The sequence below is a fragment of the Haliotis asinina genome, chromosome 14, assembly GCF_037392515.1.
Source record: "Haliotis asinina isolate JCU_RB_2024 chromosome 14, JCU_Hal_asi_v2, whole genome shotgun sequence".
Taxonomy (NCBI): Eukaryota; Metazoa; Mollusca; class Gastropoda; order Lepetellida; family Haliotidae; genus Haliotis; species Haliotis asinina.
In genome coordinates, this window is record NC_090293.1 from 35,423,641 (window position 1) to 35,483,968 (window position 60,328).

General features: G+C 39.2%; 3 protein-coding genes across 4 annotated transcripts; 2 read left to right on the forward strand and 1 right to left on the reverse strand.

Moving 5' to 3' along the window:
* Window positions 1–377: 377 nt before the first annotated feature.
* On the forward strand, window positions 378–23,326 carry LOC137260911 (cysteine-rich venom protein TEL1-like). Of its 2 annotated transcripts, none has more exons than XM_067798447.1 (11): window positions 378–1,050; window positions 13,246–13,313; window positions 14,146–14,224; window positions 14,988–15,079; window positions 15,719–15,809; window positions 17,661–17,800; window positions 18,927–19,012; window positions 19,954–20,039; window positions 20,640–20,738; window positions 21,625–21,726; window positions 22,303–23,326. In XM_067798447.1, exons 1-11 carry the CDS (start codon window positions 993–995, stop codon window positions 22,410–22,412), a joined length of 1,011 nt encoding a protein of 336 aa, XP_067654548.1. In that variant the 5' UTR covers window positions 378–992; the 3' UTR covers window positions 22,413–23,326. The 2 variants fall into 2 exon arrangements, with proteins under 2 accessions (XP_067654548.1, XP_067654549.1); XM_067798448.1 differs by lacking the exon at window positions 378–1,050 and adding an exon at window positions 11,590–11,740.
* A 42-nt stretch (window positions 23,327–23,368) lies between these two features.
* Window positions 23,369–30,738, reverse strand: LOC137260913 (gamma-secretase subunit Aph-1-like). Its single transcript, XM_067798449.1, has 7 exons — window positions 30,616–30,738; window positions 28,974–29,100; window positions 28,245–28,388; window positions 27,728–27,822; window positions 26,631–26,753; window positions 25,906–26,033; window positions 23,369–25,510 (listed from the first exon to the last, which is right to left on the reverse strand). Exons 2-7 carry the CDS (start codon window positions 29,084–29,086, stop codon window positions 25,334–25,336), a joined length of 780 nt encoding a protein of 259 aa, XP_067654550.1. The 5' UTR covers window positions 29,087–29,100; window positions 30,616–30,738; the 3' UTR covers window positions 23,369–25,333.
* A 356-nt stretch (window positions 30,739–31,094) lies between these two features.
* LOC137261499 (F-box only protein 30-like) lies at window positions 31,095–45,597 on the forward strand. Its single transcript, XM_067799255.1, has 4 exons — window positions 31,095–31,164; window positions 33,170–34,813; window positions 35,577–35,782; window positions 44,964–45,597. The coding sequence occupies exons 2-4, from the start codon at window positions 33,247–33,249 to the stop codon at window positions 45,261–45,263; spliced, it is 2,073 nt and encodes a 690-aa protein (XP_067655356.1). The 5' UTR covers window positions 31,095–31,164; window positions 33,170–33,246; the 3' UTR covers window positions 45,264–45,597.
* Window positions 45,598–60,328: the final 14,731 nt, after the last annotated feature.

Genomic DNA, 60,328 nt, shown 5'->3' on the forward strand with positions numbered 1-60,328 from the left:
ACCGACGAGCCACAAACCTATCACTGTGGATTCGAACCCTGCTTCGTCTCGATTGTGATTCCAGGGCCGTCTGTTGGTGTCGTTCAAAGTTTTAAACGTCTGTGATCTGCATCACTTCGGGCTTTAGTCCAACATGAGCTGCCGCATTGGCACAAAACCAAACTCACTCACTCACGAACTCACTTTAAAAACAGTGGCAGTGGCTACTAAGCACCATTATGCACATCTGTTGTGTGTTAGTCCCCAAATGATACTGAGGATGTGCATCATTGTATCTCGCATCCTGTATCTTATGTACATATATTCATCTAGATCTACTCACCCTCGACCTCCACGCACTACATGTATTAGATAGTAAGAATACTGTGCACCAGTGTAAGGAGCTCGCACTGTACATGCATATTACTATATAAAATGCTCACAATGTCGTGCATTTACATGACATGTCAGTGTGACGTGGTTGAGGACCTTAACCTTTATCAGTGGTATTGATCCTAAGTTTCACACACTCTTCGCGTGGATTATGCTTTACCGCCAACGCCCTGATTTGGATCATTTTTCTATGGCAGAAACGTTTAAGACTCATGATCCATATCTGAAAGCTGAGGAAATTCCCCTCGACGAGGACAGTGTGTGTCGTATCTAATGCTAGATTACAGCAAAGACCCGGACCTGTTGTCGCAAAGATAGATACTTAGTCGCGGCAGATACGTGATCGTTACTGCAGTTTTTTCCTTTTGTGAGACTGTATCTTGTAAAGTGAACGCTGTTCAATGCGAAACAACATTTACTTTGTTACAAATGCATGAGCAGAAGGTGATCAAACAAGTCATAGTCTGCAAATCGAAATACCATTCAGGGGGTGCATTATCTAAATCCCCACAGCTGCATTTGACATACTGTATCGGCGTTTAATATTGTATGGCCTTACTGTCTGAAGACTGGCTAAATTCAAGACTTCCAAATCAGACAGCTTTCTTCAAACAAGGACGATGTCTCCGTTACCAAGGCAGTCACTTGCTGTGTTTCTGGCGTTGAGCTCCATGTCAGGTAAGGCAATTGTGAACCATAGACCACGGATATAGCCGAGAGATTATCTGACTTATTTTGGAAGGTTTGGATCAATTGTTCATACGTTAACCATGCAGGTGGCCCCTTAGTACCAAACTGAGATAAAACTGGCGATTGTCATTGTCACCAGCAAATGAATAAGAGTGGATGAGTGACTTTGGTTTTAAGCCGGTTTTACCAATATTCCTTTAATGTCACGGCAGGGGTCACCAGAAATGGGATTTACACATCGTACCCATGTCGGGAATCGAACCCGTGTCGTGGGCGTGACGAGCGAACGGTTTAGCCACAAGGCTATCCCGCCTTCCCCGTGATTAAGAGAGATGTTATACAAAGATTACAAATGCGTATTTACTGAATCAGAGTTCAAAGTTAAAGTTTACAAAACATGATATTGGTGCCTGCCTCCAACGCTTGGGACGACAATAGGTTTGGTAGCTCATGTGTTGATGTTTCCTGAGGCCAGAGTAGATACAACAGGATGACAGTAGGTTTGGTATACTCATGTGTTGTTGTTTCCTGTGGCCAGAGTAGATACAACAGGGTGACAGTAGATTTGGTAACTCATGTGTGGATGTTTCCTGTGGCCAGAGTAGATACAACAGGATGACAGTAGGTTTGGTATACTCATGTGTTGATGTTTCCTGTGGCCAGAGTAGATACAACAGGGTGACAGTAGATTTGGTAACTCATGTGTGGATGTTTCCTGTGGCCAGAGTAGATACAACAGGATGACAGTAGGTTTGGTATACTCATGTGTTGATGTTTCCTGTGGCCAGAGTAGATACAACAGGGTGACAGTAGATTTGGTAACTCATGTGGTGATGTTTCCTGTGGCCAGAGTGGGTACAACAGGATGACAGAAGGTTTGGTAACTCATGTGTTGATGTTCCCTGTGGCTACAGTAGGTGCCCTCAAACTGATCCTGCAATAAAGAGGCGACTCAGTGTGTCTTGTTGAATATTTCTAAGAGTTCATTCTTGCGAAATGTTTAGGTCACGGGTTTGTTTGGTTCTAGTTCGACTATAAACCGTTCACAGTTATGTTACTACGGCGTAATACAACATAAACTCAGTCACTTACATGTATCATTTACAGAGTGCAGTTGTAATATCATTATCTCAGTTAAAGCGTTCGCTCGTCATGCCGAATATCAGGGTTTGATTCCCCACATGAATGCAATGCGTGAAGCCAATTTCGGGTGTCCCTTGCGGTGATATTGCTAGGATATTGCTAAAAGCTTCGTAAAATTGAACTCACTCCCAGTAAGTGACTCAGTGCAACGTGTCATAAGAACTATCCGTGTTATTAAAATTCGATTAAATGTCTTCAGACACACACGTATCCATTCCCGTGATATCATAGTTAGTAAAAGCAAATCAAGACCCCATCATGGCATGTAAGATGATATATTCACAAAGGTATATCATCCTTTGAATTCAAGTTGGTGTGATGTATTATTGTCATATGAGATAATATATATAGATAGGTATGCCATCCTTTATATTCAAGTTTGTCTGATGTCATAACGGCCTTTGAGATGATATTTTCAGGTAGGCATGCCGTCCTTTATATTCACGTGTGTCTAATGACACATGGTGTAACTGCTATTCAGACACAGTTTAGCAGCTATTTTTGCTTCTGCCTTGTTACACAAGTTTTGACTTTCAACAATGGCTTCCACAAAATGGACCACCAGTTGTCAGACTTCCATTTTTGTGGAAGTCGCCGTGGCTGAGGCCGACTATGTGTGCTAGCGATTAGGTGCCTGAGTCAGGGATTGTGAGTTCGAATCCAGGATGGGACGCAACCCCCATATATATTTCAATCTTTACATCCAGTCATGATGTATCATCAGACAGTGCATTCAGTATTGATATATCAGCTTGTATATTTAGCGGTTATACCTCGGCTTGGATATTTAATTGTAAAATATCATCTGTTATGTTTAGCCATGGTGTTAGTTGTCTATTTAACTATGATATATGAGCCTATATATTCATAGCTGGTTTATCAACTTGTAATATTCATTCGTGAAGGCTCCTTCACACCTATTTCGAATTGACAGGAATCAAGGTGAATCAGCTAGAAAAAAAAGTATTTCCCAAATTCGAACCACATTTAGGAGAGAATGTCAAAATAAACACATTTGTCAAGCTTTGTAAGATTGCGATTCCCGAATGCTATCTGGCGTTTCAGTGATAGGTGGTCACGTCTTCATGTCATTCGGCGGTGTTCTAATGGCGTCAGGGATCATTTGAAGAGCATTCTGGATGATCTGACTGTATTCGGAGGTGTATTTGAGGTACATTCAAACTACAGTTTAAATATTCCAATACATTTGAAGAATGTTCCACCTGAAGTCCATCGCCAAATGAAATAAACTGACGGGCAAAAGAAACTTTCCCCTTGTGCTATTGGATAGGTTTAAAAACGGCAAAAACAAAGTGAAATTTGAATGTTGTAATTTGTTCAGCAATGACGTATGCACACGTTCAGTACAAAAAACAGCTTTAACAGAGACTTTGACTTATTAAACACATTTTGGTCGACATGAGGTCAAAATGGAGATTTCCCTGTCAGACGGTCCAAACGTGAAACACAACAATCTGGGATTTGAAGTCACAGCGAGTATGTCCACTTCTGGCATGAATACACGCAAACTCATGTCTTCTAATTGTAGTGGTGAAGCATCTGATGACGTCAGCTGGTATACGCCTCCATTCTTCGACAAGTGCTTGAGATTCTCAAACGAATCTGTCGATCGAGGTGATCCCACAAGTGCTCGATGGGCGACATGTCAGGAGAGCGTGCAGGCCATGGAAGGAGGTTAAAGTTGTTGACGTGAAAGGAGTTATGGACAACTCTAGCAACGTGTGGTCGAGCATTGTCCTGTTGGAACAATATCCCCTGTCGTTGTTGTTGAAGGAATGGCAGAACTGCCGGTCGAAAAACCTGGTCAATGTATACCATACCCCATACCATAACGCTCACTTCACCATACGGCTCTGCTTTCTGGACGCAGCAGCGAGCTGTCCTTCGCCTCCTCTCCTGTATCATCGAGCCTTTCCATCGCTTCTAGATATACATAATCTGCTTTCGTTAGAAAACAGAACTCGGCGCCAGTTACGGGGTTGCCAACGTCTAACTCTTGTCGCCCATTGCACCCTCAGATGACGATGTTTGTCAGTCACCAGCGTTCCTCGGCACAGTCGGTAGGCCCTGATATCTTTGGGACGCAGTCTTCTTGTCAAAGTCCGTCAACTGTCTCGGGTGACCGAGGGCCGTTGTCGCTGATGACGTCACCGTCTGGAAGCGGTTGCTCAGGCGTAATAGCCTCAAGTGACGATCTTCCTGTGCATTTGTCACCCTTGGCCTGCCTGTCCTGGGTCTGCATGAGGGCTGGTCAGTCTGTTGATAACGCCGACGAAGGTTCCTGACTCTAACGACAGTGCAGCGGGACGTTCTTGCAACGTCACCCGTAGTGGTGCCCATCTGCAGCATTCCGATGACCCTGTCTCACTCTTCTGGAGTTTACTTTGGGATTGTTCAGTGTTTTTCTGTTGAAGTGCTAACTGCTCGGCACTGTGGCGTGGTTTTATACCGCACATAGACGCGCCTTGTACCCTTACATGTACAACAAGTGTTTGTACATGTTGTTTGTGGTAATCAAACTCAAACTGTTTGAGGCAGTAACGATAGGACAATTTGCATTTGAAAATGATTTTATTAGTTGAAATTATGGTGCATTTGGCAATAGAAAGTTTCTTTTGTCCGTCAGTATGCATTCCGACTCATTCGAGACGCATTCGACACATCCTGACAGGATTTGAAGTGGATTGTCTTGTCTATTCTCCCTCGAATATGTTCAGAATGCTTAGAAAACTCTTAGAATGTAGCAAATGTTTAGAATGCAGCAAATGTTTAGAATGCAGTTAGAATGTAGAACGAATATGTAGAATGCAGTTCGAATGCACCTCAAATGCCGTTCGATATTTTTCCACTTCGAATGTACCTCGGAAGTTTTGAACATGTTCAAGACATTCGGGCTTGTTACACGAATAGTTAGAATGCATTCGGAGCTCGGTAAGAAATTTTAGAATTCAGTTCGAATTTCCAGGATTCTCCAGAAATTTTCATTCCGACAGCATTCCACCTCATTCCAGGGGTATATACAATGGGCTTTAATATTCACGGTTGTGTTATTGCCATGCATACTCAACCACTGTCTATTCACTTGTATAATTATATATACGTGTATAGTCTTTATGTACATTATGGTGTATCGACCTATAAAGTACTCTTTGGTATATCAGTTTTACACATTCGTTGTTTATTAAATTGTATATGCATGCATGATATATCAGCATATTTATTCCGCAATTGCATATCAGCTAGTATATATCAATATAAATTATAACGTATATCGTTTTTTTATATTCAGACGTGGTATTTCAACTTATATATTAAGCATATTAGGTTGTTTTTCGGTCGTGACAGATCTATCAGCTTGTATGCTCGGCCATTGTGTATCATCATGTATATCCGGTCACAATAATATTTTCATGCAATATTACTTTGATAGTAAAAACAAATCCCAGAGTTGTTTGCGTCAAGCTGATCACAAGCGGAATGGCTTTGATTCTTTGGATATTAGTATTTCAATATTTCAAGAATCTTCTTTGCCCCTACCCCAGTCAAGGTCACTTCGACCTTGATAACACGTAGGAATATTTGTACAATGTAGAAAATTATTAATGACTCACATGATAAATCATGTACTGGACTGATAGCACCCCATCAGGCACGAAATCGTGTTGACTGGTCGTCATGGCAACAACGTGTGTGTCTGTATATGACGAAGCCAGAAGGAGATTAGTCCTCGAAATACGTGTGTCGATAAACGGATACCGCATGTAGAACACAGACATAGGTTGTTGGTTACAGCTAACTAGCCCTTTCATCCAGTGGCTACGTTATCTTTCAGTAACTGTTTCACCAGCTGTACAAGGGATATGGCTTGGTCAGAGAACCCCACATTCATTTTATTATCGCACAACTTATCACTAAAACTGTTAGAGATTCTTGCATATGTAACACATGTACTCAGTACAGTCACCTTTATTAGCCTATACCGTTCTGATATGGGCGATATGCCCTATAGAGCCGTAAAACAGTACTCACTCACTGCACACGATCACCAGGCAGATCAGGTCTTCACGGGGTACATGCAATATCTGTTTACACTATGCGTAGTTACGAAATCACATGTTTACGCTTACCAGGATACAATTGTGTTAAATGTATGCAGAATACAGTGAAGGGAAGGAAAACCGCTTTTATCAAGTGGGCATTTATTAAACGCCCATGGCATTTAGTGAAAAGTTATCCTTATTTAACTAAATATACATATCTGACAACATGCTACAGTTTTCATTACGAATCGTCGCCAGACGAGGGGTGAGAATGATTGGCACCTTCGAGGGTGGTAGTACAGTCACAGCTTTTCTACAGAAGGCGGAGGTTTTCACGGAACAGACTCTTTGACGATATACAGGGCTCCTCTCAGAAAACATAACCGCCAGTAGTTACTCCTACTGTCCTTCAGTGCTGGCGAACATTCTCACAGAAGAAACTTTGTGACTATATAGCCATCAGTACATGTGGAGTTCCTCACAGATGTGACTCTGTGACCATACATCCATCACTACAGTGGGGTTACTCACAGATGAGACTCTGTGACAATATATCCATCACTACCGGGGGAGTTACTCACAGATGACGCTCTGTGACCATATATCTATCACTACAGTGGAGTTACTCACAGATGAGACTCTGTGACAATATGTCCATCCCAACCGGGGGAGTTACTCACAGATGAGACTCTGTGACAATATATCCATCACTACAGTGGAGCTACTCACAGATGAGACTCTGTGACAATATATCCATCACTACAGTGGGGTTACTCACAGATGAGACTCTGTGACAATATATCCATCACTACAGTGGGGTTACTCACAGATGAGACTCTGTGACATATATCCATCACTACCGGGGGAGTTACTCACAGATGACGCTCTGTGACCATATATCTATCACTACAGTGGAGTTCCTCACAGATGTGACTCTGTGACCATACATCCATCACTACAGTGGGGTTACTCACAGATGAGACTCTGTGACAATATATCCATCACTACCGGGGGAGTTACTCACAGATGAGACTCTGTGACAATATATCCATCACTACAGTGGGGTTACTCACAGATGAGACTCTGTGACAATATATCCATCACTACAGTGGGGTTACTCACAGATGAGACTCTGTGACATATATCCATCAGTACAGGCAGAGCTCCTCACAGAAAAGACTTTGTGAAAATACATCCATCCCTCTATCGGAATTCCCTATAGAACAGACATTGTGTGGAAAGATCCATCAGCATCTAATATATTAAGGGAACATTCAATTTTTAAGGTGCAAGAATCTCTTTTCGTCTGATGACTGTAAGTTAGTGGTATTTTGTTGGATTATATACTCTTAAAAATGAGGGAAATGGAATAATGAAATTTCAGCTTGGATCGGAAGTGTAAACGTTAACAAACGTTTCAAGGACAGACATCTATTACCACTCCGAAACACAACATATGATATGCACGTGCACAACGCAGTAGCCCCATACTGTACATGGGGTCCCATTCTTGATTTTGGTGTGTTTTCAAGAAGGTCGAGAAATCACTTGGAACATTAATTTTGACACTCATCTTGTACCACACATTTATTAGTGTTTGTTTCTAGTCGTTTGTTTTAAATTGAAAATCGTACACATACAAATTACATGCCATACACCGATCATCTTTCAAAAGCGACTACATTCCAAATAGCTATGGCTGTAAGGTAGTGCAAATGGTGGTGCACTCTCAAAACATTCAATAATATCATATTACCATTGATAAATCTCCTAAATAGTTTTAATTGTAAATAAAAATGAAGATCCCCACTTTCTTAAAGAGTATACTATGGCATAAAAGGACAGGATCAGGTAAAGTTGTGATATCGTCATTAGATATATATCAAATAATACACGTACGATGTCGGTGGAGCGACAAATAGTAAATAGGATTGCTATACGTCTCAGTCACGAAATGTAGTTTCTGGCATGCATTTGCGACACACGTAATGGAACGTAGTGCACTACGTGGGCACAGTTCTGCGAAGACACTCAGGCTTGGTTCGCCTTTGGAACTGAGCCAAATCGTCTCAGGACAAACACCAGATTTCTTGTTCGACATGGAAGTAATATTCAGGATCTCACTCGTGCGAACAAACAAAAGCGACAGATGTAACATCGGGATCACATAATCCTTTAATAGTGCTGTGGGGTTAATTTAGTGTGTTTGCGATAGATTGCTCTGTGTGTCAAAGGAAATGTTCCTTTGCCGGGCAACAAACAACATGACTTTAAAACACCTTGAAAATACCAACATGCTTTTATTTCAATAACTGCACTTCATGCAGGTGTTAAGGAGAAAAAGATCCCCGAAATAGGTGGGGAGATGACACACAGAAGGAATGGCAGACGTCAACTTCAAACATTTGCTTGTACAAGGTCTTCCACGGGACTACTAATCAAATAAACATATATCATCCCCTTATAAAACTATCAGACAAAACAGCAACCAGTTAGTCTTGTCTTGCTCTGTCTGTTTGGACTTTACTGTTATGTGGTTTCTACAATTTAATAAACGTTTGTAACAAATAAACAGACGGTTCTATCGAGGACATTTCAAATATAGTCCTTAGATACGACTGATAGCATTGTGGCCTTTCTGATCTTTGCAAACATGAGTCAGCCGTTGAAAGGCCCATCAGGTAAATCAGATAGGCAATAACAGCAGGTTTCTATCTTCCAGACAACATATTCTGAACACAGGGGCTTTTCCTGCTATTAATGTGCATATGTCTGTCTGCGATATGTGTAGCCAAAACCCGATATAGCGGAATAAGTGATCATCATCAAACACATTCCTGTCCCTGCTGATAAATATCAAGAAGAAACAGTCATTGTCATATGGGACGTCAGTCAATTAATCAAAGTTGAATACGTCATAAATTGTCTTGAAATTTTCCGACGACAGATCAAATGTATATTGAGATTGCCTTGATATTTTCGACGACAGAGCAAGTGTATATAGAGGTTAGAAAAATTCACGAAATGCACGTCTCTTCTTTATCTGCTGTTAAGGAAATCTTCCCTGTCTTCGTTAGGACGTTAAGCAACTCCTATTAAAGTCTAATCTCGCTTATGCAGACACACTCCTCAGATTGTCCGCATAAACGAAATTCCGTATATCCGAATTTCGTCAGTCCTCACTTAACAAAATATTACTAAAGTGAAAATTATTGTGTAATGCGTAAGATTATTTGAGTGTTTGGGGAAATGAAAACCTACGTCGTATCCCTTCAGAGAATTTAAATGAAAGTAAGATAAAAGTAAATTTGCTTCCTGCAAACATAAACTTGCGAATAAACTTCATTATACACAATGAATTAACGTTTAATTAATTTTTCAGTTATGCCAGGTGTTGTTTAATTGGTTTGATGGATGTAAAGTTACGTCTATGAACACTAGTTTGGTGGATGTAAAGATATGTCTAGTGTCACTGGTTTGATGGATGTAAAGATATGTCTAGTGTCACTGGTTTGGTGGATGTAAAGATATGTCTAGTGTCACTAGTTTGGTGGATGTAAAGATATGTCTAGTGTCACTGGTTTGGTGGATGTAAAGATATGTCTAGTGTCACTGGTTTGGTGGATGTAAAGATATGTCTAGTGTCACTGGTTTGGTGGATGTAAAGATATGTCTAGTATCACTAGTTTGGTGGATGTAAAGATATGTCTAGTGTCACTAGTTTGGTGGATGTAAAGATATGTCTAGTGTCACTAGTTTGGTGGATGTAAAGATATGTCTAGTGTCACTAGTTTGGTGGATGTAAAGATATGTCTAGTGTCACTGGTTTGGTGGATGTAAAGATATGTCTAGTATCACTAGTTTGGTGGATGTAAAGATATGTCTAGCGTCACTAGTTTGGTGGATGTAAAGATATGTCTAGTATCACTAGTTTGGTGGATGTAAAGATATGTCTAGTGTCACTGGTTTGGTGGATGTAAAGATATGTCTAGTATCACTAGTTTGGTGGATGTAAAGATATGTCTAGTGTCACTAGTTTGGTGGATGTAAAGATATGTCTAGTGTCACTAGTTTGGTGGATGTAAAGATATGTCTAGTGTCACTGGTTTGGTGGATGTAAAGATATGTCTAGTGTCACTGGTTTGGTGGATGTAAAGATATGTCTAGTGTCACTGGTTTGGTGGATGTAAAGATATGTCTAGTGTCACTAGTTTGGTGGATGTAAAGATATGTCTAGTGTCACTGGTTTGGTGGATGTAAAGATATGTCTAGTGTCACTGGTTTGGTGGATGTAAAGATATGTCTAGTGTCACTGGTTTGGTGGATGTAAAGATATGTCTAGTGTCACTGGTTTGGTGGATGTAAAGATATGTCTAGTGTCACTGGTTTGGTGGATGTAAAGATATGTCTAGTGTCACTGGTTTGGTGGATGTAAAGATATGTCTAGTGTCACTGGTTTGGCGCATGATAAATTACGTCTCGTCTCGCTATTTTGCTGGACGTAAAGTTAGTTTTGTGTCGCTATTTGCGGGATGTAAAAGTATGTCTAATATCAGTCCTTTGGGGGGATTTGAGGAGGATTTGATGATGCGTTCAGGAAAGGTGTTTGGGTGAATATAAAGCTGGTTTAGGATATGTGCTCTGTCGAATGTTATGGTTAGGATCCGCGTTGTCAGGTGTTGGATCTGTGTGTTGGTTAATGTAAAGGCACCTTCGCATCACTATTTTGCTGGACGCAAAGTTACTGCTGGTAATAGTATTTATTTGTCACAAATTCTCCATACGGTACATGTTGATTACAGGTTGCCTGCGTGTGTAGACACGGGCTTATCACCAGAAGTCCATGCTGTGTGCATTGAAGGGTGGGTCAATGGATATTAATCACCGTTAATATTAATCTGAACCTGTTAATCTATCATCCGTGTACTTCGTCTGTGAGGATATCTTTCGTCCTTCTGTGGGAATACCTTTCATCAGGGTGCATCAGAAACTTTCAATTTCCTCAGCTAATCCCATTTAGCTGAGTTCAGTGATATTATCAAAAGACTCATTTGACATTCTCATTATCCTGTTACGAGTATTAAAATTTATCATCACCAAGAAACCTGCTTTTAACTCCTTTGATTAAATATAGACAGACTTCATTCACGGTTAAAGTCAATGGTGTAGTGAAGGGAGTACTGAAAACCTGGAGCGGTCGATAGAGAACTGGCAATTGTTATTACAAGGTGATGCAGGATACAAGTTGTGTTTTGATCGGTGTATTGTTGCCAGATAAACATCGCGGGGTAACCAAAATCACATGATAGTGTTCCAGCCAACGAAATTGGTTCGATGTCAGTAAGGTTTAGCACAGGTTGGACACTATAAAGAGACACCTCTAGAGATTCGGCGTTGTTGGTGCAACGCAGTGCCTGGGACCATCGCAACAATGGCAACACAACGATATTTGATTGTTGCAATAACATTAACGGGTAGGAAATGTTTGCTAACGTCTACTTTACCTGTAAATGAATTGAAGTTGATGAATTTATTCCAGGACTTTATTGGTATGTGTATATGTATGTCGAGAATATATAGCATAATGCGATGTTGTTGCTATTTTGGCCATATCCTCTTCATTCTAAACAAAGTAGTCATTTATGATGCATAAAGCTTAGATTCCTTTGAAGTGGTTGCAGATTACTTATGCGGCATTTATTGAAAGTTGCTTGAATAATTGAACAATGGTTTCATTATTTACTTTAACAAAACCCTGTGGCAATGACCATAGTAATCTTATATTTAAGTTACTTTTCTGCGCAATTATATGTGTTTAAATCCTGTACACCTCTGCCTTCTGTCATAGAAGACAATGCTGAATGCATTTCTCATTTTCTCAAAGGTGTAAACATATATGCAGGGATCTAACGCTCATGCATGTAAAAGTGTAGCATCCCTATCCTGGAACGCCTGTTGTCACTGGCATCGTGATTCCTCAAAACACGCTCATGATATGTACTCACGAATCTACTTTTACCAGAGATTTCTAATGGGTGTAGGTGGCTTTGTTGCTTTTTTATATTTATTACAAGTAAATGCGACACTATCTGTGTGTACGTATTTATGAATTAATTGAATGTTTTCCCTGGTGTATTGTCCAAAGAAAAATCCTTTCTTGGTCCATGGGGCGTGTTTTAAGTTACATGGTGAGCACAGATATAGTTAGACACCTGTGTTTTGTTAAGGAATCAGTACAGAATGGAAGCGAGTATCATCTGAATTAACTGAGAAAACAATATGTGAAATGCTAGACTTCCGCCTTGATAATATCTAATGATATTGGGCAAGGACATTTGGAATTAGGCATGTCTATGGCCAGCAATCATGCTCCCCTTCCTGTTGATCTGGTTCTTCATACAAGTGAGTAAGAAGTTCTCAATGGACAATACCTTTCTGGAGATTTACCCACTTAAGTTTGAAATAATTGAACCACGTGAGATCGCTTCATGTGTCTCATATTTAGAGACACATGACAAGACGGATGACGCCATCTTTCCAATAATTAACATTCCTTCCATGTTGAACACTACTGCCACAGCTCCAGCCTTTGGTCTTTGCATTTCAGAACGTTTCACTTTCATTCGAGCATTCGAGGTTTGTGGAGGACTTGTGTCCAAGTCTGAAGCATCGGTGGAACAAAATAATTCCTTCGTGCCATTTCTTAGTTTGACTTATGGCATGCGATCCCGTGTTGTTTTCCCGTGAAGAATTGACTAGCATGTGTCGCCCAACTCTCATCTTTATACGCGAAGATATGTCTGTCTGTCAGCCTGTCTATGCGTGCGTGCATGTGAGTGCTTGTACCTACTACCCTGTTAAATGCCTTTTTCTATCTATGTACATTCCGTGATGTGTAGATGCAACAATTCTCTCATTCGCTAATCATGTGAAAATATTGTCCTCACTTTTACAAGGATTCAATCTTCTATATTTTTAGCTTTGTTGGGATGTGTTAGCCCGGACACAGATGGTGGGTACACCCATGGTCACAGAAGCAAGAGAAGTGTGAGTAGCGAGTAAACATTTTACAATTCAATACCCTACAAAAAGACAACACATAGGGTACAGGTTATCCTACCATAGCTCTCTCTAGAATGCTGTATTCTGATTGGCGTGCCATCAGCACCGTTAGGAGACAACTTATGATCGCATCACCTGTTAAAATTTTGCAACATTTCCTTACGGCAAATGTCTGTCACAATCTGTGAGGTTCGGTCATGTGTATACGACTGAGAACATGTAATTTCGTCTAGGCAGCCAGCAACAGTTTAGTTTCACTGTATCAGCGACAGATGACTTTTCGGAGATTGTCACTGCCAAATATGTTGTTTTCATTTCCTCATGTTCTCATGAGAAGGAGATGCTCTGTCTCTGAGGTATTTACAATACCTGTAAATAATTAAATTGGAATAACAACCATGACACCTATATGTCGTACAAGCGCCCTCCTTGTATATGTTTCCGTTATAAGCAGTGTAGAATACACACAATGTAATCCCGTTGTAGGAACCTGAATATCGAAGAATTTTAACTATTGAAGGTATATTCGACTAACTGTTGTAATCACATTAAATATTCTTGATGATACTATTTTGGGTAACAATTGTCAATGCGTTAATATATCGTGTAACAATGTGCAGACACCGTAGATACATTTGTGTTGAGTACCGTCAGCTCTTGAGGCCAGTAGAGTTAAGTGATCTGTACTTTACATACAAATCCATATTTACCATATATTGACACATATATGACGAAGGAAATGTGTATCAACCCTATGTAATAGTTTTCATTCCGGTGTCGTTAGAGTATTGACTATATTTCAAATCACTCTTCACAGGTCACCTGCAAGGATAAGTTCAAACAAATACCAAACCACTCGGCTTGCAGAACGAAGTCAAGCAAGGCATCTAATTCAGGTAGGTACAGGGAAAGAATCAACCGCAAGGAATCAACACAGAAGACTTGAATTGTTGGGTCCTTTGTGTAATATACATGTAACAATATACTGAATAGTACCAAGTTACATCTGCTAGTTGTAGGAAGCGACGTAATGGATCTTGTTGTCACGCTGGTTGACTTGGTTGACAGCCTGTCATTGTTCTCCTATACCGTTGTTCATCATATCGGTCACTGGTCCAGACGCGATAAATCTTTAGTTCTCCATCATATGTTACACTATGATGTTATAGGGTAAACACACACATACAATTACGCAGACATACACACACTAGCACAAAAACCGGACCAGGAGCTGCGAAGTATAGGTTTGAATTCCAAATCTCAATTAAATCGGTACTCAAAACGGGTAATGCCTTTAGCTTTCGTCACATAGGGTTTTCTTATGCTATCATGTCAAGATATACCTGAATCACAGGTCATGCTGACATGAAACCAAGATCTCTCTGAAGTACAGGTCATGCTGACATGAAATCAAGATCTCTTTGAAGAACACGACATGTCTCTGAGGTACAGGTTATGTGGACATAAACCCAAGATCTACTTGAAGCAGAGGTGATGTTGACATGAAACCAAGATCTCTGTGAGGATCAGGTCATGAAGCGATGAAACCCTTATCTCTCTTAAGTACAGGTCATGTTGACATGCCACCAAGTTTGCTTGTTATCAATGATATCCATTACTTGTCATAGAGGGATACTGTACAGGAAAACTTTATTTCAGGAGTATCCGCAGAAGAGAAAATGCAAATAGTAGATCTGCACAACGGCTACAGGAACAATGTCACACCTCCGGCTTCAAACATGCTCAAGTTGGTACGTGGTCAGTGGCAGCACCACTATAAACAGCTCAGAAATATCGATATAGACAGCATATATAGCCTATAAATATTGTTTGAAATATATGGTCTGTTTTTCTTTTCTGTTGTACAATGGAAAGTCATTCACTTTTAGAATCCGATTCACTACTCCTGCAAGCTGCCTAGAGCCCGAACATTAGATCATTTGTAGATAAGTGTTTAAAGAAAGTTAAGACATTGCTGATTTCTCGACACTGAGATGTCAAACGACAACCTTGTCTCGGTTCTTCGGACATGTTGACAATCAACTGACAATGGCACATCCCTTCACAATGATAAACCCAACCAGTTGTGACACGGTCACGGAATGCATTAGTATTCATTTGAAAAGGTCAAGCTGAACCACCTGTAATATGGCAACAGTTTAAAATTAGTACACGCACATGTGATGAATATGAGAGGATAACCTGCTGAAACAATGAAAAAATATTAAGTAACTGCATGGTAACGCATTTATTTGTGTTTGAGACCGTGCATGTGTTGCCAAGGCAGTATGGTGCTGTCTGGTTGGCATGCTAATCTGACGAAGGTCTTATCTAATAATGCCATTGCCTGTTGTGTCTGATACCTGTGTTTAAATATGACTTTCTCCTAGTCCTGGGATGACCAGATTGCAGAGATAGCTCAACGCTGGGCAGACGTCTGCACCTTGAATCACGACGGAAACAACGAGAGGTCAATACCAGGTACAATGTAGAAGACTCTCATCATTATGCTAGCACCCCGTCTCCCACTACGTCTTTAGCTACAGACCAGGACTCCGAGAGCCAAATTTATAGTGTAGACTTTTGGTCTGGCAGCCTTGCCATCACGAACACCTCGTACTACGAATACCTCCACATCTTTCTTTGGCTTCACAAGCACGTGTCCAAATACTTCTATACATTTTTCTGACTTCACTTTTCTATCACTACGAGGCGTTTCTCTGTTTATCAATCCACGTTGATATATACTTCTCCATGAGACTGGGTTAAAATTGATCTTCAGAAACCAATGCTTGTTGTAAGAGACGACCAACGGGATCGAGTGGTCAGGCTCGCTGATCTGGTTGACACATGTCATCGTATCCCAGTTTTGCGTAGATCGATGCTCATGCTGTTGATCACTGGATTGTCTGGTCCAGACTCGATTATTTACAGGTTGCTGCCATATAGCTGGGATACTGAGTGCGGCGTACAACTCAACTAACTCTTCTCTGTTTTTTACATTCATCCTCCCGCGATTATACTTATATATGTTTCTCTGGCTATAGATAAATCCTCTTATATATGTCTCCACCTGCTTCCCGTGACGACCCGTGTGCGCATTCAAATGGAGCTATGGTTATCTGTACCGCATCTGTGTCAAACGACTTTGCTAAAATACCACGTGGAATTTCACACGTTTTCGTCGAACCATCTACAGATTCTGACAAAAAAAGTTTGAAGTGAGATAGGAAAATATTTTCCAAAATAATTGAAACAGTGATATATGATATAACCAGCATGTAAACGGGAGACGCGAGTGTTTGTCTGAACTTTTCAGTGCGCACTGTAATCCGGTGCTCTATGTTCTTAGTCATGTAGGAAACAAATCCACAAAACTGTCCATGCATAAACTAGCAGGTGCGAAATGTGTTCCCTTAATGTTTTGTTTGTACTGTTACTATTTTAGTAACAACTGCGTGTCCTAATGCTTCTGATCTTTCTCCTGTGGGAGATAGCACCCTTAATGAAATAACTGAAGTACTTTTCAAGGAGTTGATTATACATGACACACCTCCTCTGTAAGGTGGGTAGCTCATGAATATTCATACCTTTCTTATATATACACTGATAAACTTTTGTGTACAGTAGATTCAACTGAACTGAAAATGGAAACATTGGGCTTTCTATTTACTGCTCAGGACCATTCACTTCAAACTCGTAAACTCCCATGTGAGATTCAACGTGAAATAAATGTGAAGTGTAGATTGTATCATGAATGTCATGAGATTGTCCAACACCTTGTGAGTAGATGCCCAGCGTTAGCACAGACTCAGTGTCTTAAGAGCCATGGTAGCCTGTCTCATTCTCTGGTAATACCCAGAATGTGTAGAAGGCATTGACTAAAACAGAATGTTATGAAAACTGAATGTTATGAAGCATCAATGATGGCGATTGGAAGAAAGGATTGCGTTTAACAGTAACAGAAACTATACACCGCGGACCTCACTCTCGTGAAGTGAAAAGATTATTTGACAATAGAGTTCCATAATCTGAAACGTGGAGATAATGCAATTGGTTATTCCTTTGAAGGTAACACGTTGACCTCTAGATTTACAAAAGTAAATATTAGCTTCACTGTCCAGAACTATACCATGGTACTGGTAATCTACATTGTATCTATTCAATACAAGAGCGGAAAACTGAAAGGAAATCTTTACTTTAGTTAAGGTTTTATCATGAGCGTGACACTGAAATGTAACATGTGATGCAGTGCGATCATATAAACACATATGTAACTGAACTGCATAATTGTCCCTTATTATACTCACCCAAGTTCGTTACCATCGTTAGGTTCTATGAATCTGGGTCAGAACATCGCCACTGATCCCAAGTCCTGGAAGGAGGCTGTGGACCTTTGGCAGCAAGAGGTGAAGGACTTCACTTATGGAGGTCCTGGGAACGAATTCGGAAAGATAGGACACTACACACAGGTGCAATGTCTAAATACACATACAGTTTTCGTTGGATTTGACGAACAGTTCAGAAATAAAGACCAGTGTTTCATATCCAGATCCATGGATAAAGATATAGGATAAAAACCTCTCCCCAAAGCTCTACGACAGCATAGATGACTACATGTTTCCAGTAGTCAGCCTTCTCTTTTGTGGAACTTTATGCCATTAGCTCCGGCCTTTGATGCTAACATTTCACAACGTTTGATGTTATGGCTTGTTCAGTTAACTTTGCAACATTCAAACGTCTTATGATAGACAACAGGACATTTCTAAATGTAACACATGAATTTCAAAAATAATGTGCCAAGCAGTCCCTATTTGGATTTGTACATGCCATCCTTAGCTTATAGGCGAATATCGACTATCATTTGATTATTATGACAAGTACCACTGGTGGGTGAGGAGATGCAGATCAGGTTGTGAACACCTGACGTCATCACTATTTCACAGTGATTCATAAACACACGCTCGTAACATGGTTAAAAAAAACTGAATTATCTCTTCTACATTGAGCAGAAATTTCTAATGTCTCTTTTATTTGACGTTGCTGACTTAGGGGCCAGTTTCTATTTTTTTATTTTATTCATGATGAGAAAGTGATTTTATGATTTCGCCAAACCATGCATAAAATGCATGACCTAGAGTTCATGCTGTAGTCGGGCGAACGGGGTAGCCTGGTCGTTAAAGGGTTGACTCGTCACCCAGAAAACCCGGGTTCGATTCCCATCACGGGTACAATATGTGAAGTCCAATACTGGTGTCCCCCGTCGTGATATTGTTGGAATATTGCTGAAAGCGGCGTAAAACCATACTCAGTCTCTCATGCTCAAGTCAGCTAACACTTCACTGAATACAGAAACAAAGGCTGGCGCATACATACGCTGTGTTCACACATTCTTGATTCGTCTTCTCGCTCTTGAAGAAATGTATGCAATCTCTGTAAAGAAGATTTATCATCTCTTTGCAGTTCATTTCATATGAACAAGAACGTCGAACCTGTCATAGTTTATCCCTAATAAATGAGAACTCTTGCTTGTTTGAATACTATCAACATGTGCAATGCATAATTATCGTTACTGGCAATACATTTACATGGTTCCAGGTAGTATGGGCAGATACCCAGAAAATCGGGTGCGGGTATACCATATGTGACGCGACCAAATTTTATGTGTGCAACTACGGACCAGCGTAAGTAAAATGTGACCGAATCTTTATACGGTTTTTCTCGTAGTTAGAACATGTCCTTGGCGTTAAATGCCTGACTATCACCTTAATCCACCAGGACCATAACATTTCCTTCACCTAGATCAGCAATACCATTCGGAATGATACTTGTGACCTACATCACTGTCTCTGTACAGTGTAAGGACACATGAATCGCATGTACATGTATAGTCTGTTTGTGGTGAAGACGTACCGATGAATTTCACTTTTAAACAAGAAAGTAAACGGAATATATATAACTGTGCGAATGGCGCCTATCACTGACATCCAATCCGAATCAGTTGAATACGACTGACTATAGCTTGCCTCTACGATGAGATACCATTTGTATTTGGTGGAAAGTTGTGGTCTAATTCATCATGGCATTGAAAACAATCAGGACTCTTCCTTGAGCAAATTCATTACAGGGTAGAAAAAAGTGTATGAACGTTTTCAAACCATTACTCTGTTGACTGTAGTCACTAAAATGATCTAAACACAAGGTCCAATCCAACAATGATACCTATCACAAACATCACCTTCGAATAACCGTTTCTTGTTTGTTGTGGCATCACAGAAATTCTGACCAAATGCCAGTACTCAAATATAAAATAAATATTAGCAAACGTCATGAGCTGCTTGGATACTGATTGTACAAGTTCCATCGGAGATTGAACAGATGCAAACCTTTGATGGTTCAATGCCCCAAACACCCCCACCCCCGCCCTCCTTTTGGAGATTTGAAGATTTTCTTTGTTGCCTTGGTCCTTTCCAAATTCCTGGATCCGCCCATGTGTATTTTCTGTTGCCCGTCACCCGGGAAACAACACTCAATCCGGTTTAGTACTATAGCGAAACATAATCATATGAATCCTATTTCGAGTGTGTCACATACTTAACGCAACACTATTCTGGTTTGTTTTCAGTGGTAATATTGGAGGCTTCGATCGACCTTACAAAAATGATTCCGACTTGGAATGTGGCAACCAGCATCGCCAAGACAGATTGTGCAGTGAGAAAGTTTTTTTCAAGAATATTCATGTATTATATGTTACGCGAAAATCTTATCTGAAGTTCCGCCTATAACCGTATTTCACTTATCACCGATGGCACACACCAACTGACAGTAATTTCAACATAGATAGAATAATTAGACTTCTGTGGTCTTAGCTCAGTGTTTCATACTACATGACCTGGATCACCGTTAACATTAGTTTCGACATTGTAATTAGTTACAACCAGAAGAATACTGTCGAAGGTTATACACACAGTGTCCAACTACTACTAGTGACCTCTACTAAGCGCGTGGGCGCTTAATCATTTTTTCAAAAGATCTCCACACCTGGTGGTTAATAGAGGTGCGGCTCTTTTGGAGCTTACTGGGTGTAATTACTGTAATTGTTAGGGAACTGCTCTACCCCAGGCATATAACATGCCTGACGCATATTAGACTAATTACGGTATTTACTGACGATATCCAGTCGATATAATGGAGGAAACAACAAAGCGAACCATTGCTGTGGATGTCATAGACTCCGTGTTAAAATTACATAAATGGTTAAGGAATCTGGTGGGTGTTTTGGGATGAAACTACTGTCGTTTTACTTTTCAGATTGCAACACGACTTGCTTGAACGCCGCCACGGTTCAACGATCCAACTGTTCATGCACGTGCAAGCCGTATTCTTTCTATGTCGGAGATGCATGCCAACGTAAGCTTTAAATTCTCCATGGTAACTCGAACGACTGCGATGCCGGTTACTATTGTGATTAAACATGAGGCTGAAAGAGCGAGAAAACTGCATTCCCTGTTAGGCAGAAAGGTCCGAATACCGTGACTTTACGACTGTCAATAAAAAAGATAGCACACTGATTAAAGTGATGAAATAGAAATGAAATACATATTGGTCAGTGATAGATCTTCTTCGAATTGTTCCGTCATGACATTCTCGCTTTGCAAAGGTTCGTTTAGGATTACGCTGACAAGTTGGTGTGGTGGAATGTGACTCAGATGTGACCCAGAATGTGCATAGAGCTCAGGTGACAAATCAGTTGAGGTAAGCTACGTCCAAACCGGCGTACACTGTGATGCAACGTCCAACCGACGTATACTATGATGTAACGTCCAACCGGCGTACACCATGATCAAACTTTCGAACCGGCGTACACTGTAATGAAACGTCCAACCGGCGTACACCATGATCAAACCTTCGAACCGGCGTACACCATGATCAAACCTTCGAACCGGTGTACACCATGATCAGACGTCCAGACTGGCACACACCATGATCAAACGATACAAACCTGGGGTCACCACGGGGAGCACAGCCATTCTGGCACACTTTTTAATTCAGAAGGCGGCAGTTGGCAAGTCTACACATCCTTCAAAGGTTCTTGGTGGGATCGACAAGCCCGCACTTCCAGGGGGCCGCACTTCCAGGGGGCCCCTCTTCCAGCGGGGAGCTGTCTAGGCTGCGTGTAGAGTAGACAAGGAAGCCTGATCTGATAACGAGTCTGACTGTGCCTGGACCACCCTATCTTTTTCTGTTGTATTCATATAAAACATAATGATAATAATTGTAATCGTTTTGTTTACAGTTAAATGTGAGGACAAGGACCCTGTAGAATGTAACGGGGCTGGGGCGACTAACTGCCCTGCTTACGCCATCACTTGTCCCAATCTGTGTCAGGTGTGTCCAGGTAAGGGCCTCAGTCACATTCATACACGTGTACACTTTGGGTCAGGGTGTTCATGTTTGTCTTGTTGAGCATTGTCTCAAGCGGATTAGGCGGTTACAAGTTCCAGCAGGCTGACAATGAATCGACGTAGATCGTTGTTCTTACTGTCAACCACTGTGCTGTCCGATAGACAGCATGTACAGTCGTTGGACCTTATAAAGCTGGGGCGTTAATCATCTGCTCCTATTACTTATCTATTTCAAACATTTTCCTTGTGATAACCTGTGATATTCAACACTTTCCATGTAAGTAACTATGGGTAGCCGTGAGGTTCACCACTTTCTATGTAAGTGGTAACTATGGCTATGTACGAGGTTCACCACTTTCCATGTAAGTGGTAACTATGGTTACCTGTGAGGTTCAACACTTTCCATGTAATTGGTAGCTATGGCTCCCTGAGAGGTATCTGCTGATGTGCTATAGTGTATTGAGAACTGGCGCCTCAGAATCATAACAAATTGATATGCTTGCCCTAAATGGGCGGATTTGTGCATTATCATGTTCACTACTAACAAGTTGTATATATTTGTCTTGCAGCTGGAGGGATAGACTACGTGGAAAAAAACAACCAAGGTCGTATACGTCTTGATGTCATACTGGCTGCCTCTATGGTCGCATTGAACCTGATCGTATTTCATTACATATAATTTGTTGCTTTTACACTATTTTATTCTTATGAACTTTCGAAAGTGCTTTGAGGAGAGGATACGCTATTACCAGCGAGTTGTATTCTGTATACATTGATTCATGATCGGTAAATGCACAAGTAGCACTGCCCAGGAAGTCACGATTGTCCCGAAATGTCGTCTTTGCATCTTTTGTTCTATGTTCATCAGTTAATCTAACATACACACACTGCAAGTACAAGGAGAAACACAAAGATTATTTAGGTGTCTTGAGCTGCTGATCTATCCATTCTCGACGACTGATACAGTGAACTCCTTCGCTACGTGTATATTTCTTGTTTTTCCGAAGTGTTCAATTGAACAGCGTTAGAAATAGTTGCCTCATTGGTGTGATTTTACTGACGTTTCATCCACATTTAAGATACACGACTGCCTTGCCGTACCTTCAGGTGCATGCCTTTTCAACATGATTATGGTTAGGATATTATCATTGTACCCCTTCATCCCACATTGGCTGTACATCTGGTGCTGTTCACTGTTGTGTCTGGTTCGTTCGTTGGTTTTGTATGCCGCTTGACAGCGTGCTCACATCATTGACAGTGTGCTCACATCATCAGTGTCATTGATGCTCCTCCACAAAGTAGCCGACACCTGCTTTTACAGTGGTAAAAAATAAAAACGATAACCTTGAGGCCCTGCTTTGCCCGTCTGTCTTTCCATGGTCGTGTGTTGCAACGACCTAAAGACTGGCATCACGTCCTGTCGACGCCATCCACATCAAGCCATACTTCAACCACAAAACACTATTTCTTCTTTTTATGTCTACCTGTGTGCAGTGAACAATGCTAGTAACAACTGAATATGTATATTGTTCGGACATATACACTCTGTGTATGAAATTCATCTGTAAGGGCAAATAAATTGACATACCTCTCTCCAGCTGTTAAGACTTTTATAATGACAACAACATGACTAAATATGTTGTACAGCACTTTATTTTTTTGTCAGAAATTCATGTTTTTAACAAAATACAATACAGCATTCTTATGGAATGTATCACACTATCGATTCAACATGTTCTCACTACACAAAACAAAACATTTATCACATTACATATATAATTATTATAAAATGGTTATGACAACTGAACCAGCACTGGCATGTATACGCCAGATGTTTATCAAGCGAAACCCCTATTTTATTTTAAAAAATGTTTTGATACTCTTAGTTGTTACTATTTGACAGTTTATGAGAAAGCTACTAGCACTCAATGTCTATGTCTGTCATATTAACAAAGAATACATGTAGCTATCCTGGAATTCCTCCCTTCTCCAGCACTTCATCAACATAAGTATTCACAAAGAAATAGAAATGTCTAATAACAATTTCCAGCCTTGTTCTGCTTTTAGCCAAGTTATATTCATCATGTTCATAACGTTTTTTCAACACAATGAATAAAACCTTGAGTATTGTTGTAACTGCTTCTTCCCACCATTTCGAGACATTCTATATGCACAATTTGTGTATTCTGATATTTCCCCTCAAATCATGAAATAAACAAAAATATTAAGATTGACTAGATTTAGCTTCAGTTTTACAAATCTCTGACAAATACGGTAAAAATTCAGGAAATATTGATCCCATTCTCATTGATGAAACTTCATGTCATTTCTATGATCAACATAACACAGTGAACCTGCGGATGAAATAACATTTTGTCAACACAAACATACTGAATCAGTCAGGGATGTCAGGCCCCTAGGGAATCTGTAGAATTTGACAGCAGCTTTAAACAGTATTTCTGCTGCTGTAATAGATCAACTATTGAAACATGCCCACAGTTATGCTGATTGGTGATGGGTACCACTTGGCTAGAAACCTACTCTGTGCTGACAAGCACTCGACTGACTGTGGGTAAATGTGGGATTACTATGAGATCCTGTAACCGTCAGCTCTAGCTCTAGCTTGACATCTAACATGCCTGTGTAAATGTAGACACCCATAACCAGGCACTGTACAAACAATCACCAACATACAATATACAATTCTGTACAACACCTGTGTAAAACATAATTAAAATGGAATATATACAATAAGAGCAAAGATGTGAACATAAAATTAGACAAACATATCTCTTTTTTTGTGAAACAAAAATACAGCAACACCATGTGAAATGCAGCTGTGTAAAACTGAAATGACGAAGACTTCTCTGCAGCTTTAGACAAAATGAGTAATAATGTAAGACCCTCCGGGTATCAGGTGTAAGCAGTTTCCACATTTAATTGCAACAGAGGTAATAATGTAATGCACAGAATGCTATCCTTGGTAATACTGGTTTACCACTGCAGTGAACAGTATTTCCAGTTATACCCCATAATGGGGGGAGAATTGAAGCAATTAAATTTGCGGAGATTGACTTTTTCTGAAGAAAACCAAAAGCAACAGAACCAGACTGTATAACGATCACAGTGAGTGAGTGAGTTAGTTTTACACTGCATTAACTAATAAACGGTGATAGTCTGTAGATAATCAAGTCTGAACCAGGCAATCCAGTGATCAAAAGCATGAACAGCGATCTCATTGAAGGATCACAAACAGGTTTAGAATAGTAAGCTGAGCACACTTTACCCATTTTATAGAGGTTTTCAGGTGTTTCCAGATTTTTCAGAACATGAGCTACAAGTGATATGACAATATAAGTATGTCAAAAACACTTACCATAACACCATTTGAAATCATGATTTCAAACCTGAAATATCTTCAAACATACTGATATCCTGCGCTTCATTACAAATGTGTGTTTCTACAGATGCACAAGTGTTCTTGATGAACGACAAACATGTCAAAAAGAGTAATGGTGTCAACTGACGTTGATGAGTCCGGTTTCAGACAGATCACCTCACATGATGATGCGACAATGCTTTGGGGACTCTCTTCACCCTTCACTCCATTTCATATCGCCCTTTCCTGCACTTGAAGGCATTCTGTATATTCTTGAGGGATCCACCAGCCATGAAAAAGGCCACAACAGCCATCAGGATCATAATGAAGTAAGCTGGCACGATGCTTGCGAGGTAGAGTGGTTCTGGGCGGTGCTCTGTCCTCTCGTTCAGTAGTGACTGAAATACAAGAACATGATCAAATAAGTATGCTAAATGTTTTTTGGTAATAGTGTGACAATGGATAGACAGATAGATGGATAGACAGAAAGATAATTCAGACCCTTTTTCAATCACATGGTTTACAGATCCACCGACCCGAAATATGAAGAAAGTGGGAAAATTTTTTTTGCCATGATATGCCATCAACCAGACAACAAAAAGAAGGTGAAAAATGTTTTGAGTGAGTGAGTGAGCATATCATGGCAGGGGACATCATAAATGGGCTTCACACATTGCACCATGTAGGGATGAGAACCTGGGTCTTCAGTGTGATGAGTGAATGCTTTAACCACTAAGTTACTTCACCGCCCCTGAGGGAACATGATGCACATAGCTATGTTAGACTGACTCACCAGACACGACACCAGCATATGTGATGCTACAACACCAGCCACTACCACATACTGCTTCTTGTCCAGGGCATGGAAGAAGATCACACCCCAGAATGTGTGTAGCAGGATGAAACACAGGGTCAGGAACGCTGGAACACAGAACATACAGTGAGGCAGTTGCACTGCTATTCCTTTGCATGTTAGTGTGTGTGAATGAGTGAAGGTTATTTGCATGTGAATGAGTGAAAACTGTGTGTATGTGAATAAGTAAAAGCTGTTTGTGTGTATGTGAACAAGTGAAAACTGTTTGTGTGTATGTGAATAAGTGAAAGCTGTTTGTGTGTATGTGAACAAGTGAAAACTGTTTGTGTGTATGTGAATAAGTGAAAGCTGTTTGTGTGTATGTGAATGAGTGAAAACTGTTTGTGTGTATGTGAAAAGTGAAAACTGTGTGTATGAGAATAAGTGAAAGTTGGAAATGTTGGAAATGCAAGTTAGAAATGAAACCCAAAGACATGAAATATGCAGATCCCAGTCAGGCCAAAACAAAACACAAGGACAAGATATCCTGCACAACTTTCACTCAATGAAGAAAGTGAGCTGACAAAGAAATCATGCGGTAAGTGAATCAAATAATTAATAACCAATTAATCAAAGTAGGAATTAGAAAAGACACAAAACATTCATTCTGGGAGGCCTACATCAAATGAAAGTCGCCACAGGGTAAAAGAGCTGTAAATATTTACCTGATGTGAGGAAGAACAAACGAGAATCTCCATGGATACCAATGGTGCCTGGACCCACCATGTCTGCTAGCACGTTGATCAGAGAGAACGCCCCACACATGATGCCAAAGCCTAAACCTGACACTGAAAACCAGCCATAGCAACAACAGTTAAGAATCTACTGGATAAGTGTGATCTTATGGTGATACAGAGACTGAATATCATATCTCGCTTCACATGCAGGTTATGTGATGCCATATGTCCATCGTGTTATGTGCACTTAACGCACACCTGTGCGGTGAAGTTCAGCGCCATATAAGTGGCCTTATTATTGTTATTATTCGTATTTCACTTATTGTACTGCATAAGATGTGTCAAACTCGTTGGGGACAAAGGAAACGCTTTGATATATCTGAGTGTTTGACACATCAGTCAGCAGAGAAATAATGATAGATGTAAGGAAAGTGGTAGGGACCAAAGATAAGTTTGACACAACTCCAGGATTCCAAATTCGAGACACTAGGGTTCAACTGTACCCATATATACAGGACTGTTTCATGTTCTTGTCTGCTTAGAGTGTTGACAATCAGACACATGTAGGTTGAACATGCTGTTATCCATTATTCCTCACAGAAATTGTTACAAGTTACAACTTCTTTAGTTTACAATTGCAATAGATATTTATACTGTTTTCAAGTTTTCAATATTTTTCAAGTAAAACATTAGTAGTGTAAATACATGTATTAGTCATTTGTCAAAACAACTTTCTCAAATATTTCTGGGAACATTATACATCACTACAGAATACTATACATCAGTACAGAACACTATACATTGGTACAGAACACTATACATCAGTACAGAACACTGTACATCGGTACAGAACACTATACATCGGTACAGAACACTATACATCAGTACAGAACACTACACATCACTACAGAACACTATACATCAGTACAGAATACTATACATCAGTACAGAACACTATACATCAGTACAGAACACTATACATCAGTACAGAATACTATACATCAGTACTCAATATATTCTTCCTAGTGACTCCTCAGTCACTGTTCCACATCACGTAAGTGATTCTCGGAGATCATTAAACTTACCATACGCCATAATGTGTTTATTGGAGATGTCTTTCGGAGTGACGTTTTCAGTTTGGGCTGTCTGACTAACTTTCTGTAGGCCTTCATCAGCTCTCCTGCAAACAAGGAATGTTGAATATGAAAAAGAAGAAGAAAGAGATGCTAAATATGATCAAATAGATACATAACATTCACAGAACACAAGACGAAGATTCTGTATCCAACCTCTCCTTACATCAAACTAGGTGAGTGAGATCATAGGGGGACAACCATGAAGATCTGGGCTAGAACTGATCTTCAGTACACCCATGTCGTAAAAGGTGACTAAAGGGAATGGGTAGTCTGGCATGAGGCCTTGGCTGTCATGTGTCATCATATCTCAATGGCCTAGATGGATGCTCATGCTGTTGATCACATAACTGTCTGGTCCAGACTCGAATATTTAGAGACCGGTGCCATGTAGCTGGAATATTGCTGACACAAGGCTGTATCGGCACAGCTTTGAACACAACAGGAATCTTCAAAAAGCAATATTTACCTTAAAAGTTTGTAGAAGAGGAACCTGAACAGCTCTTGGAAAATAACTGAGAAAACCAGTCCGAATGCTAGATCATTCTGGAGAGGAACTACAGCATACCACAGTATGGAGGATATCAGCAGTGCTAGCAACCAGAAGAATGCTCTGAAAGAAATAGGCCGCAATGTCAGTAATTATATAGACATAAAAAATATACAAGATGTTATCAGGCCACTCAACATGCTATGCTAGTTGAATGTTGTTAAATCATTCACACTGCTATCCTGGTTTCTATTCTGGCTGATAGGTTGAATGCTCTTAAAATCATTTACTCTGTTAGCCTATTTGAATGTTGCCAAATTATTCAAACTGCTATCCTGGTTGAATGTTCTGTGACCATTTACCCTGCTATCCTGGTTGAATATAGTCATTTACCTTGTACCCTACTTGATTGTCAAGTCTATGTTAATTGAATGTTAAGTCATTTACTCCATTATCCTGTTTGAACACTGCTACTACACTTAGTCAAGCATCCTGGTTGAATTCTGTTAAACGTGTTAAGTCACTTAACCACCTATTCTGGTTGAATATTACCACTTAACTTAGCCTACTATCCTAGTTGAATGATGTAAGGTCACTTACCCTGTTATTGCAATGGAACATGGTCACTTCACTTAGCATGCTATCCAGACAGAATGATGTAAGGTCACTTACCTGGCTATACTGGCTGAATGTTCTCAATACACTTACCCTGCTATCAGTACAATCACTCGGAGGGGATCTCTGGCAATAGTGAATACAAACATTGCCAATGGGGGACCAAAGGCAATGAAAGTACACCCGAAGAATTCCATTAAAGTCATCTTGACAGATATCCCTGGGAAAAATAATGGGTTATCAAAGAATGAACTTTTTCAGATTACTTAGTGCTGAACATGCTTTGCCGAATTACTGTCTTAGTTAATTAGTGATGCAATTAGTGGACACTCTTCCTGAGGACCATGAGCACCATCACCTGCTGATAACTGTTCATTCAACAAGATCATTAGTACATGCAAGCACAAAAACATTGCAGAGTGGTGCATCTTTATTGAGCCATTGCAGGGATTTACAAGATGCAAATTAGTGTGTGATATATGTATAATAATTGACAACGGACACAACTAAATAGATCAGTGTGTCCACAGGGATGCAATAAACATTCAAGTACTTTTTTATAACGTGTTGATCAAGTAACAATAAGTTATCACGGAGTCTGATACTGACCAGGTTATGACATCATTTTCAGTTTAATTACTGTGATGATCATGATACAAAACACAATAACAGTAACTGAATTGCAACAATATTATAACATAGAATAAATAATATTATTTAAGAGTCTGTGACCCCTTAAAATTAAGAGTGTGAGTTCCAGGGATCCTCAAATACAGGACTCAAGGTAAACCCCTGGCAGTTGTTTCTGGAACTGCACTGACATAGTTAAGTAGTGATGCAATTAGAGGGTACTATTCCTTATCACCATCACTTGTTGATAACTGTTCATTCAACAAGGTTATATGCACTGCATTGACGTGCAAGCACAAAAACACAATGCATGATGGTGCATCTTTGTTGATCCATTGGTTCTGGAACTGCACTGACAAGCCCTGGACTGACATGTTTCAGATTGGATATATTTGATTACACAGTAAAGTTTAACCTAACTATGTCCGTAAAAGATTGGGAGACCAAAGGTTGTTTGGCTCTGAAAATATGGGAAAAGGGAGCAATGGCGCATGAGTCACCCATCGCTGTAATGATACCCTGGGTGCACTAGTGTGAGTCTGTGAATTGTTCCATGGTGAGCAGGCTTTTTCTGGTTAGGGATGTGCCAGTGAAACTACATTCATGCCATTTGTTGTGTTCCTGCTGCTTCAACAATTCTCATTATTTACTGTCTCCTACCACAGTGACACTGGTTTGCACCATACTTGACTTCATTGTCTCCATGAAGGCATATGGAACTGTGCAGAGCCTCAAATTTAGTCATGATACCACAAATTGTAGGACAATATCATTAGGACAGTGGGGGTATTACTAGATAATTCTATTAAAATCGCTTATTTCATGTTCATTTAAATGTTAACAGGAAACATTAGCATTTAGATAATTCAATTAAATTTCGCTTATTTCAAGTTCACTTATATGTTAACATTAGAAAATTAAAATGTTAACTGGAGAAAATTAAATTAATAAATATCATTTCCTGTGCGGGGCCTCTTCTGCTGTAGCTTTTCACAGTCGCTAAACTTGTCTATAGCCAACATTCGAGTACATTTATACAATTTGTGAAAGAGTTTCATAAGTCCAACTACACATATTGGGTTACAGAATATCTCGTGTGTGGTACCTTCTCAAAATGCAAAAATATCCAAGTTATCAGCCAATGTTTTCCCACTTCTGAACCTTGCTGTTTAAACACGGAAGTAGCTCATGACAAATGATTGTTTCCGGTTATGAGGAAATGAATAATAAAACATTTTCCATTGGACAAATATATTCCTTAAGTTTTATTGTGTACTATTAGAGTAATTTTCGAACATGTCATTTTCCCATGTACGTTGTATGTGTGCGCAATACTATCTTGGAATTGTCAGTGCCGCTATATAGCTCTGATAATCAAATTGTTTTTTTTGTGCTGAGCGTTTGTTTTCGTAATGTCCTTATTAATACTTATCGATGGCCTCAATGATATCGGAGGAAAGATATTTAGGTACAAATAATCGTCGAATAAGATTCAGACGTACGATTGAAAGATACTATATCTCCTTGGTTCATGTTTAACTCGGGGTTTGAAAACATATACGTGTTATCTTTATGTGGGACATCGCGTTTCCATCAGCTGTGGCCTCTTCCACATCAAACAAAAATGTTAAGAAATACTTTACGATGACTCAAGGTAATCCAGATGTTTTCATTTCGATATAGAATTATTTACTTCGGGATCTAGAATGCATTTGACCTAAACATAAATGGAAAAATCTAGATGAAAACCAGAAGGAAACCTATTATTAGTAAAAGTATACAAAACCAAACATGACATTGCACTGTCATACTTTATATGGCGATTACTGGTATCGTCATACTTTTAGGCCAGGCGGTAGCATTTTCTGCTCGGAAGTAACTGAAGGACTGTTGTTGATTACTATTTTTATAAATTTGAAAATCAAGTTTAATCTGACATTTACAGGATAGCTTGATAGATTATAGTAATTCAGGGTTCCAGAAATTAATGGTAAGAGCTCCGACCGTAACCCCGTCTTGAAATGTATTCTATTTATTATTATTTTAATTTATCGGGGTTATTAATTAAGTGTAGTGTTTAGTGTTTAGATTTAACATTATGTTGGGTTTCGGGTGAGGATTGGGGTTAGGGTTAGGGAAGGCTTTCTATAAAACAAAACCCCATCTATTCTTAGGTATGGAATGATTAAAGGTCACATGTAACGTAAAACACAACTTTGCAGATTCTGATACCTTTCAGTATGCACTTACTGAAACAAGTCATCTAAAAGTGCCAAAGCAGCCTATAAAGTTGAAAAAAATAAAACATGTTGAAATGAAAGCCAGCGAAATTGGGGTTCTAATGATTCACTAATTTTCCTCCAGTGCTATGTGAATCTATTTTTGTGTTTGCACACATTCATTTCACTCAGTAAGCTTCAATTTCATTTGCTTTTGTCTGTATTTTGTGCAGCCATGGTGATGCTGCAATTAGCATTTCCCACCTAAACGGTGTTGTAAATAATTCTGTCAGGACAATAAGACAATTCAGTGGCTGACATCCTGAACATCAATACCCACAATTTAGATATGATGACATGCATCAACCAAGTCAACAAGTCATCTGACCATCTGATCCTGTGGGTCACCTTTTATGACAATGAGTTGCTGAAGACCAGGTCTGACCACGATCTGGTAACAGAATGGTATGAGTGTGCAAAATGGCATTATAACCACATGTAGATGTCCATAGTGAACTAAAATCATATGGCTCCATGGCCTAGTGTAACCTTTCTTTGTATCAGTTACCATGTCGCCCCATTCCATTTGTTTCCATTACCTTTTGGTATGAGTAGGTAAATGTGCACTAAATTTAACAGTATGAATTGATGTTGCTTATTTAGCTTGTTGGGGTAACTCTGCAAAGACTTAAAGGATTGGAGCTTTTCTGCATTCTGCAAAAGAACAAGAACAAACAGCTCTATTGGTAATTGGCTGATGACAGGCAATATATGGGAAACTTTTGGTGATGTACAGTGATGACGTTTTCCATTTGGGCACTACGGTGGAAACCGCCTAAGTAAAAACCGCTTAACTAAACATATCGGATAAGTAAACACTATTCTTTGGTCCTGGCAAACTTCTTCATTAATCTTCTCTATTTGAGTCCTGTTAACTAAAATTGGATAAGTAACCAATACCGCTTAAGTAAACGTTTTTACATGGTCCCTGGAAGTAAATTACTGACCAAACGAGACCTGATAACTAAATTAGCGATCACCACATAATGCGACATGAGGGACATGTGTCTGTCACCAAGTAAATAAACATCCCACTTACAGCTTCTCTGGCGTAAGCAGTTTACAATACACTGACAACTGGAGGCCAGCCCTGATGAGTTGTTCATTGTTATATGTAGCTTGGGAGTATCAGTGAGTAGACCGGTGCAATAAAACATGTTATATTACTTACAAAACTTATCCGTTACTCTGTCATTTGGAGATATTGATAAGTTTGGATAAGTAAAAAACCTGATAAGTAAACAAATTTGACGAGTCCCTTGAAAGTTTACTTATCAGGTTTCCACTGTATTTGTTTGCAATCATACACTGACATGATGGAACTATACAATTTATAACCTGAACCAATTCTGAAAGTCTGTTTTATTTTTGTAAACCCAGATGGTCCACTGCTGTGACTGAAGATAAAGGACTGATCAGTATGGGTCATATACCACGGGAGGTATAGTGCATGATCTATGTGTGTAACCATGTCTCATGTCCACTGTGAAAGTTGTATCAGTCGCCATTGTGCAGCCAAGGCAGACTACACCACAAGCTGCCCAATGGCTGTCTGTGAAGTTGGTTGTGGAGCACGGTTTCATCAATGTTTGCAGTCAGAACACTCCTACCTATGTCCAGATGAACGAGTTCCATGCATCAACTTCCTCTATGGTTGCCCACTTGTTATGCAGCGGAAGAAACTGGGAATTCATCTTGAGGTGTGTCCTGCTAGTGTTCTGTGTTGTCCCATTGAATGGAACCGATGGCCAATGTATTCTGTGGAAGATAAGAAAAAGATGCCACTACCTTCCAACATTCTGAAAGTTCATTGTGGGCAGCTGGATGTTGCACTGGCAATGCGGGACCAAAGGATGTTGGCTGAAACACTGAATGCTCCGAAAAAGACAAAGAGAATATTGCGAAATCGCCTCACCACTAGATACCCAGCAGCCCCTTTCAGTCATCGAAGTAGCTCAATGGAATCTGACATGCTCACATCAGAAGAAACTTCAAGAAATGTGTCTGATGACGAAGGTGGTAATACGCCATGGAATCTTGGGAACTATCCCCCAGGATTGCAACGTAGCGTGTGTAGTCGACTAATCAGAGCCACCAAACAAACTGCCGATAGTCTTTCAACAACACTCGATCTCGCTTCCAATCATATGGCTATTTCAAGCCATTCTCTAAAGAATATTAATGAGACTGGTGACCAAGAAAACAAGAAGACCAACCAAGTGCCCAGTGAACAGTCTAATCCGATGCCAGATGTCTCCAGGTGTGATAATACTGAAGAACCCGTGGACACTGATATAATGACACCTGCTCAAGATGTAGATGAAGTGGTAGTGACAAATAACAATAGCAAGAACTTGACAAGGAAACTGGACAACAATACACGACTCTGTGATGTCCTTGGCGTGGATATTAACATAGACTGCATCACAAAGTACCAACCCAAACCCCCTGAAATGTTCACCTTTTTATGTGCTCAGGAATTCCGTCGAGATGAGTATGCATGGCACTTTAAGAATGTTCACAATGATATCCAAAGTTGTTTGAATGGATGGATGGAACAAAGATGTCCTCTGGCATATCTTGGATGTACATTTTCCTTTCGACGCTTTCAGCCAAGAAAACATGGTGTGTCTGTTGTACATAGTGCATTATTAGAGAGCTATGGTTTAGCAGAAACAATTGACAGCAATGTTCCAATTACCACCAAAGATCAAAATGACAAAGGCCAATCCGATGATATGGACACAAACTGTCCAACTCAAAATGTCAGCCCAGATTGTGAACACAGTAATCAGATACCTGTCAATGAATATGATTGTGATCATCGTTCAATACCCTGTGTGCAATACCAGACCACCGCGACCTCAGAGCACAGTTTGGAGTCCGAGTCTACCTCTGACTGTGCTCCCAAGCCTGCTGGTGATCACCTGGATATGGAGGTATTCACCTCATACCGAGCCTACTCTCCAATATCAGTGCAGTCCCGCCTCTCCATGCCAGATGTACCTACCTGGAATGATACAGGTGTGTATGTAATTGTGAAGCTAAAACCTAGGTACCAATCCTTCATGAGTTTTCATGCAATGATACAATACACAATACATTTCTTTCTGTATGATGCAGTATATTTGCTAAGATCCTTACAGCTTGTTTAATAACATTCCCCATTATATATTTTATCAAATAATATGTGGAAATAACTTATAATCAGTTGATAACTAAAACAGGTGCTAAAGGTGATCTTTAGATGTTCTTTCCATTTTTCTTCTTAATGAAACTGTAGTGATGATGTTCAGTGAAATCAGTGTTATATCATGTACCATGTGTAAGGATCATTATAAAACTCTAATAGACTTCAATGTTATTTTAGCTTCAGTCATGTAATAGTGCAGCTGTATTTGTCACTTCAGTTAAAACAGCTATTATACTACTACTAATAATGATAGCTTCAGTTTGTCTGATTGATAACAGCTATTGAGAACTTTGTATAATATTAGGACATATGTCTGAGTAACATGAATGATTTAATGTACATTGTATTTATTCAGCATTACATAATGCATGTGATATAAGCATGCATGTACACAAATGGTTATTTTCTGTACCAAATTTGTATAATAGGGTTGGTGTCATTTCACTGGAGCTGGCTTATTCTGCCTACTTAGTAACTACCATTTTTTTGATAACCAATATTGTATACTTAAACATATGAATTCTTGGATTCAAGCTTCTAGTGAATTACAAGGACATGTGTGTTTGTATCAGATGTCTGTCGTCACGGTTACAGGTATGGAGCTTCTGAATCTTCCCTTCGAGGTGCTGCAGCACGTTGCCAGACACTTAGACTCGTTCAGCCTGTGTAACCTGGCCCTCACTTGTAAACTGCTCCGTGACATCTGCTGTAGTCTACTGGATGAACGTGGTATTGTTATACAGGTCTGGGAGAAGGTCAAGGATGCAGAGCAGAAGGTCACATGGCAGTCATATTGTAATGTAAGTCAAGAATGTATGGCATAATTGGTGGATTAATTGAAATAATCCAAGATTCAGTATCTGGAATATAAATGGTCTTTTCAGCAAAATTACTAACCCTGACTTTATACAATTTATTTCTGAGTATTTAATAATATGCCTAACTGAAACTTGGGCCAAAACTGATGAGGATTTTAACGAGATACTGGATGATTTTACAGCTTTTCAGTCGGTGAGACCTAAACGTAACACTCTAGGACGGTACAGTGGTGGTGTTGGTATATGTGTAAGCAATGCTATTTCATCTCTGTTCACAAGATTTCACGATGAGTGGATTGACTGTGTTTTTCTTGTTACTAAACGTCCTTTAAACCCAAATAAAATAATTATTTTAGGATGTGTTTACATAAAACCAGAATCACCCTCTTGTAATGATAACATGGAACTTATTTAAAATTATGGAAGAATTTCCTAAGTGCGATTTTATTATCTGTGGAGACTTCAACAGCTGCACTGGCACAGAGCTGGATTATATTCATTATCAGGGCTGAACAAATCCACTCGTCCGCTCGTATTTAAGAGTGGTACCTCATGTCGGGCAAGTTGAAAATACAAACTACTCGTCCTATCGGGCGAGTACCGTTTTTTTGCTGTCAAATAAAACACATAACGTCTTCAATTTATTAAACAAAGTATTTTACAAGCCATTTAAGAATCGAAAACGTGCACAGATCAATAACAGCGTACTAATATTGATCGTGTCGCTTATGCAATAATAAATCAATAACAGTGTTAAATACATAAGGAGGGGAGGTAATTCTACTGTTGCTATTGTCGTGGATGTAAGGGGCTTGTTGCTAGCATTAACAAACGCCAGCATGCACATTCGAAAGTATGTGGGAGGGGCAGGAGATGGGAAAAGAAAACGGAAGAAAAACAAATTCAACAAAGAAAGCTGAGTCAAAAGAAATATGACAGAAAAACGAAAACGTTTAGTACAACCAACGTGGTTTAAGGAATTTAAATGGGCGAAATTTAGCGAGTCGGAAGATGAATTATTTTGTATTCCATGCCGAAAATACCCCAAACTGTCAGATCCAAAATGTGGACTTGTGATAGGTCTTAGAGATAAATTTAGGAGGGAGACACTGAAATTCCACGACAAAAGTAGGAAGCACATTCAGTGTTGTGAACATGAGAAAGTCGTTGAAAATCCACAAACAGCACAATACACTAAGTCAATGCAGAAAGTTGACGAAAAAAACAGCGTGATCTATAACAAGCTTTTTACATACAGCTTATTATGTTGCCATGGAAGGGGAACCTTTTTCAAAATTTGTGAGTTTTTGCCAATTACAGTCCAAGAATGGCCTCTCCCTTGGAACAAACTATTTGAATAGGAATGCTTGTGCGACTTTTGTACTATCCATAGCAAATGTAGTGAAGGAAAATACAGCTAGTGAACTTGAGAAGAGTAGATTTGTCAGTGTCTTATCAGATGGCTCAACTGACAGTGCTATAACTGAACAAGAGATTGTATATGTGAGGTACGTATTTGGATCCTAAGGTATAGAATAATGTTTGTTCACTGACTATATAAAAGACAATAACACATTCTATAGGAATCAATATCTTTTATTCGAGAAAACACATCATGATCATGGTGAGATTGCAGATTATTTTAGTTAAAAAGTAGGACGAGTGAAAATCTTGCAGGACGAGTACAAAAATAAAGTACTCGCCCTGCAGGGTGACTGAAGTTTTCAAAATTTGTTCAGCCCTGATTATGATAATACCTACCACTAGATGATGGTACATATGAGGAGTTTGATGCTCCACAATTGTTTCCTAACCATAGAAACAAAGTTGTGAACAACTATGGAAGAGATCTTCTAGAATTGTGTAAAATGTTTGGTTTGTATTTATTAAATGGCAGGTTTTCTGATGAAGGCGACTTCACCTACATTGGCCCAACAGGCTACAGTGCACCTGATTATGTTCTAGTGTCTTCTGCTTTATACCACTGTGTGGAGGACTTTAGAGTTGTCTCTCGTACAGAATCTGATCATCTCCCCCTCACAGTATTATTTTCTGTTTATTGTGGTTGTGCCAGTCCCAGATGACAATGTTAATAACAGTGTTCGATGTAAGTTTAAATGGAAACCTGATAATGCAAAACAGTAGTGTGAAAACATGAAAAGTCAAAGTTCAAAGAATCTGTTTAATAAGTTTGTTGACATGTTACATTTTGATATTGAAAAGGCTTTGGAGATTCTACAGTATATATTCAAAACCTGTGGTAGAGACATGAAGCAGAAATAACTTCAAGTATACATGTAGAGCCAAGAAGGAACGTCATAAGCATTCAATAACTGAAGCTATACATGATGCAGCGAGTTCTAATGATTGTACAGTGTTTTGGCGTCTTGTGAAAAAGTGTGTTACAGATAATATTCTCTCAGTAGACTTTAACGAACAGGATGTTATTAATGCCATAAAAAACTTGAAATGCAATAAGTCCCCGGGTGATGATGGTATCATGAAGATGTCCTGTGCCATATTTAGTTACTCTCTTTAATAAGATATTACATATAGTATTCCCAAAAATTATTGAGAATCATGTTGCGTCATGTAACTCATTACGTTTATTAACTTCTGGCGTTTTACTTACATAAACATGTTAAAACATCATCCTTTTACAGTCTCAGTCTTGTTTTATTACTTTGTTAGACCTCCTCGCTCAGCAATGCATGCCTGAATACGCCTAGGCACACTACCCATCAAAGTTTGTAGGTAATCGTGTGACAGGGTATCCCAATATTGGACCACCTCGGCCTTCATATCTTCAATATTTCTCAGTCCCTTTTGGTTTATTCTGTCCTTCATGACTCCCCACACATTCTCAATTGGGTTTAGGTCTGGGCTGTAACTGGGCCAATCTAAAACTTGAACATTTTCGCCCGACAACCATTGTTTTGTGTAGCGCGCAGTGTGTTTTGGGTCATTATCATGCTGGAAAATCCAATCATCTTCATACAATGTTTGTACTGTCGGAAGAAGGTGACCATTTAGAATGTCAACGTATGTTTCTTCTGTCAAGTTTCCCATGAAAACACACAATGGCGTCACTCCACGAGCCGATATGCCACCCCACATGTGAAACTTCGGGCTATGTTTTGGTCGCTGGTAGATAGGTTTGACAGTATCTTTGGTCCAAATTTTCACACAATTAGGGAAAAGCCAAACAGAACTTTCATCCGAAAAGAAAACATTATCCCAATCTTGATTTTCATGAGCCTGACACCAGTTTAAACGTTTTTCCTTTGTGCATCTTTCATCAAGGGCGAGGGAATTCCACGTTTTTTCACCCAATTAAGTCTCTGTAATTCCTGCCTAACTGTTTCATTGCATACCTGAGGACTTCCTCTGCTAATCATTTCATTTCTGATGTTCTCAACACTTTTCAATTTGCCCCTACTCACAATCTGCCCAAGTCTTCGGCGATCCACAACACTGAATTTCCAAGGCCGACCTGCCCCTGCTTTGTGCTCTATCCCGGTTCCTGTTTGAATATTCTTCAAAGTTCTGTATACTGTAGACAGAGGAATACCATGTCTACAAGCTAACACTTTAGCATCAGCCTCACCCCTTTCAAAATCATCTAGAATGAGCTTTCTTTTCTCTCTTGCTGTAAATTCTGCCATGTCAACACAGGAAGCCGTCTGCTCAGACAAGGGAGATAACTCTTGACGTAATGAGCTGCCTGCTAAGCCTTCAAGAGTTGTCTCCCTTATTTAGTATGCTTAGTGCATAGTGAAAGCCCTTTTTCCAATCTTAGCATCATTAGAAAAAAACCCAAAGATTTTCTCAATAATTTCTGGGAACACTGTACTGGATACTGTCCAATATCTTGGTCTACTGGTATCATTATGCCACTATATAGGAAAGGTAGTAAGAGTAATCCAAACAATTTTAGAGGAATCTCTTTACTAAATGTGATAAGCAAACTCTTCTCTGCAGTTTTAAATAAAAGATTGGAATACTATGTGGAATTTTGTGAACTAGTTGGTGAATACCAAGGAGGCTTTAAAAAGGATCACTCCACTGTTGATAGTGTCTTTATTCTACAGACCCTTGTACAGAAATATATAACTCGCAAAGGTGTTAAACTATATGTTGCTTTAATAGACTTTTGTAAGGCTTTTGATATGGTTAACAGGCATAAATTATTATATGTTCTTTTACAAACTGGAATTCGTGGTAAATTTTTTACCTTGATACGAAATATGTACAGTAGTGTTAAAGCCACTGTATCATATGATTTTGCTAGAAAATTAACTGAATATTTTGACAGCTCCTGTGGAGTGCGTCAAGGCTGTGTCCTCAGCCCTGTGCTGTTTTCTTTGTTCATAAATGAATTCAAACTGTTACTAGAAACTAAATTTCAAGATGGCATTTATATATCTGAAAAAATGCTAAACATCATTGCATTGTTGTTTGCAAATGATCTTATTTTGGTTGCTGACTCTGTTGTTAAACTCCAACATTGTCTTGACGCGTTGCACATGTATTCTTACAAATTGGGCATGGATATAAATATTGATAAAAGTAAAATTATTGTCTTCAAGATGGGTGGTCCAGTGTCTAAAAATGAAAAATGGCTATATAATGGTTCACCTGTGGAAACTGTAAGTGCTTATAAGTACCTTGGACTTATGTTATGCAAGCTAGTAAAGCACTCTGGCCTGTTAAGTCATTAATAGGACGGTATGATATGTGTTTTTCTGATGCAATATATATTTTCAATAAGAAAATTGTACCAATAGATATGGCTCTGAGATCTGGGGTTTTCAAAAGTGAGAGAATATTGAAATTGTACATCGGAAGTTCTGCAAATTCATGCTACAAATTGGTTATAAATCTCCAAATACTGTTGGTTATGGGGAAAGCGGTCAACTCCCTTTGTTACATGTTTACATACTAAAATGTATTAAATATTGGCTAAGATTATTACACATGCATCCTGATAGATACCCTTATCAATGTTATCAGTTTTTATTGTCAATTGAATCTAGAAAACGACCAACTTGGTTAAGTTATGTTAAGCACTTATTGTTCAGATATGGGTTTGGAATTGTATGGAACACAAAATCTGTTGGTGATATAAAAATATTTATCTGTAAATTTGTTGAAAGACTTAAATGATTGTCTGTACCAAGAGTGGCACTCATCCCTTCATGATCACAAATCACTGTGTTTCTGTTACTCTCATAAATCTTTGTTGAACTGTGAAAAATATCTTTTGTCTAACATTATTAAAGAAAACAAACAAATCTTTACAATGTTTAGATCAGGATGTAATATACTTGGTATTCAGTTCATGAGAAAATGTCTGGCTAGTGTTAATGATAATGTTGTATTATGTAAAATACTATTGAAGACGAAGTTCATGTTATATACAACTGTAAGTTCTATGATAGCCTTCGCCAACGCCTAATTCCAAAGACATCAAGTGGGCATTTTATTTCGATTCAAAGTCTCTACATCTTCAGATAATAACATAATAAACAACCTTGTAGTGTTTGCACATTCCTTTTTTCTACCGTTGTTGTGTACCCATTTGGAAATCCAACCATACTATATAAAATATTTCATATATTGGTATGTTTGTAATATTTAGACCAGGGTGCGAACATTTTTCGGTACGCAGTAAAACCAGAAAAGGTTTGGATACTGTCAGTAAAAATGTTGTTGATGTATAACTCTATAGTTACCAAGTGGGAAATACGTCTTTGCTTGAAGCCTGTGTATACTTCTCAGATATGTATTATATTAACAACTCTGTGAAATATTTAAGATACGTTTATCCTGTGACATGAGTGTACTCTGTCTAATTCGGACTCCCTTTGGACTGTCAAGAAAGTCCGAATTAGACAGAAGTCAGGATAGTAGAGTGTTGGGTTAAAAAATGGAGTTACGTCCCTTACCTTGACAGATACATGTACATGTGACAAATACAACAGGAACACAGATGAACAATTCATTTCTTTTTATTGACATACATATACTACTTAAAGAAATCTGTCAGCAAGGATTGAGAACTGGTTGTCATCTTTTGTTTGATAACCATATTTTCAGTGACAGATTCTAGATGAATCAATTATGAAGCAGATGTTGTTCATTTTTCACCATGGCAAAATGTTTGATCTCTCGGAACATTTTCAATACTTGTGCGTACGTTAGATCTTTGACTGGTGGCTCATCATCATCACCTGCATCATCACAATCCACCATACATTTTGCATCGTCAATAAAACTTGACAAAATATCATTTTCCCATTCCTTGTCATGTGGGTCTTCCGTTGGAATATCTGTGTCGCAGTCAACAAAGTCTTGAGCTGTACAGGCTGTGTTTGCCATGTTTGCAACAAGCATTGCCAACGGAATGTCATCATCCTCATTGTCACTATCAGGATTAGAACCACGATCAGTGGAAAATCCGCATGCACTGAAACACTTGGTGATGGTGAAACTCGTAGTTTCCTGCCACAAAGTATAAATCCATTGCACAACATCCAACATGGTGATTGATTTCACAAGTTCCTATAACGATGCTTGAAAGTATAAATCCATTGCACAACATCCAACATGGTGATTGATTTCACAAGTTCCTATAACGATGCTTGAAAGCACGGATAATGCCTTGGTCAAGCGGCTGAAGCACAGATGTGGTTTTTGGTGGGAGATACTTTACGGTCACATTGCTAAGACACAGGTCATGAGGGTGTGATGGTGCATTGTCAATAAAAAGTAGGATCCGCCTCTTTTGTTTCTTCATCTGTCTGTTAATTTGGTTCAACCAATCAGTGAAGAGATAGGATGTCATCCAAGCCTTTTTATTGGCTCTCCAAAAAACTGGGAGTGTCTCTTCCTTGACATTCTGAAAACAAATTGGATTGTCTGATTTACCTATTACGAGAGGTTTCAGTTTTTCACCACTTGCACTGCAACACAATAGCAGTCAGTCTTTCCTTGGATACTTTTCCTCCTTTTGCTGCTCTCTTTTTATATATCTATATAATCCAAGATTGGTTGTGGTGACCTAACAACCAAGCAATCAGTCACATTATCTAATTATGGAGCACAAAAGATTTTGGAACTACAGTTTTTGTGTTTGAAATACTTGACAAGGGAACAAATGTTAGAAGGCCTGGAAAAGTTGTGACTGAACATTTCTTAAAACTTCCAGGAAGTTTATGTTCATGATACTTTAAACTAAAGTGGGAAGTTGCATCGTTTTGCATTAAGAATTTTACCATTGGATTATTTGGAACCATGGCAAAGGTGGGGAAAGTAGAAACCTTTTGCTTGTTTTACTTGTTTAAAGTTTTATAGACAAGCACTAATGTTACAGTTCTATCTCTGAACGTGATTTATGCTCTTGTCAGCCCCAGGGCTTCTTCCTGAGAGAAGTTTCCTTCCTTACCTAACTAGGCTGGAATTGAAACTAGGCTCAGTCATTGTGCTACCAGTGGTACCAATGTTATGATCAGCTATCATTGTTATGTGCCTTCCACACCTTTTGACCAATGGGTATCACCTTTTTTCTGGCATTCTTTTACCTTAATGGACTCACTAGGGAGTGTTAAACACATGCTGCCTGTTAGAATCAGCGTGTTATCACACAGCCTCATCCTCAAAACGTACCCATTTGTAGCTGGCTGGTTAATATAGCCAGTTGCCTCCCTTGCCCTTTGAGCATGATGTGTTTGTAGCTCACTCTCAATAATACAGTGTGGAAATCTGTTGACTATCACCACCAGAATACTCCCTGTTTTGCGTAAAGCTGCCCTTGTTTGTGATTTTCAGTGGATATAGAACTTCTTTATTTATGAAGACATTTAGGTGTGGATGCTAATATCATTATCAAGCAAGTGCCCACTTGCTTCATAACAGTGTTTGTAGCTACGCTGAAATGTTGTTCAAATTAATAAGGATGTTGTATAAATGGTATATCCATAGTTATAAACCTATAGTACTGTCCCGCTATTGTCTCGCCATGTTCTCCAATTACCGAGTACAGGCAGTTTTGCAGGCATTCTCCATGAATTCCCGTGGATTATCTACAGACATGCCTACATCCAAGGGATTTTCTAAGGAATAGCCCTTGATGTTGAATTCTTACATGGTTTGAAGATTGATATAACTTTTGTTTTGTAAAATATCATATTATTGAATACTTTCAATGTACATACCGATACCAGTATATGTACCTATACATGGTTTTGAACTTGAAACCTTACCTAACTAGCTTGATGGTTTTATCCACTAGGCTCTGGTTGTTTTGTCAGTATTACCTGTTGTTGCTCACAAAACGGGTAGTGGGGACAGAGCATGTACAGTACATGGCTAGCACGTCCAGAGCATGTGCCTTGAGCATGCAAGGCAGGGTGTTGGCTGTCAGTTGCATCCCAGTTGATATCAACAGTAAATGCCAGATACTGAAATTATGTCTAAAGTATATTTTCAGTCGGTTTGTAAGTTGGATGAAAACCACTTCCTCAGTTTTGTTTGAAAAACCAGCCCAACTCCCCAATTTCCCTCCCTCAACATATCAGGATATTACTGAAGAACTCTTCAAACTGGTTTCAAATGGTTTTGATTGGCTGGTGTTGATTAATATCTAGATACTGTGTCTGCTAAGTAACATCTAAAGTGTGGGTTTAGATGTGGATGTTTGTAATATAGGTTGCTTACAACTGTTTTTACAAGTTTTAAAAGTATGAAAATTCTGTCCGGTTATATTCTTTCATTGGTGTTCATGGTGTTTGGATGGCTACAAACTTACTCAGGTCTACTGGTCTTAAATCTTGATGTCTGTGTAGGCACGGTTTTGCTTTATGCTGTTTTGAATTTCAGATGGAACCTAACAGTGCTCAGAAGTTGTGTTTTTTATTATTTGTATTTGATTTACTCTGATTCTTGTCATATTCGCATTAATATTGCCTAGAAAAAAGCCTTGAAAAAGCTTTAAATTTTTTTTCTTGAAATTCTGTATGAACCCTGAGGCAGAAGAGGTGACTCTATTAAAAAATATATGTTGAACAGGAATGTGTACTTCGGCCTATGTGTCTATCACCAATCTTCTGTTATGTGATTAGTACTAATAGTAGTAAACAACTTTCATTCTTATTCATTTCAGAGGTGGAGATTCAGCACGGCCTTTAGCCCTGTGAAACAGTGGCACTTTTCTGGCCATAATCCGATCGGTGAACATCTCAAAACTTGTGCCTTCAACCAGAACAGAATGATAAGAGACAAACCCTTCTTTGTGTACCCTCCCGGTGATGCTCCGATGGCCCACGAGCTGCGGTCACTGTTGGCGGAACGACAGCGTGAGTCTGTGTCGGTGAAGCTGCGTGAACTTCATCAGTGGTATCAGCAGTTTCAGGATGTGCCAGAAGATAGGCAAGGCAACAACGAACATGTCATGGAGAACTGATCCAGAAAAACTTTTTAGGATTTCTTTTCCACATAGGTTCCTTTGTAACAAAAGAGTTGACAGAAAGCGAGACTGAAACTGATGCATTAGAATGTAACATTGATACATGTTAAACAAATAGGCTTATGTCTACTGATGCTTGAGTGGTTACTTCAGACCCTCAAGACGGTATGCCAACATCGTTATTAGGCTTACATGGAGGTTGTTTGACATATTTTAGAATACCATGCATTTCTTAAATCTCACTGTGGAAAGTATGAAAGTCACAAATTGGAAAGTCTGAAACTTGCTTCTTATAGATTTATACAAAGTGAACAGCCTGAGGTTAGGTTTGACAGGCTGGGTTTGAATGATTTGAATGTTTTGTTTTGAATCCTTTTTGAGCTTGTGTTGTGATGCATTGTCTATTGTTAACCTTTCCATTTGCAATATGTGTGAAACTACAATGACTATGGAGTTTAAACTGATGCCAGTCATGACCATGACAGCTGTGTTGCTATGTTGCAATATGTAATAATCTTTCACAACATCTAGATTATTCAGATATGGAAGAAATATTATGTCCTCTGTTTTTCTAGTGTTGTTTGTTTACTTTTCCAGTGAAAGTACAAGGGCTAAGCATTTTTCTAAAAAATCACAGGAACTGTCATAGCTCTGTTCTTTCTAAAAATTCTTCAAAGATTTAGGTGTAATGTGACACAATGGCTGTCACTTTTTGCACATCCAATTACTGTGATGCCTATATTTGTTGTTTCCTTTCAAAATGTACTTAAACAAATATGTATTTGTTCCTAAGGTATAGGTTCGATTTTTACAATGCTTTCAATGTTGACATTGTTCACACCTTCACAACTTGATAACTGATGTCACTTGACCAAGCTGTCATGGAGAGAAGTCTGTATACATGCATAAGTTGAAAAACATATCTTTGATCCCACCTGACTTATTATTCTTTGGGAATATTTAATGGTAGATGTAGCACCCATCTGCTTGTCCGTCCCTTGATCATTATATTTTCAGATAATTTGCATGTTTTTCTATCTCAGTGACCATTTCTCCAAAACTAATAGGTATTCTTTCGTGAAATGGTGGACAAACAAGACCTTGTTGTTGAATGCTGACTTTTGCTATTTAGGTATATTTAGAATATATGTTTTTTGTTTCCATGGCAACCCATTTGACTTTGACTCATGTTGGTGTGTTACCATATCGCAGTTCCATGGTTCTAATTTGATCCAGGAGCATTTGTTATTTCTTGATGACTTTAGTCAAAAGATAGTGGGAATAGATTGCAAAATGATGTATGCTGATCATTTTGCATGGCTCTGCTTTTTGGTGCCATTGAGGCCAAATTTGACTTAGAAATCAGATTTTTCAAGTAAGTTTTGGAGACATTGTTGGTAGTATGCTCTCGGCAAAGTTTCTCAACCAGAAAATGTGGGAGCATGTTCAAACTGGTCAAAAAGCAGGCCAGTGTTTTATCCATTTTGACTGGTGTAATAATCGTGCCTTGTCAAGCCAGTGCCAAATCAGTCATAGTATTCTGCAATCCAAGCAGGTCTAGTGACCTACATCCCTACAGAGAAGATCCTCTCTTATGACTCACTACATGACAAGTGTTTCCGCTAATTTTATTATTCATCAGACGCTGTGTCCTGCAACCAAAAATTTTACTGATCATGAATAAGATTTGCTGGTCATATCCTATCATCTGAAATTTGAAAGTATTGTCTGCCTTCAAGCCTTCGGCTTTCTCTGGTTCATGATGTTCTAAGCTATAATTTGAGGAAGTAATAATTGAACTGAAAATTCCAAATTGTTTGCAATGACAACACCTTTCAACTTTCAGCATGCTCCTGAAATATCTTCCCCAATATTGTTGCTGCTTGATTGATGAAGTTGAAATTTGAATTGATGTTCATGTGTTCTTATCAGTCGGAATTTGTTGTGTGTGCTATTTTGAAACATAATTTTAAGAATCAAACGACTTTTAGAGGTGACATGTATTATATTTATAACATGGCTGATACTAAGGCAAAGACCCTCATCTATAAGTCTGCATCATCAGTTGAGTATAATGTAGAAGTATTTCAGAGACAGTTTGATCAAAACTTCAGAATAGAATGAATTTTGTGGTTTAACTATTGTATCCTCAGTTTGTCATGTTCTAAGAGAGATGTTTGCTTTGTGCAAGAATTTTCCTGTGGTTTACTTTGAATTGAGATGTTAGTTAGTGTTCATGTTTTATGTTGTCATAATGTTTCATTATTGTGCATGTTTTTGGGGGGGGTGGGGGTTTGGTGTTGAAAGTGGAAAACATTCACAGTGTTATTCTCTCATCCTGGTTCAGTTTTCTGTTAGAATTCTTTGCTCTTTGCCTTTCCTTTCACATGATATTTGATCACCATGGTTACTGTGAAAAGTTGTTTTGTGTTGAATCTCATGACAATATGAATCCATCAACATGTTGCTTGTTGCATATTCCTTTAATATGACAAATGGGTTTGCCTGGTGGTTTAAGTGTTTACTTGTCATGCCGAAGTCATGGGTTTGCTTCCCACATAGGTACCATATAGTATCTAGAATAATAGCTATAGGTACAGATTCCATCAGGGGAAAGCACCTCAGATTATTAACTAACTTTGAGCTGTGGGTAATATGATCTGAATTGATTATTAATTGCAGGTACTCCCTATGAGTCTAACACTCCAATGCACTGCATCAGTTTGGGCATTGGTAATGATAATGATAATGTGATGGCTCATGGTTCCCATGGTAACGGAGAAATGTTCTTGTTGTTATTCTTATCATATATATTCATCAAGTGAGACTTTCAAATGAAATAGTTTCTAAATTGTCTGAAGCAGTAACAGGTTAAGTAGTAATGCATCTTAGCAGGGATGAGATGCCGTGTTAATATTCATGTACAGGTCCAAATGTGAGGAACCAATTGCCCCTACTGAGAAGAAAGCAATAACATACTCCAGATGGCTTTAACCTATTATTTTAAGATCATGAATTAAAGATTAGAATAGTCTATATCAATTATTTGTTTGTTTTTAAGGGAATGGTTTATTTAGCAGTTTTACTGTACAGATTTGTAACTCTTAGGTAGCAATGATATTACATATTATTATGTTTTTTGAGAGTTGTATGCTGATGAATGTTGGCCTTCTGTCATGTTGGCAGTGTTGAAACGGTTGTGCATGGTCATACTTCACTTTGTCACAAGTAGCTACTAATTTGCTGGTATGTCTTCAACAATATTGCTGGCATTACTCCTACGGCATGACATTGTAATCTTGCCTCTCCAGGTGAGTTAACATGGTGGCAAACTTAGCAAACTTTAGTAAACACACAGCGTATTTATTTTAGTGACCATAAATGTGATGATAATCAGATTTTTCACTCCATTATGTCACCATACAAAGAGATTTCATATATTGGTGAAATATTTGATGTTTTTGAGATTTGTTTTAGGTGAAGGATTGTTTTAGAAACTAAGTTTGTTTGTTCCATACTGTAGTAAACTTGCATTCACCATATATGAAATGAAATATCTCAATGTTATTGTTACTTTTTCATCGTCTATGTATGAAGTCTTAATGCAGTCAGACATCTAATGCAAGCATCAGCTGGAAATTTTAGAATTGGCAAAGCAAAATAATGTTATCTGAAAACAAAATAAATTAATCAAAGATGTCAGGTATCTTCTTACCCACTTACAAAGTCGGTATTTTCACACAAGATGTTGCAAAATTGTGGCAATATTTGGCCTTAAAGAATACTTACAGTTTAAAATTTTGTATTTGATAATAAGCATCTTTGATCTAAGTGAATATTCTACAGTTGATTTCTGTTTTGTCTATTTTTCCAAAGAAAATGTTAGTTACAACTTTCAGAAGTTGCTTTGATCATGAAACAAGTAAACAGATGTCTTTCCAGGCTTGTGTATCTGTTGCAAGAGATCACTGAAAATCAGCGAACAGTGCAATGTTGTATGAGATGTAGCTAGAAATGAAAAAGTGTTCAGGGAGTACTATGGCAGGACTGATGGCTGCAGTTATTCTGGGAGAGATCTGTCTGTGAGGTCTGTCCAGGAGGTCAGCTCAAACATGCCAGCAAACGCACACATGGATGAGGGTTAGGCATAGCAGTGCCAATCTACTGTCAGGAGTAAATGATTCACGTCTGTCAAACTTGCACCTGTAGCACACATCCATTCGAAAGGAAGGGCTCCAGCTAAGGTCCACATGTACAGTCAAAAAATATGCGTGATGTGGTAGGAAATATTTTAGAAAATGTGGCAGATATGTGCCACAACAATGGTGTACAGCCTTAAAATCATTTACAGATGTATTGTTTTATTGTTTATTGACCTTACACAAGAGCAACAATGTTGTGGATATATGAAACAAAGCAAAGAAACAAAGATAACAGAGGGTTTTCCAGTTCCAGTATTTTATAAAAAATAGGGAGTACATACTCAAGATATTGAAAATTATCTAGAGCCTTGCATTATCATTACAGTAGAAAGTGAATTCTTTGTCTGTTGAAATACTGATAGATCAGATCATTTCTGTCAGACTGGTCATATGTTTCTTGCAAGCCAACAAATGACAAGTTGTCTAGGGCATGGTATTAATACTGCAGAGATGTGCCTCTTGTTAGAAGCAGAATCTGTTGGTCTTTGTACTGAATATCTCCTGGGTAATGGTCCTGAGACTGTTGGCTCCCTACCACCAGCACTTTAATTTTTTTTCACCCATGAAGATCCAGGTATGAATTGATCTTTAGTAACCCATGCTTGCTGTAAGAGGTGACCGACAAGATCGGGTGGTCAGGCTCGCTGACTTGGTTGGCTCGTCTCATTGTATCCCAGTTGTCTATATCAGTGCTCATGCTTGTTTATTTATAGACCGCCAAATAGCTTGAATGTTGCTGAGTGCATTGTAAAACTCAACTCACTCAGTATATTTTCATCGTGTTCAAAGCTATCTGCCATGATGGAGCTGAAAGAGACACTTCTGCTCACTTCCCCCTGGCTTGTATACTTGAGGTTAGCATGTGTGATGTGTTTGTCGCACCCGTCACTGGTGGAAATACTCTCTAGGTAAAATAGTGGAAGCTTACCTCATGAGTGTGATTATCCAGGTGCAGTCCAGGAAAGTGAAAGCAATCATAACTTTGATTGTTTTCTAATATATTGTTATGCAAGTAAGACCTGAGCCAATTCATTTGTTTTCTTTCAAGAACCTATGTAGTCTTTCATTTAGATTATTTAATGTATTTATTTATATACATGTATGTAAACATTGATTGACTAATTTATAATATTATTTACCCAGTTGTCTTTGATTGCCCAGTTTTAGGTAAGTCACTGGTTTGTGTAACACGAGCCATGGGAAAGTTTTCACGATAAGACATAAATGCCCCTGGCATCAAATTAATTGTCTGTTACTTTCCCACTTGAGCTTGAGGAGTCATTGTGAACAAGTTAGCTGGTTCAGGGTGTTCTTTTGTGCCATGGTCTTCTGGCCTGGATTTGGAACACCCTCTATCATCTGTTGTCCTTTATGTTAGACAAGACTATACAATACAAATAAAATTAGGGTGATATTCCATTTTGCGAGCATACCACTAGCCAATGTCAGTGCATGTGGGATAAAGTTGTATATATCCATACTGATGAAACTATTGCAAAGATGTGAAATATTTTGTCACTTTTTCGCTTAATTTCTCTTGAAATCTGTTTCCTCTTTGGCTTCATCATTTGTATTTTACTAATCTTGTAAATCCAATGTGCACTACTTTTTAGATGGTGTATCATTTGTGGGCTTTTATTCATACTGAGCTGAAGTAGGATTACATACAGGCATTCTGTAACAGAGATTGTATGGTACTGGGGGCACTTCGCATTACAACACTATTAGCTACAATAACTAGCTTTTATCAAATTGTGTGTCTATTGGTTTAGTGTGTGTGTCGTAGCATTCTCAACTTACACAGCTGTATATGTCAGTTGGAAGTCATAATGAAATAGTCATTTTACCTTAAATTGTACATGGTGACAACTGAGGTAGTAAACTTCCACATCAACTCACTAATTTGGGATGATTTTACATTTTTCTCCTATCTTTGGTCATATTGGCTTAAACATTGTCCCTCCCCAAACTATGTATTAATATTCAACACCTTTTTGGTTGAATTTTGTTGGTTACTTATTACATTAACCTTACATCCCCCTGTTTTCAGAATCTTGGCATACTGATCAATATATCCAGTAACAGAAAGGTAAACATGAAATTTCCACTGACATCGTATGGTCCGAAGTGATAAATACTGATCCTAGTGTTCAGTACTTTAGAAATAGATGCAAATTGTATGTTATGATTTGGCATGAAAGTGTTTGGCTGCATGATGGTACGTTTTTACACTTTGGTACACCTGTTTTGTATACTTCATTGCAGTAATAGACAATCCCACCAATTCTACTTGATATCACATCGTACAGCATAATTGTACTTGTGGGCATCTGTATGTACTTAAATAACTGGATGCTCTAAGTGTATTGCCATGCAGTCCACAAAGCTTGTACTTCACGCACCATAAATATGTATTTGACATTGGTTCCAGAAACTACTGACAAAGGGTGCTAATATAGATTACCAAATAGTGCTGGACAGGGCGAAGAATATATGAGCCTATGCATTATACACCAAGAGAACTGTCATTAGAATAAAACATGAAAATATTGACAAAATGGGTTTGTTATTTTGTAGTAAACTAACATGAGGATCACCAAACATCAAATGAATACAGATGACTAGAGACCCATGTGAGCAAGGACAACTGCACTGCGACAAAAGAGGCTAAAATCGACTTCCGGCCACCCCACCAAGAGTGAAACGGCAAGGTTTTATCTGGGAGGCATACACAAAGACAGTACACAAGACTGTATAAGACAATACCTTGAAACTAACAGTCACAGTCACATATACTCCATTCTTAACTACCCTTGGAAAAACCATCTTCTGCTCAAGTGAACGTCTTATTCAAAGACAATGAGAGACTTGAAAACAAGCACTTTTGGCGAGAAAACATCACAGTGACACCTTGGTTATCCTGTGAACAGTTCTGGAGATCCATTCGAGAGAGACAGACCATTACTAACCTATATACAATACTGTAAATGACAAGCAATATAAACCTGAAATCGATGTGCTGGAACGCCAGAGGAATCATGAGTAGGTATCATGTCATATCCTTTTTGTTATTTTTTCAAAGTACAGGTCTGGAGTTACATGTTGTAATCAACAAACTGGATAACGATTGCATGCTCTTAATATTTTCAAGAGAATATGCAGGGCTCAGGTCAAGAGATGCTATCCTACTTGCATCAGGTGCAACCTATGAGAAGGACCCAGTTGCACCGAACAAATTCCAGTTGTAGTGTTTTAAGACACCGGAGGCTTCGGTGCATATAAACGCGATTTCGTTATGTAGTTCCCTTGAAACCATAGCGACACAGAGACAAAGCTGATCCCTGTTTACAGGAATTGTCATAGCCAAGGAGTGTCTATGACCAGCATTCTTAGACTTATTGTTCATGTGTTTATCAAAAGCTGACTTGCACCTTGTGCAAGTTAGACTCATAACTAGGTTAATTTTGTAATATTGCTCTACAGACTGTGCTTACGTTCAGTGTTGGATATGGACTATATCCAAAGCAGGTAGTACATATAATACATTACTAGGCAAATAAAGTATGTAGTGATGACCAAAATTTTGTAACAGGTTGTAAAGCTATACATTTTGAGACATAATAGTATTGGTAGCAGATTCTCAAAAATATTTTTTGATCTGGTATTATTCCATAGTTTCAGTTGCGAAATATTGTTTGCTAGGAAGACGCACAATTATGTTCAAATGATCATTTCGATTTTCCTTTAATCCAAATAGTATGGTTTGTGGGGTACGTTTAATTCTTATTCCAGCATCAGACATGAGCCACTCTTCAATTTTCCTCCAAAGTCCATTTGTCCAATTACAGTCCCAAAAAGGTGTAAAATAGGGGATGAGTCACTGTCTTTTATTTTATGTTGAATATAGTTTTGCCAAGGGTATTGTTAATAAGTTTAATTTGGAACCATCTTAATTCTGTACTCTGTGTATATCTAAATGGAATAATGTTATAAGTTGCAATGAAATTTAGTTAAATTTATTCAGATATTTTCCATCATTATCCAGTAGATCTTTAACTGACCTTACTCCTTTCTAGTACCAAACTGAGTCAGAGGTGTTTGATTATCAATAATTATTTTGCTGTTGAACCACAAAGGAAATACCAGAAATTCCCCAAAGCATGGTGATTGGTCCAGTACGGTTTCCATGTAATCTGCCCGAGCGATAAGTACATCACTCCAAAAAAGGATTACTCATGTTGTCTTCATATTCTCTTATTTCGCTTGGGCCGATTTCAAAGAAACTTACTGGTAGTGGACAGAGATATACGAAAAAAAAGATTTTGTAGGTTTCTTTTTATCCAAGAAATCTTTTTGGACTGGATTGTTTTGAATATATGTGGTGCTTTAATTGCGAGAGTTCAATAAAAGCTTTATGGACTCGCTCATCAAGGAATACTTTCGAGTTGCCAATCCTGCTCCAGAACCATAGTACCAATCCAGCAGAGCATTTCGTAGTGGAGGAACAGCCCTACTCTGCAAACAGACTCCCAGAAAGTACACCACAGAGATTATTACAGACAATTACAGAATAAAATGAGAAGAACTTTCAACACTGAAGAGGAAAACAGTATTCACATTCTCTGTGTACCTACCACCCTCCAACAGATCTGTACAACGAATATATGTCGATGATGGAAACCGTCTTCAACAACGCATACTCAATAAAAGGCACTGTTATTATGATGGTAGGTTTCAACGCATCAATCAATGGGCCGAGACATCCAGGAGCCAACCTTAGCAACATAGAAAGACAACATCATAAACGTATCCCTGAAATGCATCTAAAACTCTGTGAACATAGAATCCTTCTGTAGATGCCCTGTTTACACATACATTCCAGGCATACACTGAAGGAGGACCAGAAGGAGCTGATCCCAGAGGAAGTATGAAGAATTGATTACAGAAGCATGAGTAAGAAAAAACAAGACACTTAATGTCTCTGACCACGATCCAGTGATTAGCCCACTCAAACTATCTCTACCTGATCCAGTAGCCGAATCGCAAATCTAGCACAATTTTGCCTGGGATACAGAAGTAGAGAATGGAACAACTACCGACTATACCAACACTGTTTTAAACACTCTTTGACCGGCTAACCTACAGATCAAACCATACGATGAAGATACTGATATTGTAGAAACACTACTATTATCCAGTGACGTATGTACGAAAGAAGCATTGCAAGAAATATCTCAAACCTAACTGGAAGATACCTGTTAAAACAAACCACAAGATAATGATGCAGAGAAGATTAGAATGGATAGAAACAGGTAGACCTTCAAACGGTATAAAAAGACAAAAGATGTATTCAGAAACACTCTTAGAAATGAAGCCGCCATTTATGAAACAAAGTATACAGGATACAACCCAACAGGCTGGTCAAAGAGACTCTTAATACCGATCTACAAAGGGGGTTAGAAGTCTCAGATCATCCCAGAGTCATATCGAGAAATCATACTATTACCTGTCATCTTAAAACTCTTTCAGTCTATTCTCAGCAAAAGGATTCCTGAACTCAACATGCTTCTCTAGCAATCAGCAATATGGATTCCAGAAAGGCCTTTCACCTTGTCACATGAGCTTTGTAATCCAGGAAACCGTCCACCACTATCTAGAGAGATCCGATGTTGGAAATTTATTCTTCCTTGACAGCTCCAAGACTTTTGATACAGTGATGTAAACTTCACAAGCTTGGCATACATAGTGCCTTATGGATAGTCATTGACAACATGTACAAATCAATGACATGTTGTGTAGCTACCAACAATGAGAGATCGTACTGGTTCCAACTTCACAGAGGGGTGAGAGACAGAAGTGTGATGTCTGCCAAATTGTACCCGCTCTATGTAGATAGTCAGTTTCGGCGCTTGGACCAGAATAAGAAAGGGGCTATGGTTATGGATCTGCACATCATAGCACCCACACAAGCTGACGATATTGCCCTCCTCAGCCCAATCAAGTCCAACCTTCAGCATATGGTCGACATCTGCCAGGAATACAGCTCCCTGTAGAAATTTACCTTCTCCCCAACCAAGTCACAGTTCCTGAAGTTTGGGAAAAAATCCACGAAATTAATCCAGAAATAAAGCCTTACCATGAATCTGTGCCCCCGGCTACAGATATTAAACATGTCGGAATCATTCTTGACACCCAGTTCAACTTTTAGGAAAGAACATTAGACAGTTGCTCCAAGGTAAAGTCATCCATTATGGTGCGCACCAAATCTAAACTAAATCCTTTGACATCATCTAAACTTCTACGCTCAGTATGCCTCCCAAAAGTTCTATTTGGATGTGAACTTTGGATAGCATCTCAAGCCCCAAAATCTTAGCTCTATAAATAGCTCAAAGGTTCGCTCTGAAGCTGGTCCAAGGGTTACCCCGACACACAAGAACAGATATACGCAATGCACTTCTAGTATGGTCATCACTAGAGTCGCACATTGATGAGAAGAAACTGCTCTTGTTTGGACAAACGTGCAACAACCAGAAACAGTTCCTTCCGCAACAACTGATGAGAACAAGATTCCTTCTCTACAGGCAAGAGTGTTCAACATCCACAGAGACACTGATGTATGCGGCAAGTGTGCGTGTGCGTGTGCGTGTGCGTGTGCGTGTGCGTGTGCGTGTGCATGTGCGTGTGCAGAGCTGTTCACCCACGTGATATGTGAATGTGACTTGACGTGCAGACTACAAGATGAACTGTGGTGCAACATCGCATGTGTAGGATCCATTGAACTAAGTGTCAGGCTCCATGAGAACCAGGATGTAGACGCTGTAGCCAGCCTGCTGTCCTGTATATAAACAAATACATTAAATAATCTAAATGAAATGACTACATAGGTTCTTGAAAGAAAACAAATAAATTGGCTCAGGTCTTACTTGCATAACAACATAATAGAAAACGATCAAAGTTATGATTGCTTTCACTTTCCTGGACTGCACCTGGATAATCACACTCATGAGGTAAGCTTCCACTATTTTACCTAGAGAGTATTTCCACCAGTGACGGGTGCGACAAACATATCACATATGCTAACCTCAAGTATACAAGCCAGGGAGAAGTGAGCAGAAGTGTCTCTTTCAGCACCATCATTGAAGATAGCTTCGAGCACGATGAAGATATAGTGAGTGAGGTTTTTAACATGTTGCTCCAATCCTATGGAGCTCTTTGCCACTCCACATACAACTTTCTGAAAGTATACATTCTTTCAAGAAAACTCTTAAGACGTTTTTCTTAAGCCTGCCATTGACTCTTCTTTTCTCTTTTCTTCTTTTCTATAAATATCCCTATTATTGTTATAAGAATCTCAAACCGTCGCTCTCAAATTGAAGGCATGTCTTTATGCCAATGTCTACTGTATAAATAGCTGAATTTCACGTTTCTTATTAACCAAACTCTCCCTTAGAGGAATAAAAGTATACATGTTTGAAACTAATGCATTAAGCTCATCACACTACCAGACAGAAGTTGTCCCCATCACACTACTTGACAGTACTCTACATCACACTACTTGACAGGAGTAGCCCCCATCACATTGCTTGACAGGAGTACTCTACATCACACTACTTGACAGGAACAGTGATATCAACCACCACAGGAGGACACACCAGTATCACGTGCAGCAGTATCACAATTCCTCGGACTTAAAACATCTGCCAGTCTCCTCCTCATACTGTCAATCAAGCATTATACTATAAGCACCTGATTCATTTGCCATCCCCGATACTACGTTTACTATAAGGTCCAGTTCAATCTTGGCGATATCCGACGTTTGGCAAAGTTAACTGTGGCTCCATGGCCGTATCACTACTTCCTGTCGAAAACATCCATTCTAATGTTTCCCAGATTCTATTTTGAAATCCAACTGGTATCCATGAGTACGCAACCCCACGCCATCACTGATGTGTTCAGATCATCCCCTGATGATACGATGTCTGTGTGGTGACAATGGCCGTGGGCAACGTGTAGGTCCTACTAGTCAGATGGATATTAGGCGGTATATAATTAAATTATCATCAGCATTATGTCACATACGAAGGTGAGTGAACATGTGGGAACAGACAAGAAGACTTTAATGTATGTGAGATAGGTAGGTGTGCTAACGTGTTTGATACCCAAACAGAAAGACTTTCATGTATTGTAGACTTCCGTATGTGGTGGCGAGTGGTCCTGTGCATAGAGCTCAGGTCACCATCAGTTGAAGTTAAGCACCGTCGAGCTCGGATAAAGTACGATTCTTTATGGATAACAACTTCTTTTTGAGTACTTGATGCGTCGTTTCAGTATGTTGTCAAACAAAATCATATAAGATTATAGAAGAAATTATAAAATTATAAAAGAAGTCGTTATCCATGATGAATGTATATAGAGATGTTGGGTTTTGAAAATACATGTTCTCTGAATTTGCGCTCGATCCAATGTCAGTAGAGACAAACTACTGCGTGGCTGGAATCTGTCATTCGTCCAAGTACAAAGCAGGACTTGAAACTGACAAGAGTTTGCACCAGTTTCCGTCAGATCAAGTCATCCGAAAAAAATGAATGTAGTTTGTTTGCAACCCACAGACATAAAAACATGTCATGTGTATCACACGTGCCTAATTACATAATGTGGCAGACACGGGACTCGGTGCACGAGTCATAAATCAACTTATTTTCTTTATGCAGTATAGTCTGATAGGTGTTGAGTTCAAATTGCACGTGGTCAATGATTGAAGCTGTGTACTGCACATATAGGTGCCAATAAACCAGACACTGAGCTTTCTCTGTGACAGGGACTACATACCACAATCAACAGGTTTTTTAACGTAACGAGTAGATTATTTACTTGTTTGTGTACACAACCAAGATTAGACTACTGCTCACGACCTCAGACGCTGGGCATGCATACTGTTTCAAGCTCCGCGAACCTATTCACTGCGCATGCGTTATGGACGCAGCGTTGCACAGCTGTTGAAACCAGTTTTCCCCCCAGCGCTGGGGGGAATTTAGTGAAACGTTTGAACTCCGATTTCGCGGGCTTTTTTTTCCATATACTGAAGACTTCCGAATGTCGGATAGTTATTATTGTTAACATGTGGCATACCCAGAGAGGAAGGTCAGGTGTACTAACATGTGCTAACATCCTCTGCTGGTATCCCACTTTGTAACACACCCATCTATCTGACATACAGAGGTTTTCCTCTCTAGGCATCGGACATGTAAGCACACCGACAAATCTGACATATGGAAGTCTTCTATGTATCCCACATATTAACACACCTAGCTTTCAACCCACATACGGAAATCTTAATGTCTGGGTATCCCACATGTTACCTCAGATACCTATCTGACATGCGGACGTCTTCCTGTCTGTCTAGCTGCTCTCTTGACTCTGTAATCAGAATCTGAATATCATTACCCCGGATAACCCAAGCTGCCTGCTAGAAGGTTACGGTCACAGGACTTCCTGCTGGGTGAAGAGAGGCAAATTGGAACAAACTCACTTGAATGACTTCCGTATGTCAGATAGGTAGGTGTGCTAAGATGTAAGGTACTCAGTGAGGAAAACTCCCATTCCCAGATTTCCGTGTCTGGTCTGACCTTAGAGACCACATGTTTCCCATGTGGGGCAGGACTGAAGTCCTAGAAACTCTCAGGAGTCCAACTGACAAAGACGGTCACCCATCCAAGGACTGTCCGAACTCGACGGTGCTTAACTTCAACTGATGGTGACCTGAGCTCTATGCACAGGACCACTCGCCACCACATAGGGAAGTCTTCAATACATGGAAGTCTTTCTGTCTGGGTATCCCACATGTTAGCACAACTACCTATCTGCCACGGAAGTATTTTTTGGGGGGTATCCCACATGTTAGCACCCATGCGTATCTGACACGCGGCAGTCTTTCTGTCTGAATATCAAACATGTTAGCACAACTACCTATCTGCCATACGAAAGTATTTTTGTTTCCATATCCCACATGTTAGCACTCCTACCTATCTGACATATGGACGTTTGTAATATATTGAACGTTTGTGGTCACAGGACTTTATCGCACCGTGTAACCATTTTCTGCTGGGTGAGCAGAGGCACATTGGAACAAACTCACTTGCCTAAGGTGAGACCACATGTGCGTCGTTGTGGGGCAGGATTCAAGTCCTAGAAACTCTCAGGAGTCCAACTGACAAAGACGGTCACCCATCCAAGGACTGTCCGAGCTCGACGGTGCTTAACTTCAACTGATGGTGACCTGAGCTCTATGCACAGGACCACTCGCCACCACATACGGAAGTCTACAATACATGAAAGTCTTTCTGTTTGGGTATCAAGCACGTCAGCACCCATCTAGCTGACATACGGAAGTCGTAATGTCTCTGTATCCCCCATGTTAGCACACCTACCTATCTGACATACGGAAGTCTTCAATATGTGGAACTCTTCCCGTCAGGGTATTCCACATCTCAACACACCTACGTATCTGACATACGGAAGTGTTTGAATATATGGAAGTCTTCCTTTGTGGGTATCCCACATGTTAGCACACCTAACTGTTTGACATCCGGAAGTCCTCTTGTCTGGCTATCCTACATGGTCACTCACCTTCGTATGTGACATAATACTAATGATGATTCAATTATATAGCGCCTAGTATCCATCATACTCACTGGACGCTGTAATCAGAATCTGATTATTATTACCCCGGATAACCCTAGCTACCTCTCAGACACTAGAAGGTTTTGGTCACAGGATTTACTGTTGGGTAAACAGAGGCAAATTGGAACAAACTCACTTGCCTAAGGTGAGACCACATGTTTCCCGACTGTCCGAGCTCCA

Bases quoted from the DNA above. Each gene is read 5' to 3' on its own strand.
- LOC137260911 (XM_067798447.1), top strand. From the start codon at position 993: ATGTCTCCGTTACCAAGGCAGTCACTTGCTGTGTTTCTGGCGTTGAGC. The intron at 15,810-17,660 runs GTACAATGTAGA...TACCATCGTTAG, and splicing joins CAACGAGAGGTCAATACCAG to GTTCTATGAATCTGGGTCAG. The intron at 19,013-19,953 runs GTAAGTAAAATG...GTTTGTTTTCAG, and splicing joins GTGTGCAACTACGGACCAGC to TGGTAATATTGGAGGCTTCG.
- LOC137260913 (XM_067798449.1), bottom strand. From the start codon at position 29,086: ATGACTTTAATGGAATTCTTCGGGTGTACTTTCATTGCCTTTGGTCCC. The intron at 26,034-26,630 runs GTAAATATTTAC...TCTGTGTTCCAG, and splicing joins TTTGTTCTTCCTCACATCAG to CGTTCCTGACCCTGTGTTTC. The intron at 25,511-25,905 runs GTGAGTCAGTCT...CTTGTATTTCAG, and splicing joins ATATGCTGGTGTCGTGTCTG to TCACTACTGAACGAGAGGAC.
- LOC137261499 (XM_067799255.1), top strand. From the start codon at position 33,247: ATGTGTGTAACCATGTCTCATGTCCACTGTGAAAGTTGTATCAGTCGC. The intron at 34,814-35,576 runs GTGTGTATGTAA...TCACGGTTACAG, and splicing joins ACCTACCTGGAATGATACAG to GTATGGAGCTTCTGAATCTT. The intron at 35,783-44,963 runs GTAAGTCAAGAA...TATTCATTTCAG, and splicing joins CATGGCAGTCATATTGTAAT to AGGTGGAGATTCAGCACGGC.